Below are 69644 nucleotides of genomic sequence, written 5' to 3' on the forward strand. Positions count from 1 at the left end.
CATGACAGTTATGCATGAGAAGGGGTTTGTTGGAATGTAATTGTATTTTACATGCATTGCCTGTCACCTATTATTTCTCTGTGATTACTCTGTGACCTCTGATGTGAATTACTTAGAGAGGTCACACAGCTATGCAACTTCCTGTGGGGGTTAGATGCAGCACATGCAGCACATGGAGCACATGGAGCTCATGATCTCTCCTAACCTGAGAGGATCTATGGTGGTGTGAGCATCCATTACCATCTAAGCACATGGAAGGAGCTGATAATACAAATGTATAGTAATATGTATATAAGCCTGTCTGATTATAATCTAACTACAAACTGTGAGTAAACAGATGTTTTGTTACTTCAACTTTAAAGTGACTCAGCAGTGAATTATTCAGGGGTGAATGAGAGAGAGATGAAGAAAGAAATTAACATTTCTAAAGCTGAAGCTGTGTGTACTAAAATCTGCTAATTATTTATTACAAATAATCCAACAATTTCTAGTCCCTTGTGTCATGTCTGTTGTGTCATATGTTTTTCATGTGTGATCAAGGTGCAGTATTCTGCTAGCGTGTAGTATTTTCAGCCCTTTATGGTGTTTTTTTTTGTTTCACTAGGTTGTGTACTGGTGTTTCAGAGCCCGGTGTAATTACAGTGCTGCCTTTCCACGCATAAGGTTGTAGCTCATCCTGTCCTTGGAATTAGTGCTGTTATGGTTTGGTGAGGTTATGAGTGTGTTTTTCCACAAGTTTGTGTATAGTGTTTTGCAATTGGTTAGTATATGCTTTGAGCAACTACTTTATTCTTTGACATCCACGCACCTTGGAGCCTCGCTAGCGGATGCGGAGCACATTGCCAGGCAGGTCCGGGGGGGGGGGGGCACCAACTGATAGTCTACAGGGGGGCGCCAACTGATAGTCTGCAGAGGGGCGCCAGAGACCCTAGGCACGGCCCTGATTGTGGTATGCCTTATTGAGCAGGTTGGTTTTTAGTAATTTTTGGAAATTAGTTATGTCGTGTATTGTTTTTGTGGCTTTTGGTAGTGCATTCCATAGTTGCCTTTAGTTTAGCCACTCATTTCTTTATCCCAACTGACTCTACCACACATCTTGTCCCCATCTATATATCTGCATTTGGCCCCTCAGTTACACGGTAAGCTGTATTGTAGAAAAGCATTAGTATCGTAGCAATGTTATCTGAACGTTCTACTTGTGAGCTTATTGGATATTTCAAGCTGACATGGTATATATCTGTTATTTGAATTTCAGTGCTGCTAAAGGTGTATATTTTTGATCCTGTTTCACAGCAGTCCTATTATTAGGTTTCGATTTGCTATTTTCAAGTTTACCTCATTCTTTGTATTTATGTTTATACGTGTTCATTTTACATAGTAACATAGTAGATGACGGCAGAAAAGGACCTGCACGGTCCATCCAGTCTGCCCAACAAGATAACTCATATGTGCTACTTTTTGTGTATACCCTACTTTGATTTGTACTTGTGCTCTTCAGGGCACAGACCGTATAAGTCTGCCCAGCACTATCCCCGCCTCCCAACCACCAGCCCCTCCGCCCAACCACCGGCTCTGGCACAGACCGTATAAGTCTGCCCAGCACTATCCCCGCCTCCCAACCACCAGCCCCTCCTCCCAACCACCAGCTCTGACACAGACCGTATAAGTCTGCCCAGCACTATCCCCGCCTCCCAACCACCAGCCCCTCTGCCCAACCACCGGCTCTGGCACAGACCGTATAAGTCTGCCCAGCACTATCCCCGCCTCCCAACCACCAGCCCCTCCTCCCAATCACCGGCTCTGGCACAGACCGTATAAGTCTGCCCAGCACTATCCCCGCCTCCCAACCACCAGCCCCTCCTCCCAACCACCAGCCCCACCTCCCACCACCGGCTCTGACACAGATCGTATAAGTCTGCCCAGCACTATCCCCCCTCCCAACCACCAGCCCCTCCTCCCAACCACCAGCTCTGACACAGACCGTATAAGTCTGCCCAGCACTATCCCCGCCTCCCAACCACCAGCCCCTCTGCCCAACCACCGGCTCTGGCACAGACCGTATAAGTCTGCCCAGCACTATCCCCGCCTCCCAACCACCAGCCCCTCCTCCCAACCACCGGCTCTGGCACAGACCGTATAAGTCTGCCCAGCACTATCCCCGCCTCCCAACCACCAGCCCCTCCTCCCAACCACCAGCCCCACCTCCCACCACCGGCTCTGACACAGATCTTATAAGTCTGCCCAGCACTATCCCCCCTCCCAACCACCAGCCCCGCCTCCCAACCACCGGCTCTGGCATAGACCGTATAAGTCTGCCAAGCACTATCCCCGCCCGCCTCCCAACCACCGGCTCTGGCACAGAACATATAAGTCTTTTACTATTGTTATGCTGTTAACAAAATTGGGTGAATCTCTTCATAAATCTACATTGCCCAAATTGCAAAGGACTCAAATACAAAACAACTTATGCATCTAAGTTCTCCTACATAAGCGCACATCTATGGAACGCACTCCCCAAAACTGTGAAAACAATCCATGATCACCTAAACTTCAGGAAATCACTAAAAACCAACCTCTTCAAAAAGGCTTACCCCACCGATCCAACCTAAACCCCCACACCAGGCAACACAGCAATACCAATGATCGTACTGGACGATCTACAATTTTCACTCCCTCCCTCCCCATTAGACCACAACATAACCTTGTATTTGTTTCGCAACCGGACTTGGCGAACTCATTTCCGGTACTATGTAAGCCACATTGAGCCTGCAAACAGGTGGGAAAATGTGGGGTACAAATGTAACAAATAAATCTACTATAATAAAAAGCACCCTTAACGTTCTGAAGCTGACTCTGTGGCTTCAGTGAAGGGGTTCGTAAGTTCATATGTGTGTAACCATCCGACTCACCATCTCTCTCTGCCCCGCCCTCGCGTCAAAACGTGATGACGTTGACGGCGGAGCAGTGAGAGTGAAGGGGTACGCCAACGCCACGTCACACGCATGACGGACAGACACAACACCAGGAGGCAAAGTTTATCCTGGTGAGTGCCCGTGGCTGCGTAAGTCCCCCACCGTTGCCTGTCAGCTGGTGGACGGGAGAAGCAGTGTGTCGTTAGGTTGACAGCGATTAACACCTCCCCCCCAGCACCTCAGCAGAGACCTGTCTGAATTTTAAAATTTGTACGGAGGGGGCGTGGAACTGGAAGGGAGGGACGACGACTGTGGAACTGGGAGGGATGGGGGACCCTGGAACTCGGTTGGAGGGAGAGAGGGAGGAGGGGGGACCCTGGAAGGGGGGGACCCTGGAACTGGGTGGGAGGGAGGGGACGGGAACCTGAAACTCGGAGGGAGGGGATGACCCTGGAACTCGGAGGGAGGGAGGGAGGGGGACGACGGAACTGGGAGGGAGGGGAGACCCTGGAACTGGGTGGGAGGGAGAGAGGGAGGAGGGGAGACACTGGAAAGGGGGCCCTGGAACTGGGTGGGAGGGGGGGACCTAAAACTCAGAGGGAGGGGACGACCCTGGAACTCGGAGGGAGGGAGAGAAGGAAGACCCTGGAACTCAGAAGGAGGGAGGACCCTGGAACTCGGAGGGAGGGGGGGATGACCCTGGAACTCAGAGGAAGAGGGGGGGACAGCCCTGGAACTCAGATGAAGGGAGGGAGGGAGGGGGACAACCCTGGCACTTAGACGGAGGGGGGGAACCCTGGCACACACTCTCATTCTCTCACACACACACTCTCTCTCTCACAGACACAGTCGCACCCAGTCTCACTTTCTCTGTCACACACACACACTCACACATTCACTCTCTCTCACAGTCACTCGCACACACACTCTCTCAACAGTGGCGTAGTGAGGGTGGCTGACACCCGGGGCGGGTTGCCGCTGCGCACCCCCCCCCCCCCCCGGGTGCAGCACAGCGCACCCCCCCTCGGTGCGCGCACCCCCCCTCGGAGCGCATTCTTACCACTGGTGCTCTGCCCCGAGTGCACGTCGTCTCTGGGAGCTGCTCTCTCTGCCCCGGAACAGGAAGTTACCTGTTCCGGGGCAGAGAGAGCAGTGAACCAGTGGAGCCGACACCCCCCCAGCAGCGTGCACCCGGGGCGGACCGCCCTACGCCACTGTATCTCAAACATACACACTCCGAGGAAAACCTTGCTAGCGCCCGTTCATTTCTTCGAGAAACGCCCCAGGCCTTTTTTTTACTAATAAATAAATAAATAAATAAATAAATAAAGACTGCAAGTTACAATAAATAAATAAATAAACTATCCCGCATAATTTCCGTTCATCCCTACATTTAGCTTAATTATCTTCCAAAGTGAGGCAGAAGTAAGTAATCGTTCCTTTTCCTAGTTTTCCATCTGCGCCCTGTAGTGGAAACTGCCCTGCAGCAGGGCTTCGCAAATCAGTGCTAGCGATCGTAACGCACAGTCACAATGAATACGCATTATCTTTATTAGACGTGTCCCCACATTCGCAACGCGCTCTCTGCATATTCTGCATCGAAAACTGATAGGCCGCACAGCCACCACGCCTCAAACCACGCCCCGTTCTTGCAATCCTTATGCACTATTAAGGATAGCCCCGCCTCCCTCCCTGTAATTTCACCACCTCGGCCAGCGTCTCTAGGTTGCCATGGGTACAGGCCCCGCCTCCTCCCTTTACGCTCTGCCCCCGCCGCAGAGCGGGCAATGCGTGTGTAACCGGGGTGCATTGTGAACCCCGGCGGGAGCGCAAAGGCTGCAGAGGCATGAGTCGCTATGGAGGTGAAGCGCTTCATGGGAGCTCCGTTCGGCTCACAGGCGGTGAGGTGAGGCGAGAGGAGTGGCTGCCTCCATGATTGCGCTAAAATCTGTAACCAGCATTAGGTGCACCGTGCACATAGGCACAGATCTGTGCCAGGCTGAGTAGCTTACATTGCGCTGTAAGGCAACAACTAGGTCACAGCAGGATGCTCAGGGCAAAAGAACTGGAATGCTTTTCGAGTGTTACCAGATCAAAACTTGAATGGGGATGAGTTTTCTCGCCGCTGCTGCTAGATGATCTGTATTTGGGGGAAGATTTAAATACACCTCGTTTTTGTGTGTGAACAACAGAGTTGCAGTTCAGGTTTAGGATCAATTTCAGGTTTTGACGTTATTGTGAATAGATAGCTTGTAATAGCTGTTGGGAACAGCACTAATGGCCTCAAATCTTTAGACTTTGTAAGGGTGCAGAATTAAATATCCTTGTGCAGAGCCCAGTATCCCCTCATCTAGTGTAGATATATATTTTTTTTCGCCCAGCACAAGGAAAAAAAAAATAGTGCTTTGAACTGAGTATCATCAGCAGAATGTTGCAGAACTGAGGATTCTTGTGAATCCTTGTCCTCGTTCTTATATACCTGTTATAAATTATTTATTTATTTACTTCTAATTCACTTGATATTTTATCTTTAACATCTAATTTGCTTGATATTCTTATATACCTTAATTGTAACTCTTCTCTATACTTATCATTCCGTTAATGGTTATCGCCATTGCGGCATAACGTAAGCCACATTGAGCCTGCAAATGTGTGGGAAAATGTGGGATTCAAATGCAGCAAATAAATAAATAAATAAATAAAAATAGGGACATGAGCGTTTTATTTTGGAAGGAAGTTTGCAGCATGGGCTACTGTTAAGCCATGTTAGTTTCTGTTAACCCCAGTTATTGGTAACTACGTCTCATTCCATAAAATGGGACCCGTGCTAAAATAGCACAAGTTAGAGGCAAAATAATGCAACGTTTTGCTATTGACCACACAAAGCTGTTTTTGTGGAAAAAAAAAAGTCAGCCACTTTTGTTGTAAACTTTCTCGCATAGGGGCCCTTATACAGAGGCACTCTGCCGGGGTAGGGCATGTGCCCAGCATAATTCTGATTTTGGCGCATGCCGAATCCCACGGTAGAAAATAAATTTCTATTTTCTATCGCATGCCTGATGCAGGCCAGTAGGGCCGAAACACGAGTCGTGTCGGGTCTCCTTTATCGGTCTTGAAGATTACTGAAATAAAGGAAGTTTTTTTGGACACCATCCGGGAGGAGTTTCTCCTTTTATGTTCCTCTACTGTTGTTTACCTGTCACAAACTAATAAAACAAACCGAAAGGAACTGCAGTAGTATAGGAAAGAAACACACGCACCTAAAATAAATTATAAACAAATTACATTACGTAAATGCTTTAAATAGTGATGCCAGACCAAGGCAAAACTGCATAAGAAATCAGATATTACATGCACAAGATATAAGGGCATAAGAGATCCATAGTGACGGAGCAAGAAAAAAGAAAACCTTGTGACGGCTACTTTCCATTGGTGCTCCACGAGGTTCCCGGCAAAACCAAACGATGGTCATGAAGGGATCACAGCGCCAGGGCCGGTGAATAAGGAATTGTTAAAGTCGACAAATAGGAAGGTGTACCTTGACGAAAAGCCCGAAATGCGAGCAATAGTACTTTAAATCTAATAGGGTATTCAATTGGTAGCCAATGATAGGTCTTCAATGAAGATGGAACATGATCTGTCTTACGAAGATGACACAATTTAAACGTTTACCTTGTATAAATGTCTGAGTCCCCATTTTACAAAGCCGGGATATGTACATATCAAACCCAAGTGCGTGCGAATGGCAAGGAGGTGGGATCGGGGTGTATTTTGGATGGGATAAGAGTGTGGAAAGTTCATTGACATTTATTCCCCATTTCAGAAGGAGGACTAAACATCTATATTAGGGGTTCCCAAACCTATCCTGGGGGAGAACCCCACCCAGCCAGTCAGGTTTTGAGGAGATCCACCATGAATATGCATGAAATACATTTGCGTACCAAGGAGGCAGTGTATGCAGTTGATCTCATTATTCATTGTGGCTGTCCTGAAAACCTGAGTGGCTGGGGATCCCCCAGGACCGGTTTGGGAATCACTGGTATACTAATATACCCTAAAAGATCCAAGTAGGGAGTTAAAGCTGCTGCCAAGCACATTTACTACTACTACTACATATTATTTCTATAGCTCTACTAGACGTACGCAGCGTTGTACACTTGAACAAGAAGAGACAGTCCCTGCTCGACAGAGCTTACAATCTAATTAAGAGAGACAAACAGACCAAAAAGGAAATAAGGGAATATTAAAGTGAGGATGATAAGATAAGGGTTCTGAACAAGTGAATAAGGGTTATGAGTTAAAAGCAGCATCAAAAAGGTGGGCTTTTAGCTTAGATTTGAAGACGGCCAGAGATGGAACTTGACGTACCGGCTCAAGAAGTCTATTCCAGGCATATGGTGCAGCAAGATAAAAGGAACGGAGTCTGGAGTTAGCGGTGGAGGAGAAGGGTGCAGATAAGAGAGATTTACCCAGTGAACGGAGTTCCCGGGGAGGAATGTAGGGAGAGATGAGAGTGGAGAGGAGCTGCAGAGTGAATGCATTTATAGGTCAATAAGTGCATTCACTCAGCAGCGCTCCACTGGAGGGATTGGGGGGAGAGGAATTACCCCCTTAATCCTCCAGTGTTTTCCCCCTCCCCCCATGTCAAGTTACCAGAAGAAACTGGTCACTGTGACAGCACTGGGATAATCTGTTATGCTTCCAAAGTCACAAAGATAACCGGTTATGTGCTGGCTTTGAACCCATCAATATTTCATACGTTTATTTTTCTATAATGGATGTTTATGCTGCATATACCTGGCCTATAATCATTTCTCCTGTATTTTAGAACGTGCTCTACATCTGCAGATTCTGTTCTAAAATACTGGTGAAACTTGAGATGCACCGACCTGCACATCTCAGTTCCTACTTCTACGACTTGTCTGAAATGGGGCTGCACATGAATGCATGTGTTTACATTGATTTTTAAATACTGTATATAATTAATTACATAACCCTATCTGTAGAACAATTAGGGCTCTGTTTACTAAGCAGCGCTAAGGGTGTATTAGCGTTTTTAGCGCAAGCTAATGATTAGCATGAGCTAAACGCTAAGTTGCCCATAGAAACATATGGGCGACTCTAGTGTTTAGCGCACGCTAAAAACTCTAGCACGGCTTAGTAATCAGGGCCCTTTGTTTAAAATTAGATAAATTAATGAGATATATGTACTTGACAAAAAAAACAACAACCCCAGAAAGCTTTAGGTTTCTGTAGAAAAGTCAGCTCTTGGATTGTCTGCTGCAGTGGATAGGGCTGCAATTACTTTATGCTGTCAGTAGGAGGCGTTATTGCTTTAGTCAGCTTTAACATTAACCTTGCAGTATAAAAGATGAGAGACGCAGTATGAAATGGTAATTTATTGCTAGTTAAATATTTATGTGAAGCTTTTAACTAGGGCTTCAGTTATACACACTGGGTCCCAGGATAGAAACTAAACATTGAGCCTAGCCCATCAAAGTGTTTTGAAGCTGTGCCTCAGTGGCATCACTCAATTTCATCAGGGGAGCACGGGCAGTTGCTCTGTTTCTTACCCCCCCCCCCCCCCCTCTAAAAAAAAAAGAATGGTCATGTTTTTAAACAAAGTACATTAGAAATGGTAGTCCAAAGGCAAGTTCAATGAGAAGGATAAATCAAGGTTTAAACCTGGAATGACAGGCTAAGTTTAGGACTAGCCTAAGATTATCTAATGCCCTAGGTGAATCTGCAGCCATGGTCTCCCTTCTCTGGGGCAGATCAAGGCAGTCTTCTATTTAAGGCAAGGGATATGGTGTCTCCCCAAGGTACGTCCTCCTTAGAACTTTGATTAGAAAATGGGGAGGCATGAACAGTTCTCACTCAGAACACTGGCCATGTGGATGCCCCACCAAAAAAGAATTCAGCTTCTATTCCCAGCGTTCAATCGCTGATTATACTCTATAAAAATTATAGCATTTATATTATGTACTCTAGGACTCTAATATAAAAAATACTGACCCTGCACACCTGACTGTCATAGTGTTAATTTTAAATATATATTCTGCATCCACAGAAGCCTTCCTCCCTTAACAATGGTTGCAGAATGGAACTAGGACATTTTCCTGTAGAACTGACCATACAAAAAAAAAAAAAGAAGCCTGATTCTGGTTTCATCTCAGTAAATGCAACATAAGCTTTCTCTGGTAATGGGGATTTTGTGAAGTAATTGTCAGACCTGTGAGTTCTTGTACCAAGTAGAGTGCTGTCGAGCCCGGTACTCGGACCAGGTTCTGCTTGGCGGCCGGACAACCCCGGGGCGTTCCCCAGAGGTTGAGCCCCTAGGTGCGGGCGGCCTGCAGGGCTTACGAGATGGAGCAGGAAGCGGGGTAATGAATGTGATGGCCAGACAGGCAGCAGGCAAGAGAGTGATCCATGTTGGATTATTTGTAGTAAATAATTAGCAGATTTTAGTACACACAGCTTCAGCTTTAGAAATGTTAATTTCTTTCTTCATCTCTCTCTCATTCACCCCTGAATAATTCACTGCTGAGTCACTTTAAAGTTGAAGTAACAAAACATCTGTTTACTCACAGTTTGTAGTTAGATTATAATCAGACAGGCTTATATATACATATTACTATACATTTGTCTTATCAGCTCCTTCCATGTGCTTAGATGGTAATGGATGCTCACACCACCATAGATCCTCTCAGGTTAGGAGAGATCATGAGCTCCATGTGCTCCATGTGCTGCATGTGCTGCATCTAACCCCCACAGGAAGTTGCATAGCTATGTGACCTCTCTAAGTAATTCACATCAGAGGTCACAGAGTAATCACAGAGAAATAATAGGTGACAGGCAATGCATGTAAAATACAATTACATTCCAACAAACCCCTTCTCATGCATAACTGTCATGCAATTATTTATTCATACAAAGTCCAAGCTTTATACGCAGATTCACAAAACGTTCTCTGGGTAACGGTTTGGTCATGATGTCAGCTGTCATCTCACTGGTGTGACAATAGTGTAGACTGATGACCCCTTCTTTCGCCAACTCTCGCACGTTGTGGTATTTCGTTGCGATGTGCTTGGTGCGTGACTGAACCTTGTCATTCTGTGACAGTCGGATGCAGCTCTGATTATCTTCCATTATCTGGATTGGTCTCTGTTCAGCTATTCCGAAATCCAGCAAAAGTTTTTCAATCCACATCAGTTCTCTGCACGCTTCCGATACGGCCACATATTCAGCTTCTGTAGAAGACAAACTCACAATACTTTGTTTATGACTGGCCCATGAAATTTGTACATTTCCATACATAAACACATATCCACTTGTGGATTTATAATCAGAATGATCCCCTGCCCAATCTGAATCACAGTAACATATTAGTTTTGGATTACTATTGGCTGAAATCTTTAATTTACAATCAATGGTACCCTTTAAATACCTTACCATCCTTTTAACTGCAGTCCAATCTGATTTGGTAGGTGAGCTGACCCTTCTGCTCAAAATTCCTACTGCATTTGCTATATCAGCCCTGTATGTGGTAGCTAGATATAAAAGCTTACCTATGGCTGATCTATATTGGATGTTATCTGGTAAAGGTTCTCTTACTGTTTCATCCTTCAGAAAATCAGTGATCATGGGAGTGCTTACAACTTGGGCATCTTGCATACCTAAACTTTCAATAAGCTCATTTATTTTCTGCTTCTGGCTTAGAAGATAAGAACCATCATTTTGTTTCTCAATTTCTATACCAAGATAGTATGACACATTACCCAGTTCTTTTATCTCAACATTGTGGTTTAAACACTATACAATGTCCTTGTACTCTTGCTCACTTTTGCTTGCAATGAGCAGATCATCAACAAAAGCTAAAATGTATGCATATTGTCCATTTGTGCACCTAGTGTACAAGCATTTATCTGCTTCACCTTGCTTAAATCCTAAATTTGTCAATATTTCATGCAATTTATCATTCCAACATTTTGCACTTTGCTTTAATCCATAAAGACCTTTGTTTAATTTACACACTAGCTGTCTTTGTTTTGTATTTATGAAACCTGTTGGCTGTTCCATGTACAAGTCTTCAGTTATATCTCCGTGAAGAAATGCTGTTTTCACATCAATGTGGTTGACTTGCATGCCTTTTGAGACTGCAATGCTCAGAAGTGTTCTTATTGTCGTGTGTTTCACTACAGGTGCAAACACTTCATCAAAATCTTCTCCATATTTTTGAAGATATCCCTTTGCGACTAATCTGGCTTTATACCTTTCCACTTTTCCTTGTGCATTCCTTTTTAACTTGAATACCCATTTGCATCCTATAGCTTTCTTGCCAGGAGGTAATTTTGTAAGAATCCAAGTATTATTTTTATCCAATGCATCAATTTCTTCTTGTGCAGCTTTATGCCATTCAGCAGCTTCTTCTGCTGGCATTTTCTCAATCTCATCCCATGTTAAGGGCTCTTGAGCTTCTGCTGACTTTGTTAGGTAAGACAGTCTTGGGGGTGGAACACCTTTGTTTTCCCTGGATGAGCGTCTGACAACAGGTTGGTCTGACCTTTCCGCATCCTCTAAATCTGAGAGTCCTTCTCCAATTGATTCCCCTTCTCCAACTGTACTGTCTTCTTCAATGATCCTTTCTGTGTCTGTTTCCTCTGCCTGTTCCTCGTTAGATACAGATGAGTTGCTTTCAGACATCTGCCTTGGTATGGCATTTATATACACTGGCATGTCTATTATGGTTCTAGTTTCATATTCTGGATGATAAGGCTCATCTGGGATAATCCAGCCTTTATCAACCCTTTTGTTTTCATCAAAATATGTAACTTGTCTTATGCCAACAATGCCAGTTTTCAGATTCAAAATTCTATATCCTTTGTGTCCTGGAGTATAGCCAACTAAAATGCCCCTTTCTGTTGTTGAATCCAGCTTATGCCTTCTTTGCTTTGGTACATGAGCATATGCTGTACTTCCAAATGTTCTTATGTGTGACAGGTTTGGCTTCCTACCCTGCCATGTCTCATGTGGTGTGCGCTCAGCGCCTTTAGTTGGCATTCTGTTTTGTAGGTACACTGCTGTGAGAATGGCTTCCCCCCATAGTCTTTTAGGGAGATTGCTATCTGACAGCATACACCTGGTCATTTCCACAAGTGACCTAAATTTTCTCTCTGCAACAGAATTTTGCTCTGGTGTATAAGCTACTGTTGTGATATGCTGAATGCCTTCTTGTTCTAGAAATGTGCGCATGCTTTGTGAAGTGAACTCACCACCATTGTCGGTCTGAAGAACCTTTGGTTTTCTTTCAAATTTATTGCTCACCATGGCTACGTATTTCTTCAGCATGTCTGTGACTTGACTTTTTTTTTTTCAGCAAATAGGCCACACAGTATCTAGAGAAATCATCCAAGAATATTAGCACAAATCTGTTATTTCCCAATGATGGGATATTAAACGGTCCACATAAGTCACTGTGTATTAAGTCCAGCACTTTATTACTCCTATTTCCTGTGTATGCAGGAAATGAGGGTCTCACACCTTTTTGAGTAACACAGTCTATGCATTTCTCCATTTTACCAGCATCTGCACTTATCTGAATGCCGGTGGCCAGTTGCTTACTGTAAAGATCCTGGATCACCTTAAAATCACGATGTCCCAGGCGGCGGTGCCAGATTTCCAGACTACATTTACCATCATTCTTCCTTACTTGCGCCATATGTGAGGCTTCACCTGAAATGTTCAGCTTATAAACATCATTATGCATAAAAGCTTCAGCATACACTTCATCGTTTTTAGAGATTGTGCACTTACTGTTTTCAAAATGAATCACAAATCCCTTCTTATCTAATGTAGATACACTAAGCATATTGCAAACTGCTTGGGGAATATACAAGACATCACTTACAGGAATTTCTTTAACTTCATTAGACACTTTGCATTTTAAGAATCCAATACCTTTTGCTTGGATCTTAGCAGTCCCTGCGTTTGCAGTTTTAAGAATACCTTCCTCTGGACACATTTCCTGAAAGAAATCCTTAGAATTGGTTAAATGGCATGTGCTCCCTGAATCCAAAATCCAAGTACTTTCATTTGAATTATTATTTACCATAGTCAAAGATTTTTCTGCCATTAGAAAGCCCTTGTGTTTATCTTTGTCCTTCATACATTTCCTGGTTTGAAAATTCTTTAGTTCCATTGGCTTAGGTGAGCTAGAGGGAGTGTTTTGTGTTTCCTTACACCATTTAGATACATGTCCCTCCTTTCCACATGAGTAGCAAATCAGCTTGCCCTTGGGTGGAGTTTTCCCATAGCTCCGCCTTCCTCTGTTCTTTGCCAAGAAATTTGTTTCATTTCTCTCTGACTGACTTTGAGAACACATCTCCTCAGAATCATTTATTATGCATTCCTGCCTTAGTTTTGATGTTGTCTGTTCAAAAGATTGCCCTTCAATGGCCTCATTTACAGACCTAAAAACATCAAACTTCTTTGATAGTGAGGTAAAAAGAAATGCTCTTTTCAATGCATCACACATGGGAATTCCAGAAAGTTCTAACTTTTGAAATGAAGACATAAGATGCATAATGTGATCATTACATTTACTTTTATCCCTTAATTTGGTTTCATTCAACTCTGCCAGCCAAATTGGTTGCTGCTTTGCATATGTAGTTGCATACATAGTTCTCAGTTTATATAAAATGTCCTTTGGTGTATCTTTTCCCTCCACTAATATGGCTTGTTTCTCTGAGAGAGCTTCCAAAAGCATGCACTTCACATAATAGTTTGCATTGTCCCATTCAGCCATATTCTCAGCTGTTCTGTCTTGGTCTAAGCATATATTTAATCCTTTTGCTCGAAGGAGACATATGAATCTTAATTCCCACTGCTGATAATTCAACTCAGTTAATCTAGGCACCTTGAGAGAATAGAACAATGGTGAATTTCTTCCCTCAGCCATTTTCTTAGCCTTCTGTCTGCTGTGTGGGGGGAGAGAGAGACAGACTGAATCTTTCCTTTAAAACTTAAGAGAAAAATGTGGCCTTTTTTTTTTCTGCCTGGTAATATTTCTCTTCTTTTTCAATTCCTGAGCCCTGGGCCCATAACCCTTTTGTTGGATTATTTGTAGTAAATAATTAGCAGATTTTAGTACACACAGCTTCAGCTTTAGAAATGTTAATTTCTTTCTTCATCTCTCTCTCATTCACCCCTGAATAATTCACTGCTGAGTCACTTTAAAGTTGAAGTAACAAAACATCTGTTTACTCACAGTTTGTAGTTAGATTATAATCAGACAGGCTTATATATACATATTACTATACATTTGTCTTATCAGCTCCTTCCATGTGCTTAGATGGTAATGGATGCTCACACCACCATAGATCCTCTCAGGTTAGGAGAGATCATGAGCTCCATGTGCTCCATGTGCTGCATGTGCTGCATCTAACCCCCACAGGAAGTTGCATAGCTATGTGACCTCTCTAAGTAATTCACATCAGAGGTCACAGAGTAATCACAGAGAAATAATAGGTGACAGGCAATGCATGTAAAATACAATTACATTCCAACAATCCAGGTACAGGCAGAGTCAGTAGGCAGGCAGCAGGTACGAGAGTAATCCCGGTACAGGCAAGATCAATAGGCAGGCAGCAGGTATGAGAGTAATCCAGGTACAGGCAGAGTCAGTAGGCAGGCAGCAGACACGAGAGTAATCCAGGTACAGGCAAGGTCAGGAGGCAGGCAGCAAACACGAGAGTAATCCAGGTACAGGCTAAGTCAGCAAAGTAGAGGAGAAGCACACTACTGAGCAAGTAACACCTACCAAAGTAGAAGCTGAAGCAAGGAGTCTATGGAGAGCTCAGCTGATGAAGTGCTGACGTCTGACATCAGAAGGGAGAAGGGACACAGCCATAGGACAAGAGCAGGGGAAGGAGGAACTGGAAGACCAATAGGAAAGAAGCAAGGGAAGCCAGGCAGAGGAAGAGCAGACCCAGGTGAGTGGAAGCAAAGCAATCAAGGAGCCTGGAAGCCAGGCAGAAAGAGAGCAGAGCCAGGTGCATGGAAGCAAAGCAATCAAGGAGCCTGCAGCCAGAGAAGAACTACACACACTTGGCTCAGGGCTGTGCCAGTTAAGTTTGCGTGACGACGGGACCCTGCACAGCCCGAGGACGCCGCTTGCGTTGAGGTAGGGGACATGACAGTAATGCAAACCTCTAAAAAAAAGTCACTCAGAACCAGAACTCACACAAGGAACCCACACAGAAAAAGGAAGCACCATAAATATGGCAATGGACTCATGAACAATACACCTACCTTTAAAACTTAGATGTACTGGATTACTACAGATCCCTAGACAGACACTCAGGATAGGTCTGTAAAATAGGTGCTTATACTTGTTGCATGTATGCATGTAAGTGATTAGTGTACCAGTACATATGCACATATATGTGCAAAAATTTGCCTAAGCACTATGTTGGAAGTACGTGTTTATCTCTGATAGCATGTGGTTTGCAGGTGGATGTACATGTGGACATTGCTGGTCCCAAAAAACAACAAGGCAAACGATCTGCAAAATCCAATATGGGAAAGAAAGCCAGCAGATCAATGTCACAACAAAAAGATTTTATTGAAGATACCGTGTATGAACAAATCGCCCGACACAGGCCGTGTTTCGCCCACCTAGGGCTGCGTCAGGGGCTACAATGAACAAATATATAATAATTATCATAGATCATAATAAATAAAATATAACACACATATGAACATAATATATCAAATATATGAATTGACAAAAAACAATTAATAAAATATGGAATATTACTAGGTATACATAGAGAGTATACTAGAATAATTACATGAATAAACGTATCGATACGCACTGTCCAATATAAATAATATATATATATATGTACATAAAAGAGCATATATAAGAAAATATATATATAAAAGAAGTATATATAATGCAACAATTATATGACAGTGCATATAAACATATATACAAAAGCATAATAAAATCTGACATCACGTAACAGCAAAGCAAGGGCACTGGTATAGGTTACGAACTTCAATACAAATATGTATAAAAAATTTATAAATGAGATAATAAAAGGCACATACCTAATTTGAAACCTTCGTAAAGGGGCAACTATAAAAAAGTGAACATGGACACAATCAAATAATACTCTATGTTACCAAAAATGAGAAATGGGGTAGTATGTATGGGAACAATAAAAATATTACTCACATATGGTGCATAAAAATCAAGAAAAAACCAGCTCAAACGGGAATCCCTATAATCATAAATCAAAAAGAATTAATAAAAAGCAAAAAATAAAATTAGAGTGGCTCAAGACTAATAATATGACATTAGTTTAGGTATCATAGGGGGTATTGACACTTCTTTATACAATTGTTGCATTATATATACTTCTTTTATATATATATTTTCTTATATATGCTCTTTTATGTACATGTATATATATATTATTTATATTGTGACATTGATCTGCTGGCTTTCTTTCCCATGTGGACATTGCTTACTTACATGTCTAATTTATACAATGCTATAAGTTATTCATGTATCTTTGGAACTTAGGTGCACAAATTTACACCAGCTCATGCCTAAGTGCACATGTGCTTATATGCCCTCTTGTGCTCGTATTCTATAGAGGAAAGTAGGTGCCTATGTTCTTTTATACAATAGGCTCTTACTAGACTCCTGCTGGGTGCTGTTGTCTTGACAGAATTACCTGGCCTCGGACATATGCACTGAACACAGACAGACCCTCATCAAATACAGACTAAATTACCACAAACCAAAAATAGAAATATGTAGCCAAAAATTGAACTGAAAACCAAAGAAGCCACCTGTACATGCACTGCAACACAAGAGAAATGGAAACCTCAACATATTTCCCCCTATACCTCCGGATTCTATATAGCGCGACCGAAATTGCGTACACAAATCTGGTTGTATTCTGGATTTGCACGCACGATTTAATTACTTAACAAGCCAGTCAGCATCGATAATTGCCACTTAATAAGCAGTTATTGACACTAATTGGCATTAATTAGAATTTACACACACAACTTGCTAGGCGTTTTCTATAAAGTGGTGCACTTAAATTCTAATGTGCACTGCCAAAAAGGTGTGGCAGGGACTGTCTCTTCATGTTCAAGTGTACAGCGCTGCGTACATCTAGTAGCACTTTAGAAATGATAAGTAGTAGTAAGTAGTACTATGGGCATGGAATGGGCAGGCAATGGGTGTTCGAAAAATCTATGCGTAGGGTCCATGCCTATCTTAGACGTAGGTATTTACGCTGTTTTACTACCTAGAGTAAGGCGCAGGCGTGGCTGCTAGGCATATTCTGTAAACCTGCCTAGACAATTCTATAAACTATGCCTAAATTTAGGCACGGTTTGCAGAATGCACCTAGGTGGAAATATTTTTGGCGCCGAATTTTCAGGCACCATATATAGAATCTAGTCCATACGATGCAAAATATATAAACCGCAGACATAAAGTGCCAGAAGTTACAATCATTACACTGAAAATAAAATTCTAATTTTACTTTCTGGCTATTTTATTTTTCTGATTGTTTCATTCCCAATCTGTGGTTTCTGCTTTCCTCTGTCTTCTCTGAACTCTACCCCAGGGTCTCCTGTCCATTTGCCATTTCTTTACTTTCCTTCTCTCTTCACTACATTTTTCCCTACATCCATCTCTGACATTGGTCTTTCATTTACAGCTTTCTTCCATTTGTTTTTCTGATTCTTTATCCACTCAGATGTACCCCTCTTTGCCACCATTCAATCCCCAGTCTCCCTCTTTTCTTTTTTACTGCATCTACCAATAGCTTTCCATCTTCCTCACTTCAGCCCTCCCATTTCTCATGCCCATGTCCAGTATGTCCTCCCAATCCCTTTCTTCATGCTCTGCATGCATCTCCCCTTCTCTTCCTCTAACCCCCATGTCTAGCATCTCCCCTTCTCTTTCCTCATGTCTAGTATCCCACTTTTCTTCCATTTCTCCTCCTATAGACCAGCATCTTCCCTTCTCTTCTTACTCCCAGTGTACAATGCTCCTTCTCTTCCCTTTCTCACCTTCCCCCATAGTCCAGCATCTCCCCACCCATCCATCTGCCAGGCCTGCCCCTCTCCTTATTGCTACTGCTGCTGCTACCACCCTATCCTGTCCCAGGCCTGCAGCACTAGTCAGCACAGTATGGGCTTTTGTCCAGCCATCTCTGACACAAACTTTCTGTTTCAGAGGGGGAGGACATGACCGGCCTTGTATTCAAAGGCTTGGTACCATTCTGCTTGCCTTTTAGCACTTCTATTCTGCTGCACTGGTGCCGACCTCAGAATTATGTGTCCCTAGGTTGATGCCTAGTCGGTCTAGTTGCAGTAATTTCCTCAAAGTTCCACACAGAGGCAGTGTCATAGCTGTGTTTTGACCGCATGTTCCAGGACTTCCAAGATGTAACCATTGGATTATGTCTTATTGTTAACATCTTTTTTTAAACAGTGTGCTTTGATGAAGATTCACTGAATAGTGGCAGACTATACTTGAAAGCCGTCACTGACACTTGATTGTCAATACTCCAGTATTAGTTGAAAATTAACAAAAAGATAGCTTCTGATCATTAAGGACAGACCAAATCAAACCTGGTTTTAAACTTGCATGACCCTGAAAAGTCCGGGAGATGAATTTGACGTAAAGGAAATTAGATGATGACCCTGGTAGTCCTCTCGGTATTCATTTCTTGCTACAGAAGTGATTTGTTTTCCACATGTTCTTCTGAAATAACAATGCCTTTTGATCTCTTCCTACTAGATTTGAATCGTCCCTGTATCCAAAACGTAAGACGATGTGTTACTACATACAACCTCCTTACTGCACAAAAGCAGTTTCAGAATTGGTGAGTACGACAAATGTAAGCTTTTGTAAATCCGAGGCACTCAAATATTCTGACCTTCAAAGGTTTGAATTCTAGTTATACATGTAATACATGCCCTTTTAAGAAAAAAGCCTTTATATACCTAGGGCAGGGGTATTCAATGTTGGTCCTCAAGGACTGCAACTCGGTCGGGTTTTCAGGATTTCCCCAATGAGAGTTTTGGTCTCTTCATGTGTGCGTGAGTGAGACATGGGCCACCCCAGTGCATTCCTTCTTTGGTTTTGGAGCTTCTTCCGGCCATGGCGAATGTGCAGATCCTGAACGTGGTGGTGCTGGATAAACCATGTCCCTTCAAGAACCCCTTCCAGTTCGCGAACACCTTTGAGCGCATCGAGAACCTGCCCGATGATCTAAAGTGGAAGATCATTTATGTTGTCTCAGCAGAGAGCGAGGAATATGACCAGATTCTAAAATATGCACGAGATCTATTTGCATACACTGCCTCCATTGTATGCAAATATTATTATTATTATTATTAACATTTGTATAGCGCTACCAGACGCATGCAGCACTGAACACTTGACACAGAGAGACAGTCCCTGCTCGATAGAGCTTACAATCTAAAAATACAGACAGACAAGACAATTACGGGCGAGGAAAGTACTGGGTGAGAAGGAACAAGGGGAGGGCAATTGAGAAGTGGCTAGGAGCCAAAAGCAGTGGTGAAAAGGTGGGTTTTCAGCATAGATTTGAAAACAGGTAGAGACGGAGCTAGGCGTACAGGCTCAGGAAGTCCATTCCAGACATAAGATGACGCAAAAGAAAAGGAACAAAGCCTGGAATTAGCAGTGGAGGAGAAGGAGGGACGACAAGAGAGATTTGTCCAGTGAGCGGAGATTACGGGGAGGAATGTAGGGAGAGAGGAGAGGAGAGGTAATGGGGGGCTGCAGAATGGATGCATTTAAAGGTCAGTAAGAGAAGTTTGAACTGTACGTTGGGGAAATCCTGAAAACCTGACTAGATTGTGGACCCCGAGGACTGATGAATACTCTGATCTAGAGTTCCCAATACATTTGCGCTGGCCATGTGAGTTGGCAGGTGTGTTCAAAAACCCAGAGCTAGCCACAAGATAGCTAGACTCTGGGCTTGGTCTGCATTCCAGGACTTATCAGGGATTGTACTGTTTTTCTGTGGTCTTTTGATTGGAAGTTCATTAAAGACATTTCCTCTGCAAACAGACATTTCAAAGAATGTTTGAAAGCTATATTAATAAAAATATAGCTTCCATTATGTGGCTTCTTTCTTACTATTCCAGTACTTGTGGGACAGTTGTGTCCATCAACCAGCAGGTGGAGATAGAGAACTGAAAACTGAGCTGAGACATATCTGTCTAGGCATCCAGTCCAGCTCCTCAGTATTTTCTATCTCCATCAGATGGATGGATCTACTTTTCAGCCTCTGGTTCTGAGTGATTTGCTCCTGGCCTCAATTGAGCTTTGCTAGTGGTTTTAGTCTGCAAAGTCATACCTGGAGGGTACTTCTTCCCTCCCTTCACCTCTCCCCTATTTCCTGTGGAGTTCTGCTTTTCTGCACAACAACCTTAAAAAAAAAAAAAGAGGAGAAGGAAATAGGTTTAGTGGAGAGTGTGGGATAGAGTATCAGTTCTGATTCTGTCTCATCTGGAGTAAGACTTGTGGAGACTGTGAGCTTGGGAGGAGCAGTGGAAAGTTCTACTTGGTGTAGGGGAGGGATCCTGACTCACCACTTGGGACTGCGTGCTGCGGCGCTTGTGACAGTTGGGATGAATGGTGACTCCTGCAGAGGCAGTTAAGCGGTATTTCCGTTGTGGGACTCGGCCGGCGTTGAGGTGTTGCAGTGCGTGCAAGCCAGGAATCCAGCAGGATATAGGGGAAATGGTGGACAGTAGTGTGTCTTCATATTTGGCGCAGCATCCGAATACGCTGGGGACTGCAAGATCTATGGCAGGGCCGGTGTGCAGTTTGATGCAAGAGAGTACAAGAACGGGTTTTGTTGGGCTGACTGGCAATGAGGAACAGCCACTGATCACACGTGGTGCACAGCCACCATTTTACAACCTCAGGGCCTGATAGACATTCAATTGCATTGGGATCTTTGTTTTCTCCGGAGTTTATATTGCTCTTATGCCAGACCTATTGACTGAAGCAGGGTCAGTCGGAGTTGCTGCAAGGGAACTTCAGTTTCTCACCTCAGTGCCCCTCCGTCTCCTAAGAAATCTCATTTAGACCTCCAGGAGAGGCTCCGTGCTTCTCCCTCCTTATCTGATGTGGCCTCGGTGTAGTCACAGGAGCCATAGTTGAAGGAGTCATTAGAAGAGAGTTCCCTCCTGTGTGGGGGGGGTGGGGAGAATAACCCGAAAGGTTGTTTCATTAAAAAAAAAAATTACATTTGTATCCTGCACTTTCCCACTCGTGGCAGGCTCAATGCGGCTTACATGGGGCAATGGAGGGTTAAGTGACTTGCCCAGAGTCACAAGGAGCTGCCTGTGCCTGAAGTGGGAATCAAACTCAGTTCCTCAGGACCAAAGTCCACCACCCTAACCACTAGGCCACTCCTCCACTGTTGCTACTATTTGAGATTCTACATGGAATGTTGCTATTCCAACATTCCATGTAGAAGTTGACCCTTGCAGATCACCAATGTGGCCGCGTAGGCTTCTACATGGAATGTTGCTAATGGAATAGCAACATTCCATGTAGAATCTCCAATAGTATCTATTTTATTTTTGTTACATTTGTACCCCACGCTTTCCCACTCATGGCAGGCTCAATGCAGCTTACATGGGGCAATGGAGGGTTAAGTGACTTGCCCAGAGTCACAAGGAGCTGCCTGTGCTGGGAATCAAACTCAGTTCCTCAGTTCCCCAGGACCAAAGTCCACCACCCTAACCACTAGGCCAAGTTCAGCACTCTTATTTCTGAGGCACTGGAGGCAGGGCCGGTCTTAGCAAGTGCCGGGTCCTATGCAGACCAATTTGGTGGGGCCCCATCCTAGCCCCGCCCCATCCTAGCCCTGCCCACCATCGCCCCGCCCCCACCCTAGCTCCACCCCATTGATAAGATTATTCCATTTTAGAATTTTGTTTTATTTATGAAATTTCAAATAAAGACAAATGAAGCTAAACTTGTACAAAAAACCTGATTGAAATAATAAGCACAATGCTATCATGAAACCTCCCCTCCCCAGAAATTATTCAGTTCAAGTCTACTATGCATCTCCTCAACAGAAACAACATTTTTTATTGTTAGTTGTCTTGTGAGTTAGGAAACTTGCCACCAACAAAAATCTGGTTCCATGTTAACTTGGTTTGGTTTTATTTTAAATAATTAAATAAATAAAGAACCACTGTCTTATGGTATTTAAACAACCTTTATGCATTAAAAGTTTGGTTTAGAGGCCAGCCCAGTCCAGACAGAGACAGTTAATCTGCTATGTAGAAGACCACCTGGGTTTGACTCCAGAGACCAGAGCTAAGCTTCTTCTAACACCTAAGCACACATGCAGCCTCAGCCTGGGTTCCAGAAAGAACTTGATGTCTCAGTCTCAACCAAAAGTCTGCATCATCAATCATCATCACATCAATCATACCTTCCTTGCCCGAATCACTGGGCAAACTTGCTCGTTGCTCCTCCAGGCGGCAGTGGTGGGTCAGTGGGTGTGGGTGCTCACTGCTCATGCTCCACTTGAGACTTTCTTTGGACTCGGCACTGCCGCACTTCAGCTCCCCAAGGCCCAGCGAATCGACGATGGCTCAGGCTTTGACCACGCTCCAGCTCCTTCCCTTCCCGCTCATTGACTCGTCTCCCGACTCCCGCCCGCCCTCGCGGTCCAGAAACACCATCAAAGGAGGCGGGACATAATTGAGCGGGAAGGCAGAAGGAAGCCGGGGTGAGACGTTCGTCGTGCCTGCTGCTGCTACAAGTCTGCAATTGTCTGTCTTCTGTGTTGGGACCGGGCCGTCGAGTTCTGCACGTTGTGCTGCCTGCTGCTGGGACTTCACTGGGGGCGAGACTCGCGAGAGAGCTGACGGCGGGGGGGGGCTGTGGGTACGGAGCAAATCGGCGCGAGCAGCGCGGGATCAATCATGATGATGTGGATGCCGTGCCGAATGCGGTCCAAGCGACTCGGGGTCGGAGGGAGAGGCAGAATTGAGGCGCGCCGCGCGGGGCCCCCCTAAGCGCGGGGCCCTATGCGGCCGCCTCGGTCGCCTCTGCCTAAGACCGGCCCTGACTGGAGGTGCTTTCCATTGAGAAGCCTTCTGCTTCAGCATCAGCATCAAGAGTTCCATCTTTGTCAATCATGAGGGGGCTTATAGGTCCTTCTTTCTAAGGCCTCCCCTATGCAATCTGACGTTGAGGCCGCTTCAACTCTCGGCGGCTATTTTGAATAGGCGCCGGGACCTTCAGAAAGGAACAGTATGCAGGTGCTCCGGGCAGGAAAGAGGGGGCTCTTTCCTGCTCCGAAGAGATCACTAGACCACCAGGGCAGTACAGTAAGGTAAGGGGAGGGGAGGATAGGACACCTTTAGGGGGGGTGTGATGGGGAGAGGTGTGAAAGGGGTGGGCGGTATGTGACAGGAGGCCGGGTGGGGTGTGCAAGGGGGCGTGGGCGAGCAAGGGTGTGGTGGGGCATGTGCCCTTTTTTGGGGGAAGCAAATATGGTAACCCCCCCCCCCCCCCCCCCACCAGTCAAGCATGGCTCCATTTTTATTTCTGTTATCCAATGCTTGCTTGGAAATACAAATACGTCAATGAAAATATTACAAAGGAAAGGCAAGACTGACTTTTTTTTTCTCTTTATAAAGGAGAAATGTTTCGCTCCTGGGATGTACAATGTTGCCACGGGAGATTACTTGTGTTGTGCTCCGCAGAAGAGGGTCTACCGGTTGGAGATGGACTGGGGCAAGGAACCTGCAAAATCACCACAGATAGCCTACGAGTCACACCAGAAGATGCGGATAAAAAAACAGATCCTGGTAAGCTTTTGGAGATTTTTAGTATGTCAGAAATATGTGGACAATATTTGCTGTCTGTTTGCCAGGTGTACTAGCAGCTTCTTTTAGGAAAAGAGTTTTTACCGTGTGCAAGCAGTGGTTTGTATTTGAGGATGGAGATAGTAACATAGTAACATAGTAGATGACGGCAGAAAAAGACCTGCATGGTCCATCCAGTCTGCCCAACAAGATAAACTCATACAGTGGTGGAAATAAGTATTTGATCCCTTGCTGATTTTGTAAGTTTGCCCACTGACAAAGACATGAGCAGCCCATAATTGAAGGGTAGGTTATTGGTAACAGTGAGAGATAGCACATCACAAATTAAATCCGGAAAATCACATTGTGGAAAGTATATGAATTTATTTGCATTCTGCAGAGGGAAATAAGTATTTAATCCCTCTGGCAAACAAGACCTAATACTTGGTGGCAAAACCCTTGTTGGCAAGCACAGCGGTCAGACGTCTTCTGTAGTTGATGATGAGGTTTGCACACATGTCAGGAGGAATTTTGGTCCACTCCTCTTTGCAGATCATCTCTAAATCATTAAGAGTTCTGGGCTGTCGCTTGGCAACTCGCAGCTTCAGCTCCCTCCATAAGTTTTCAATGGGATTAAGGTCTGGTGACTGGCTAGGCCACTCCATGACCCTAATGTGCTTCTTCCTGAGCCACTCCTTTGTTGCCTTGGCTGTATGTTTTGGGTCATTGTCGTGCTGGAAGACCCAGCCATGACCCATTTTTAAGGCCCTGGCGGAGGGAAGGAGGTTGTCACTCAGAATTGTACGGTACATGGCCCCATCCATTCTCCCATTGATGCGGTGAAGTAGTCCTGTGCCCTTAGCAGAGAAACACCCCCAAAACATAACATTTCCACCTCCATGCTTGACAGTGGGGACGGTGTTCTTTGGGTCATAGGCAGCATTTCTCTTCCTCCAAACACGGCGAGTTGAGTTCATGCCAAAGAGCTCAATTTTTGTCTCATCTGACCACAGCACCTTCTCCCAATCACTCTCGGCATCATCCAGGTGTTCACTGGCAAACTTCAGACGGGCCGTCACATGTGCCTTCCGGAGCAGGGGGACCTTGCGGGCACTGCAGGATTGCAATCCGTTATGTCGTAATGTGTTACCAATGGTTTTCGGGGTGACAGTGGTCCCAGCTGCCTTGAGATCATTGACAAGTTCCCCCCTTGTAGTTGTAGGCTGATTTCTACCCTTCCTCATGATCAAGGATACCCCACGAGGTGAGATTTTGCGTGGAGCCCCAGATCTTTGTCGATTGACAGTCATTTTGTACTTCTTCCATTTTCTTACTATGGCACCAACAGTTGTCTCCTTCTCGCCCAGCGTCTTACTGATGGTTTTGTAGCCCATTCCAGCCTTGTGCAGGTGTATGATCTTGTCCCTGACATCCTTAGACAGCTCCTTGCTCTTGGCCATTTTGTAGAGGTTAGAGTCTGACTGATTCACTGAGTCTGTGGACAGGTGTCTTTCATACAGGTGACCATTGCCGACAGCTGTCTGTCATGCAGGTAACGAGTTGATTTGGAGCATCTACCTGGTCTGTAGGGGCCAGATCTCTTACTGGTTGGTGGGGGATCAAATACTTATTTCCCTCTGCAGAATGCAAATAAATTCATATACTTTCCACAATGTGATTTTCCGGATTTAATTTGTGATGTGCTATCTCTCACTGTTACCAATAACCTACCCTTCAATTATGGGCTGCTCATGTCTTTGTCAGTGGGCAAACTTACAAAATCAGCAAGGGATCAAATACTTATTTCCACCACTGTATGTGTATACCTTACCTTGATCTGTACCTGCCTTTTTCAGGGCACAGACCGTACAAGTCTGCCCAGCAGTATTTCCCGCCTCCCAACCACTAGTCCCGCCTCCCATCACCGGCTCTGGCACAGACCGTATAAGTCTGCCCTCCACTATCCTCGCCTCCCAACCACCAACCTCTCTTCCCCCACCTGCTCCGCCACCCAATTTCGGCTAAGCTTCTGAGGATCCATTCCTACTGCACAGGATTCCTTTATGCTTATCCCACGCATGTTTGAATTCCGTTACTGTTTTCATCTCCACCACCTCCCGCGGGAGGGCATTCCAAGCATCCACCACCCTCTCCGTGAAAAAATACTTCCTGACATCTTTTTTGAGTCTGCCCCCCTTCAATCTCATTTCATGTCCTCTCGTTCTACCGCCTTCCCATCTCCGGAAAAGATTTTTTTGCGGATTAATACCTTTCAAGTATTTGAACGTCTGTATCATATCACCCCTGTTCCTTCTTTCCTCCAGGGTATACATGTTCAGGTCAGCAAGTCTCTGCTCATACATCTTGGAACACAAATCCCATACCATTCTCGTAGCTTTTCTTTGCACCGCTTCCATTTTTTTAACATCCTTCGCAAGGTACAGCCTCCAAAACTGAACACAATACTCCAGGTGGGGCCAAACCAAAGACTTGTACAGGGGCATCAACACTTCCTTTCTTCTGCTGATCACACCTCTCTCTATACAGCCTAGCAACCTTCTCGCTACAGCCACCGCCTTGTCACACTGTTTCTTCGCCTTCAGATCCTGGGATACTATCACCCCAAGATCCCTCTCCCCCTCAGTACCTATCAGACTCTCACCACCTAACACATAAGTCTCTCGTGGGTTTCTACTCCCCATCACTTTGCATTTCTTCGCATTGAATTTTAATTGCCAAACCTTAGACCATTCTTCTAGCTTCCTCAGATCCTTTTTCATGCTTTCCACTCCCTCCCGGGCATCCACTCTGTTACAAATCTTAGTATCATCCGCAAATAGGCAAACTTTACCTTCTAACCCTTCGGCAATGCCTCCCTTGATACAATTTGTACAACACAAATGGAATAAAAAAAATAGATTTTGCTCTTACGTGTTGGAATGTTCTGCTTCGTTTGCTAACAGCACACACTGCTGTGCATTAATGGCATCATTACATGCTAAATGTACGTGACCCCGTAACCCAGTTTATAATGGTTCCTGGAGCCAGCAAGTTCTCTTACGCTGTTGTCCTTATGCTCAGTGAAGGTTGGGTTTTAAGCATGGTCATCTCAAATGTCCTTGGAAATCCAGCTCAGTCATATCACTGCTGCTGGGCAGATAGTGGGCAGTTCCATAAACTGGGTGCTAACGTTTGTGTATGTACAAGCAAAAAAGCCCGTTTCGGAACAAAGGAAACGGGCCCTAGGAAGGCTATCATCTAAGCGTTTTCTCATCTCTCTCCCCTGCCCTCCCCTCCCCTCCATGTCCAGCGATTCTCCCCTCCCCTCCCCTCCATACCCGAGGTCGCAGCAGCGGCAGGCTCGGCTTGGCTTGGCTCGCGTCATCTCCAGCCTTCCCTTACCTTCCTTCTCAGTGCCCCTCCCTCCTCTGATGTCATTTCATCTTTCCGCAAGGGCGGGACATTGAGAGGGAAGGGAACGCTGGAGGCGAGCTGATGTAGTCTCATTAGCATATGGTTACGAATCCAACCAGCCAGCCATCCAGGGACGCAGACTGACCAATTATTATATAGAGAGATTACATGTGTAGGTGTTTAGTATACATGTACATATAATATGTGCGTTCTAAGCCACATATATGCCAGCATGCAGCCTAAGCGCTATTCTGCAAGTACCCAGTTAATTGACATTGTGCATATTTGCACAGGGGCATCCATAAGGGCGGAGTTCCCAATTACGTACTTGCCGCACTAAGACTCTTGCAGTTACACCAGCTCTATGGCCGGCAGAAGTTCTTGTGCCTAAATGTCAGGCGTGTTAACACGCGGTTAAGCTGGTATTCTGTAAGAAAAAGAATGCACCTGGGTTTCTCGATAGAACAGGCTCCTACCACGTGCCCTCTGGATGCCTATTTCTAGGTGCCCTGTTATAGGACTGCCTCCATAGCTTGCACAAAGTGCATGTTTCCCCATTGCTGCTGTGGAAGCGGGGGCTGAAGGTATAGGTGAGCAGTCTGCTTTAGGCGGGTGCAGGAGGAGGAAGCAGCAGCCCCTTGTGCAGCCATTCACAGTGCGATTTCAGCAGGGGAGAGGGAGAGAGAATGAACAGTACAGCTGATGCCTGAGAAGGGGCAATGTAAAGTGAGAGTGCAGTGGGGGTGGGGAAGGGGGCTGAGCAAAGCAGGGGCATAGCCAGACCTCACAGTGGGAGGGGGCGAGAGCCCGAGGTGGGGGGCACATTTTGCTGTGCCTCTCCCCTCTGCCGCCGCCTCGCTGCTCCCCGTCACTCCCTGCCGCCTCACTGCTGCAAATACCTTGGCTGCCGGGAGTCCCCAACCCCCGCCAGCTGAAGCCTTCGTCCGGCGCAGGTCTCTGGCGCCGCCATGTTGGCTGCCCTGCTGTCTCTTCCCCACATGTCCTGCACACCCTTTTTTGTGAAATTGAGCATGCTCAGTTTCACTAAAAGGAGTGTATCGGACGTGAGGGGAAGAGACAGGGCAGGCAATGCAGCGGCGCCGGAGACCGGTGCTGGCTGAAAGCTTCAGCTGGCAGGGGTTGGGGACCGCTGCCAGGAAAACTAGGGACCCAGAGGAAATTTGGTGGGGGGGCCTAGGTCCCCGTGGCCCCACCTAGCTATGCCACTCCTTAGGATGATACTTTCTGAAATGAGGGTCCCTTTTATGAAGCACCAGTGAGCTTACTGCTGGCTTACCGTGCTACGGCAAGCTGGAGCTACTGGCAGCCCAACGCGGGCGCTGGCGATAGTTCCACCCCCAGCATGCACCATTTCCGGTGCTAGGGAAAATAGATCCCTATTTCTTAAAGCAGAAGTTATCCGGCTGTCATCGGGCAGCGCCGCATACTGTCTGGTTACTGCCCGGTTAGTGCGGGAGGCCTTACTTCCACCTGCTCCCCCCACACCCCTTCGCATGGCCACGCAGTAAGTGCAATCTTACTGCATGGCCATTTCTTTTTCAGCCTTTTTATCTGCTGCGGTAAAAGGGTCTCGGGGCGCACTGCAAAAACGGCTGCCACCATTAGCGAAGGGCCCCCTTTACCGCAGCTTAGTAAAAGGGCCCCTGAATGAAGTAAAATTGTAATAGTGCATGAGCCGGTTACTGTAGTAGAATATATTATTGCAATATGAAAAATCTTTGTTTTGTGAATCAGAAAGAGAAAATGGGTCCAGGGAAATACGAGTTCAAGGATTTTCTGGAGCTAAAGAAGACGAGACCTTCTAGTATTCGAGGGCTGTTTAGCGCTGGAGAAGAGAGGTTTAGGGATCCTGCTCAGGTGTGTGATCTGCTGACAAAGGACACTGTTTACATTGCACTACTGTTAGTGGTTTGATTCAGTGGCATAGCCACAGGTGGGCCTGGGTGGGCCAGGGCCCACCCACTTTGGACTCAGGCCCACCCAAAATTGTGACACTCTTGCTGTGGCTGGTGTGGATCCTCACACCTTGCCAGCTGAAACTTTTCCCTCCTTGGGCAGCCAGCGCTCTTCCAAATGTCAACCAGCAGCATTTGCATTGAGCTGGCGCTGAGACCGTCCCTTTTGCACATGCTCAGTTTTCACACATGCAAAAGCACTGAGCATGCACAGCCTGGACAGCAGCATCAGTATGAGGCAAGTGCTGCTGGATGCCGTTTGGAAGTGTGCTGGCTGCTCGAGGAGGAGGAGGAGGAGGAAATCTTCAGTTGGCAGGGTTTGGGGATCCCCGCCAGCTCAAGTATTTAATATTTGGGGTTTGTGGGCAGGGAGGGGTGGAGAGAGGAGCAAGAGCAAACCGGAGGGGGGGGGGGGGGCAGGGCAAATTCCATGCCCACCCGCCTTGGGCTCAGGCCCACCCAAAATTAGCCATCTGGCTACGCCCCTGGTTTGATTGTATTCTTTAGTTTGGTTTTACTTTATTTCTTGATATACCGTCTTTCAGACTGTTAAGATACAAATTCAGAGCATAAAGGAAATACAAAATATTAAAGACAAGTTGGAGGACAGAGGGGACCAGCCTGATATTCAAAAGCACGTATCGATGAATTTTCAACTGCAAGACCCCTTCATTCTATAATGTTGCATGCACATTTTCACGCTTATCCCGAAATTCTCTAAATGGCGCTTAAAATTGCCGTAGGTACACACCCAATTTGTACCTGCAACTTAATTGAATGGCGAGTCAATTAGCGCCAAGAATTGGGTACCAATAATCAATTACCGGCAAGGGCGTTAATTGAAACTTATGCATGCATTTTTAGTTGTGTTGGATCTGCGTGTAAATTTTTGGTCCTGCTCCAAAAAGGGGGCGCGGCCATGGGAGGGTAATGGGCAGATCAGGGGCATTCCTAAAATTTGTGCTCACTGTTATAGAATAAGGGGGGGTCACGCCTAATTTAGGCGCAATGATTTACACCAGGGTTTACTTGGTGTAAATCCTTGTGTCTAAAGTTAGGTGCTAAGCGTATTCTATTAACAGCGCCTAACTTTCAGCATCATTTATAGAATAACGCTTAGAGCATTATTTTTTGGCGCTATTTGTAGAATTTAGTCCTTAGCGTACGAAATTGTTTACTCAGGTTATAGAATGATGCCAGTTAGGCACATAAGTTAATTGGCATTAATAACCAGTAATTACTGCTAATTGGAGTTAATCAGTGCTAATTGGCACTAATTTAGAGTTATGTGCATAACTGCACTTAGTCGCTATTCTAGAAACTTAGCACAGAAAATCTAGAGCACATAAATGCCCAGGAAGTTGTACAATGACCCTGAGCTGGAGTTAATAATGCGCACTAATGTGTTGCTCTACTGCAGATCTCGTTTTATGCAATGGGTAGTAGGGATGGGCAACCCCCAAATTTTTGCTTCATTTTGCTTTTCATGCTTTTTGCACATAGCCGCCGAGAGGGGGGGCAGGGGGGACAAAATTCCCTGGGCCTCCGAGGGGGGCCCGGCACCGCATTCCCACCCGCCCTCCATCGTCGACCGTCTGCCACCGGGCCGGGCTCCCAGCATTGAAATCACAGCGCCTCTCACCTCCGTGTGAAAGCGCTGCAGGCAGCAGGGCAGCAGATCGCCTCCCTTCAGGCCTCCTTCCCTCCCTGTGTCCCGCCCTCTTCTGATGTAACTTCCGTAGGGCGGGACACAAGGAGGGAAGGAGGGCCGAAGGGAGGCGATCTGCTGCCCTGCTGCCTGCAGGGCTTTCACACGGAGGTGAGAGGCGCTGTGATTTCAATGCAGGGGGCCTGGCCCGGTGGTGAGTGGAGGGGGGAATGGCGTCGGCGACCTTGAGGGGGGTGGAGGGGGGAGCAGCGGCGGTAACCTCGGGAGGGGGGAGCGGTGGCGGCGACCTCGGAAGGGTGGAGGGGGGACAGTGGTGGCGACCTCGGGGGGAGGGCGGCAGGGGCAGGGCCCTGGGGGCGGCCTTGCCCTGGACCCAGCCCAGTCTCTCGGTGGCCCTGTATTTGCAGCATTGTTTGTTCTGTTTTGGTGAGTCTTCATTTTCGTTTCGGAGGCAATGCCATTAAGAGTTCATTGTCTTTGCAAAGAGTGCGCGTTCTTCCCAAAAAGCGTGCACTTTCCCCTGATACTGCGCATGTATGTGACAGTTGCACACAAACATCCTGATTCTATAAAACTCACCAAAAATTGTACATGCAAATTTAGACGCGTTCCCAATTGGTGTGTGCGCTTTAATAAAAAAATATCAAATTAGCACCAATAATTGGTAGATTTAATTGGGACCTACGCACCTAAAATTTACATGTGGAAATGGGAGGGTCATGGGCATTTTGGGGAGGATTGGGGGTGTGGTTTTCAGTTATGCGCATAATTATAGAATAACGGTGGTCTTCGCATTGGTGCAAATGGCAGCAGCTAAATTTACGTGCAACCTCTCCACTTAAGTGTTAATTCTTTAAATCGCAATTCAGTTGCGGCTCATAGAATACCGCTTAAGCAGGTTTCTTTCAGAGCTGATAGTTTAGACGCTATATATAGAATCCAGCCCAAAATCTCTTGTTTATTTTCTGCTCAATTTTATTTGTTAACGACAATATGTCGTTGACATTTCCTATGTCTTTGCAAACGAGAGCCCATCCCTACATGGTAGCACATATTATTAGTAAGTCTAGCTACCCTGTTTCCCCAAAAGTAAGACATCCCCCGAAAATAAGACCTAGTAGAGGTTTTCCTGAATTGGTAGATATAAGGCCTCCCCCGAAAGTAAGACCTAGCAAATTTTTGTTTGAAAGCAGGGCTGCCGAGAGCCGGACAAGGCCGCCCCCGGGCCACCCCCCCCCCCCCCACCCAAGGTCGCCAGGCCTCCCCCCTCCACCCACCCTCCGTCGCTCCCGGAACTAACCTTAAACGCCTCCTTTCACCTTCGCAGCAAGCAGCAGCAGGGCAGACCTCTCCTTCCTTCCGTGCCCCGCCCTCAAGGATGTTACGTCAGGCGAGGGCGGGACATGGAAGGAAGGAGTGGCCTGCCCTGCTGCTGCTTGCTGCGAAGGTGAAAGGAGGCGTTTAAGGTTAGTTCCAGGAGTGACGGAGGGTGGGCAGGCCAACCCCGATCCAACCCCGATGTTTCCCCGAAAAATAAGACAGCCCCTGAAAATAAGACCTAGCGCATTTTTGGGGGCAAAAATTAATATAAGACAGTGTCTTATTTTCGGGGAAACACGGTATATGTTAGATCAGTCCATTTCCACTCTATTTATTAAAAACCTGTTATAACAAAAACAGATGTAGTCATTACTGAACACCTGCTTCCAAAGTGTGCCTGAAGTTGTATTCCTTAATATAAGTTTTGAAAGCTGTATCTATCACCTTTAGGCGTCCACTGAAGTTCCAGATGTGTTCTGTACAATCAAATCAGCTCTTAAGGCAGGGGTACTCAAATCCAGTCCTCGAGGTCCACAACCCAGCCTGGTTTTCAGGATTTCCACAATGAATATGTATGAGACCTGTTTTTCATTCTCTGCTTCCATTCCATGCAGATAGATCTCATACATATTCATTGTGAGAATCCTGAAAACCAGGCTGGGTTGTGGACCTCGAGGACTGGATTTGAGTACCCCTGCCTTAAGAGAAGTCGCTTGCTGGCTTAAGTGAATCAGCAGCGTGAATGCCTTCACTGTGTTAACATGAGGGCTTTTTTGAGGGGGTACTTGGGGGTACTGAGTACCGGCACCTTTTCCATTGTCTCCTAAAATTGACCTATGGACCCCAAATTTTAATGAAAGAGGTCAGGCTCTACACACTAATTCTACCTTGTCATATATTCTGGGACTGGTTCCAGGGGGCCTGGCCATTGTGGGGTGAGTCCCTCAGTGATCTCCCCACCCCTGGAAGGTGGCCTAGCATTTGAGTACCGGCACCTTTTTTGCTAGAAGAAACACGCTGGTTAACACTTACATATGGACAGACTGAAAAGCAGTGGCGTAGCCAGTATGGGGCCACGGGGGCCTGGACCCCCGTAGATTTGCCCCTGGACCCCCCTGCCGACGACCCTCTCGACCCCCCTCCCGCTGCCAACCCGCCGTTGCCTACCTTTGCTGGCGGGGGACCCCAACTCCCGCCAGCCGAGCCGAGGTCCTCTTCTTCCCAATCCCGCGCAAGGCTTCGTTCTAGTCTGATGTCCTGCTTCGTTCTGTTTCTGTGAGTCTGACGTCCTGCACGTACAACGTGCAGGAAGGACATCAGACTAGAACGAAGCCTTGTGCGGGATTGGGAAGAAGAGGACCTCTGCTCGGCTAGCGGGGGTTGGGGTCCCCCACCAGCAAAGGTAGGCGACGGCGGGTTGGCAGCGGGAGGGGGGTGGTCAAAGTTGGTGGCGGTGGGGGATCGGCAGCACCGGGGGGAGGCTAAAATGTGCCCCCTCACCTCGGGCTCTGGACCCCCCCCCTCCCGCCGAAGGCTGGCTACGCCCCCTGCTGAAAAGATTACAGATTCATGGTCATTGCTAACTCTTCTACCTTCTGCATGTTTCCTTTCCTTCCTACTAAGCTCTTTGGAGCAGGGAATGCCCTTACCCTGTGGTATATGACTTGTGTTCATTCCTTGTATGCCTGCACTGATATATGTAGCCTTATTATATTTAGTGCTGTGTTTATTAGCAGCAGGGGCATAGCCAGACCTTGACGGGAGGAGGGGGGGGGGGGGGGTCAGAGCCCAAATTGGGGGGGTGCACGTTGTGGCCCACCAATGGTACGTTGACTGGTGGGAATCCCCAACCCCCGCCAGCTGAAGCATTTGTCCCGCTCTAGTCTCACATTGTCTGCCCTTCTCTGTTCTCATTCGCACCATACACACTCGTTTTAATGAAACTGAGCATACTTGTAGTGTTGCGCATGCTCAGTTTCACTAAAGCGAGTGTGCACGGCGCGACCGAGAAGAGCAGGTTAGGCAATGTGGCGAGACCAACGGGGGACAAATGCTTCAGCTGGCAGGGGTTGAGGACCCCGCAAGACAATCTGGGGGCCCCAGAGCCAATTTGGGGGGGGAAGGGCAGGCACCTGTGGCCCCCTGTAGCTACGCCACTGATTAGCAGTACCACGATATGCAAATGAAATATTGTGCGGCTGATGCAATGGTGACATCTAGAGGCCAATTGTGTAATTGCAGGAAAATTTGAAATAGTCTCGTCCTTCCTAAGCTTAACTGTGGTACAGAAGGATTGACGTACATAACTTTTGACACAAATTAATGAACTCATTTGTCAGAAGCCCTATAAAGTATGGGCAGGCAATCACAGTGGGGCACTTAAGTAAACCACTTAAGTGAAATGTAAGTTTCCTGTCTGGTTTAAGCTGTGTATTGGGGGCAGGGGCGTAGCCAGACTTCGGCGGGAGGGGGGGTCCAGAGCCCAAGGTGAGGGGGCACATTTTAGCTCCCCCCAGCACCACCGACCCCCCACCATTGCCCCCCCCGGCTGCCGACCCCCCCCCCCCCCGCCATTACCGACTTTGCCCCCCCACCACCGACCCTCTCAACCCCGCCTCCCGCCATCAACCCACCGTCGCCTACCTTTGCTGGCGGGGGACCCCAACCCCCGCCAGCCGAGGTCCTCTTCTTCTCGCAAAAGGCTTCCTTCTGTTTCTGACGTCCTGCACAGATCCGCAAGGCTTCGTTCTGTGAGTCTGACGTCCTGCATATTGTACGTGCAGGACGTCAGAAACAGAAGGAAGCCTTTTGCGAGAAGAAGAGGACCTCGGCTGTTGGGGGTTGGGGTCCCCCGCCAGCAAAGGCAGGCGACGGCGGGTTGGCGGCGGGGGGGGGGGGGGTCCAGGGCCAAATCTACGGGGGTCCAGCCCCCCCCAGGCCCCACATAACTATGCCACTGATTTGGGGGTAAACAACTTATTATTTTATGTCTGTGTATCATATTGACAAAGTTTATTCCGCTATATGGAGTTGACATGACTAATATAGTGATTACAACATTTTTACACAAGTTATACAGTCACAAGAGTCCCCTGCTCCAAAGAGCTTATGGTCTACTGATGGACCGAGAGTTCCCCCAGCATGCACTGTGTAATATTTCAGAAGAACAACCTGATCATTGTAGCTATCAAAAAATGTACTCTTAAAATTTGTAGAAGTACATACATTGCTTTCTAATTTGGTTCAAACTGTAGGTGTGACGCTGTTTGTGACAAACATACATTTATTTATTTATGACTCACCCCATCACTACAGCTCAACAAGGACAGGTACAGTAAACATTCGTATCTGACACGTAAAAATGATAAGGTATGTATGCAAAACAATATTAAATAAAATGAGCCACAAATGTCACATGGAATAGTAAGTTACTCCTTCCTATACTTGTCACTGAAACCCTGTTGATTATTTATTACTAATGTGAACCAATCAGACCCGGTGCATGTGAATAGTTGACTTAGAGGCGTATTTTCAAAGCACTTAGACTTACAAAGTTATATAGTGTTTCTAGCATTACCACAGAGAACGCTGAACATTGTTTTGTGTTTTCTTCCATGAATTTGTATTGTACGTTTTGTAGTTCTGCATTCCGGGCCCTGGGACATACGGTAACCCTTACATGGTGCTGGAGGAGAAGGCAACGCGGTCTGGAAGCTCCCGTGGAATCTTGGACTCCAGAACCAAGAAATGTGAATTATTTGCTAGGGCAAGTGAAATGCCCTCCCCGGTGGCATAGCTAGGATTGGATGGGCTGCGGATGGAAAAATTAAGATGGGCCCCTGTAACACCATTTCTCCCAAGGTAGTGGGAACTGGGGGGGGGGGGGGGGACCCCTTCAGCACTCCACTAACCAAAACCTGCAAAATACACGTTCCAGACCCATACAGAAAACCTGTCATAATAAAGCCCCTTTCTTTCCGAGCACTCTACCAAAACCCTCATCCACACCCTTGTCACCTCTCGTTTAGACTACTGCAATCTGCTTCTTGCTGGCCTCCCACTTAGTCACCTCTCCCCTCTCCAGTCGGTTCAAAACTCTGCTGCCCGTCTCGTCTTCCGCCAGGGTCACTTTACTCATACTACCCCTCTCCTCAAGTCACTTCACTGGCTCCCTATCCGTTTTCGCATCCTGTTCAAACTTCTTCTACTAACCTATAAATGTATTCACTCTGCTGCTCCCCAGTATCTCTCCACACTCGTCCTTCCCTACACCCCTTCCCGTGCACTCCGCTCCATGGATAAATCCTTCTTATCTGTTCCCTTCTCCACTACTGCCAACTCCAGACTGCGCCTTCTGTCTCGCTGCACCCTACGCCTGGAATAAACTTCCTGAGCCCCTACGTCTTGCCCCATCCTTGGCCACCTTTAAATCTAGACTGAAAGCCCACCTCTTTAACATTGCTTTTGACTCGTAACCACTTGTAACCACTCCCCTCCACCTACCCTCCTCTCTTCCTTCCCGTTCACACTAATTGATTTGATTTGCTTACTTTATTTATTTTTTGTCTATTAGATTGTAAGCTCTTTGAGCAGGGACTGTCTTTCTTCTATGTTTGTGCAGCGCTGCGTACGCCTTGTAGCGCTATAGAAATGCTAAATAGTAGTAGTAGTAGTAGTAATGTCCAGGACTCAAATAGCCACAAACTTAGGGTTACCATATTTGCTCCCTCCAAAAAGAGGACGCATGCCCCACCTCCCACCACACCCCCCACCCACCCTGCCCCCTGTCACAACGCTCCACCCCTTTCACACCCCCCACCCCCCTTTCACACACCCCTAAGGGTGTCCTATCCTCCCCTCCCCTTACCTTACTGTACTGCCCTGGTGGTCTAGTGATCTCTTCAGGGCAGGAAAGAGCCCCCTCTTTCCTGCCTGGAGCACTGCCCTGCATACTGCTGCTTGCTGACGGCCCCGGCGCCGATTCAAAATGGCCACCGAGAGTTGAAGCGGCCTCGCCGGGACCGTCAGCAAGCAACAGTATGCAGCCAGGGCGAGGCTCTTTCCTGCCCTGAAGGGGTCACTAGACCACCAGGGCAGTACAGTAAGATAATGGGAGGGGACTAGGATAGGACACCACTAAGCCCGCCAGCCTGCTCATTTGTCTGGAAATCCGGACAAACGGGCAGGCTGGCAAAACCCGCCCGGTTGCCCGGCCATGTCCTCAAAAAGAGGACATGTCTGGGTAAAACCGGACAGATGGTAACCCTACACAAACTTACCTATAAAAGGCAGCACACGCTAGAAAAACAGAGCCAGCCAGACTGCTACAAGTCTCTACACAGAAACTAAACACTAGCAGAATACCTCACTTTTATCACTGCTGCAGAATACAGGCAGAGCCTCAAATACAAAATAAGCAATCACAAATGATATAGGAACTCTGAATGCAATGCAACACTTGAGAAACAGAGTATATTTCCTTCTGTACTGCATAAAATAGAAAGTTATCAGCTGCATCCACACACATTTGGGGAAAGCAGGAGGCTGGCAGTGTCAGCGACTGAAGCACCCACTCCTGGCCGGCTCCTTAAGTCTTCGATCTACCGCATCCCACCTGCATGGGAAAATGAAATGACATCACAGGAGGTGGGACACGGCAGAGAGAAGACTTGAGGAATCAGCCGGCAGCAGGTGCCTCAATCACGGACACTGCTGTCAACATATCCCAGGATTGGAGGCCCGCTGGGGGAGGGGGAGGAAGGGACTAGAGAGGAGGCGCCCGTCTGCCGGGAGATGAGGAAGAATAGGAAGACATGCTTGGGGGGGGGGGGGGGGAATCAGATGAGCCCAAAGTGGGTGGGTGGGCCTGTGGCTATGCTGCTACTGTTGGAAAGAAGTATGACAGGTTTATTAGACTTGGCCAAACGTCACAAAGCCCCCCCCCCCCCCCCAATTTAGGAAAACCACCTGGACAGTTGCCTAAAAAGAGGACATGTCCAGGGAAACCCGTTTGGTAACCCTACCCTTCCCCTTTAAATCAGCTGCAGAGTAGTGGGAGGTCACCTCTTTGTTCCTACTGCTCTGCCTGTCCTCTGTCAGCTCTGGCTGACAGCACCGTGCAGGAGTTGAAATTGGAAAGCAAATATTTTCCATGTCATACTCTTTGATTTTAACAGCCTTATGGTGCTGGCCAAGGAGGTTTATGCTGGCTGTCTGAGATGATAGAGGGCAGGCAAAGCACCCGGGATGAAGAAACAAATTCCCGCCACTCTGCAGCTGATTTTAAAAAACAAGAACATTTCCATAGTGGCCCCTACCAGTGGGTGGCCCTGGACGTTTTGCTGGGCTCGATCAATGGTAGGTACCAGGGGCGTAGCCAGACCTAAGCGGGAGGGGGGGGTCCAGAGCCCAAGGTGCGGGGGGGGGCACATTTTAACCTGCCTCCCCCAGCCGCTGACCCCTCCTCACCGCCGACCCTCCCCTGCCACTTTCGACGACCCTCCCCCGCTGCCAGGTACCTTTGCTGGCGAGGGTTCCAACCCCCACCAGCTGAAGTCTTCTTCAGCACCGATCTCCGGCGCATTCGCTGATCTGTGCTGTGAGTCCTGACTGATGTCCTGCACATGCATGCTCAGTATCGCCCCTTCTTGATTGACTGTACACTTGTCCTTTAGATTGTAAGCTCTTTGAGCAGGGACTGTCCTTCTATGTTAAACTGTACAGCGCTGCGTAACCCTAGTAGCGCTTTAGAAATGTTAAATAGTAGTAGTAGTAGTAGTAGTAGTTAAAGGAACGTGCAGGACGTCAGTCAGCACTTACAGCACAGATCAGCGAACGCGCCGGAGACCGGCGCTGAAGAAGACTTCGGCTGGCGGGGATCCATCAAAGGTACCTGGCGATGGCGGGGAGGATTGTCATCATTGGGGGGGAATCGAGAGTGGAGGGGGCCAGGGCTAAATCTGTGGGGGCCCATGCCCCCGTGGCCCCACCTAGCTACGCCCCTGGTAGGTACGCCCCCCCTGGCCCTCCCCTTTTGTTTCACTGAAGCTGTGTGACTGTACTGCTGTCTTCTCTTATTTCCTCTTTTGTGATTCTAGGACGACAGTTTGGGACCAGGTACTTATAATCTAAAGGATTTGCTGACCGAGTTCTTGAATCGAGTTGTCAGCAAGCGAGGTCCATATGAAACTTTCACAGAAGACAGGTCCAAGCCTATTTTGCATGGCTATCTTGCTGCACCAGTATGTAGATGTATTCTATTTATACTAGAATTAATCCCATTGCATTTTCCCTTCCTGTTTTCTTCCGTGCTCCTTTAGGGTACAGCAGCTGCAGTGCCTGATTCGTACACAGGCTTTTTATTGGTAATAGTACAGCAGAGCCCTACTAAATGCGTAGACCCCACCCCTGGTGACGAGGTCCCAAAACATATTTCTATAAGTGGGATATGTTTAATTCAGGTCAGATTTTATTACAAAATGAATTTCACTCTCAGTGTTGCTGTTTGCAAACAGGGTGCCTGGTTGACACAGAATTGCTGGCCTCAAAGGGTAGGAGGGGACATCGGCCGTCCATATCACACTTTGGCCAGCAGGAGCTTCAGGTTTATTGGGCAAGGCCATAGTTATTGGGGGGTGGGGGGAGAGGGTAGAAGACTAAGAAAGTGGGGAAAAGCATTCAGAGCTTGGCTTATGGAAAGCATTGCCTTGTTTGACAGACCAACGTCTAGTGATGCAACCTGACACATCTCTAGGAGTCAGGTGTTGCTGTTTTCCAAGATGGAGGTGAGAGAAAGATGCAGCTGGATACCATCCCACTGGGGGGGGGGGGGGGGGGGGAGGGTCTAGCAGTGCAAAGGCTCTCTGGGCCTCCCTATGCACCTATGCAGGCTGCTGGACCAGGGGTGTCTGGACTGGGGTACTCTGATTAGGAGTGCCCTGGAACAGGTAGCCTCAGTGTGGAGGTGGCTACTGGGCTGACCTGGGCCATGAAGTGAAACACTGCTTAATGCGGCTTACATGGGGCAATGGAGGGTTAAGTGACTTGCCCAGAGTCACAAGGAGCTTCCTGTGCCTGAAGTGGGAATCAAACTCAGTTCCTCAGTTCCCCAGGACCAAAGTCCACCACCCTAACCACTAGGCCACTCCTCCACTGTTGCTACTATTTGAGATTATACATGGAATGTTGCTAGAAGTCAGCCCTTGCAGATCACCAATGTGACCGCGCAGGCTTCTGCTTCTGTGAGTCTGACGTGCAGGACGTTAGACTCACAGAAACAGAAGCCTGCGCAGCCTTCTACATGGAATGTTGCTGGTGGAATAGCAACATTCCATGTAGAATCTCCAATAGTATCTATTTTATTTTTGTTATTGTTACATTTGTACCCCGTGCTTTCCCACTCATGGCAGGCTCAATGTGGCTTACATGGGACAATGGAGAGTTAAATGACTTGCCCAGAGTCACAAGGAGCTGCCTGTGCCTGAAGTGGGAATCGAACTCAGTTCCTCAGGACCAAAGTCCGCCACCAAAGTCCACCACCCTAACCACTAGGCCACTCCTCCACACCTCAAATGATCCTGAAGATCCCACGTAGGATTTTCAGACCAAGGCTGAAGTAACATTTCTGTGTAAAGGGAAAAGGGGGTGGGGGGGGGGGGGAAACCTTGGTAAAATTCAGCAGTTTGTTTTTGGTTGTTTTTTTTTTACATTGGGAACAAATTCCCAGTTTGGTGGGTCAGCATTCCAAATGTACTATCCTGTAGTGTGATGGTTTCACCGTCGGATTTTTGCATGCTAAACCCCTTACTGCATCGGAAAAATCAAAAGAAAAGCACCACGCTAAAGGAGAGTGCAGCTTATTCAATCGGCCCCTCTTCAGGTTTGGAAAGAATAAGAAAATGAAAATAAACATGATAATATTTACAACCAACAGATGGCGCTGTCATTGAATTAAAAAGGCTGGATTTTACAGCTTAACTGTAGGTTGCCGCTATCCCGTGGAACAGATGTTGCTGTGCTTCTCCGCCACTAGTTGACAGAACACATAACAACCAGTGGCAGACTATGTGGTCGGTTTCTGTGAGTCTGACGTCCTGCACCAGACTCTCAGAAACAGAAGCCTTGCAGATCAGCAACGCGGAGAAGAGGACTTTGGCTGGCGGGGGTTGGGGACCCCTGCCAGCAAAGGTACCCGACGGCGACGGTGGCGACGGGGAGGGTTGGTGTCGGCGGGAAGCGGGGTCGAAAGGGTTGGCGCCTGGGGGGGGGGGTCAAAGGTGGTGGTGGCGGCGGGTGGCGGCGGGAGGGGTGTCAAAATGGCAGGGGGGGTTGGCGGCGCCGGGGGGGGGGGGGCTAAAATGTGCCCCTTCACCTCGAACTCTGGACCCCCCTCCCACTGTAGTCTGGCTACGCCCCTGATGTGACAGCAGTCATGGGGAGGGGATATGTGCTAGCATGCCGCATGAAATCATTTCCAGTGCCTCTGTGGGTCTGTCTGTGTCTACAACCTGGAGAGTAAGGAAGAGGAGAGAAGTAGTTTGAAAGAAACAGTTCTCTAACTGCCGTGTTTCAGTATATCAATGTCTCAGTGCTGCAGGAGCTGGTACAGCTTCATGCCATTGAGAGGGGGGGGGGGGCGCGGGGATTTTATTTTTCTGGCTACAAGGCATACGCAGCGCTGTACACCATACATGAAAAGACAGTCCCTGCTCAAAGAGCTCACAATCTAAATAGGACAAACAGAACAACTAAGAGGTAAGGGAATTAAAGAGAGGTGGGGATAAAAGGGTACAGGGCAAGTGAGTAGTGGTTAGGAGTCAAAAGCAACGTTAAAGAGGTGGGCTTTTAGCCTGGATTTGAAAACGGCCAAAGACGGGGCTAGACGTACAAGCTTGGGAAGTCTATTCCAGACGTGAGGTGCAGTGAGATAAAAGGAACGGAGTCTGGAATTAGCAGTAGAGGAGAAGGGGACAGACAAGAGAGATTTATCCACAGAACGGACTTCCACACAGACTTCCACACAGTCCGGTGGAGCTGGAAGGGACTTACAGAGATATCATGAGAGAGGCCCTCCATATTTTAGGGGAAAGATAAAGAAATATGTTCCTGGATGTGAACTGCCTTCAAGCCAACTACATTGATTGTCTACAGAATCCTGAGTAGAGTAGAACAGGCAACAAGAATCAATTGCTTACTCCTTCAAAAAGTAGAAAAACTAGGGAACACTCCATGAAGGTACATGGCGATATGTTTAAAACAAATAGAAGAAAATATATTTTCACTCTATGAATAGTTAAGCTTTGGAACTTGTTAAAGTGGTTAGGATAATTGGGTTTAAAAAAAGTTTGGACACGTTCCTTGAGGAAAAGTCCATAAACTTTTATTAAGGTGGACCTGGGGAAAGCCATTGCTTATCCCTGGGACTGGTAGCGTGGAATATTGCTACTCATTGGGATTCTGCCAGGTACTTGTGACCTAGATCGGCCACTGTTGGAAGTAGCATAGTGGGTTAGATGCACCTTTGGTCTGGCCCAGTATGGCCATTCTTACGTTCACATGGCTATTCAAGGACCCATAGAATTTAGCTTGGTAAAAATGCAGGGGCCAGTGCAGGTATTTGGAATCAGCTGCCAGATGAATTAAGGCCCGTACCAGAGTATTTGAAATTCCAGAGTGTTGATCCTGACTCATTAAGCTAACGTGATTTGGCTTTCAAAATGCTGTTGAAAAGTATTTTAGTTTCAGCCATGTCACTGATTTTACTTTTGGTAGAGGGAGAGGTGTAGAAGTTATGAATTGTTAAATGTATTTTAATTTTGCACTTTAATGTATTTTCATTGATGATAGTTTTATTTTAAATATTTCAGTTTTAGTTATGGCTAAACTGTAACCCGCTTTGTATGACCTTTTGATCGAGAAGACAGAATATAAGCTCCTGATTTAAATGTACCATTTGCTAAACCTTTCTGTTCTATTGAACTGAAGCTAAAATGTTTCATAACCTGTCATCTTCAGAAACAGTTGACTGATTCTGGTCCATATGCATTCAAAGATTTTAACGATGAAATGAAAAGCAAGCGCAAAAGTGTCCATGGGAAGTTTTCAAAGGCTTCTCGGGAGCAGCGATTTCGATCTGAGGTAATGTATCAGTTTTTCTAACAGCCAATGCGAGGTTGCACCTTATGCATTCCTTTCCTTTCTCCTCTTGTAGCAATAAAAATGTCTTTACTATTTCACGTGATAAAAAAAAAATCTAAATAAGAAAAGTGTGTGTTTTCCTGAAAATTAATGAGAATGTTTCTTTTTCACCTGGTTTAAATGAAAGCTGTTCGGTCTGTGTTCTGTGCAATGTTTCAGAAAGACACGTGAACAGTTGTAAAACTTGAAGGTCCTTTATGCAAAGAACACTGAGGAAGGGATTGGAACATTAAAGTTGGGATGCTCAAAATTCCACTGGTATTGTACAAAAGGCTCTTCCGAATGAGGAGCCTTTTGTAAAATACCTATAAGAATGTTGGTAAATACACAAGTGTCTGCCATTGTTTACTCTTTCCAAAGTACTAGGGGGCACGCAATGAAGCTACAAAGTAGTAAATTTAAAACGAATTGGAGAAAACGTTTCTTCACTCAATGTGTAATTAAACTCTGGAATTCGTTGCCAGAGAATGTAGTAAAAGTAAGTAGCTTAGCGGGGTTTAAAAAAGGTTTGGATGGCTTCCTAAAGGCAGTGTCGTTCCTAGGGTGGCTGACACCCGGGGCGGATCGCCGATGCGCCCCCCCCCCCCGGGTGCAGCGCAACCCCCCCTGGCGAAAGGACACCCCCTGGTGCATTTTTACCTACTGGGGGGGGGGTGTCGCGCGCCTGTCGGCTTCGCTCGTTCCATGCTCCCTCTGCCCCGGAACAGGACCTGTTCCGGGGCAGAGGGAGCAAGGAACGAGCGGAGCCGACAGGCGCGCGGCACCTCCCCCCCAGCAGCGTGCACCCAGGGCGGACCGCACCCACCGTCCCCACCCTTGGTACGCCACTGCCTAAAGGAAAAGTCCATAGACCATTACTAAAATGGACTTGGAGAAAATCCATTGCGTATTTCTAGGATACCTGTCAACTATATGTAGCTCTTCTCTACTTATAATGTCAACAATTCCAAATTAAACTGAAGTAGAGGAAATAATTAGAGTAATACGCCCCTCTGTAGTGATCGTTCTTATATTAACTAATAATGGAGGGGGGAGTCTCATAAGGGTGTGATATTTGATAGAAACCTTACGTTTGAGCCACACATACAGGTTAAGAAGAAATAGACACAATTTCTCCCCTAATATTTTTTAGATTGATTGCTCCAACTATAGTTTTAGCTCATCTGGACTATCGTAACATTGTTTTTCTGGGATGTAAGGAGGTTATCATAAAGAAGGTTCAGGCGTTATTAAACACCGCTGCTCGTTTGATCTTTAAGTGCTTGAGATTTGAGAGGGCTGCGCCCCCGTCTGACGCAATTGTATTGGTTGCCTGCACAACCACATATTATTTTAAAAATATGTTCATTGGTGGTTTTGATATTACGTGGCTTAGCTCCAAGTTATACGTCATCATTGATTTGTTTGTCAGCTAGAAACTCTAAACCTGCTTCAAGCGAGTTCCTGATCCTAAGAGAATGGTTTATAAGATGTTTTTTTTTCTCTGCAACATTTGCCTATCAGGCAGCAAGTTACTGGAATGATCTTCCATGTATGATTACATTACAGCTAGACTATGGTAAATTTCGTAACATGAACGTTTTTTGGATCTTAATTTTAATGGATTTTAAGCTATAATGCTGTAATGGTCCTGGGTATGCTCAGCTTCTTGTATTGTAAGCCATACTGAACCAGAAATGGTATGCGTGGGATATAAGTGTCATTATGTTATGTTATATGAAATCCCATCCTTCCTTTCCCATATATGCTGGAAATTTGGAAACATTGACTGTTGGACAGTGGCGTTCTGACCCTAGCTGACACCAGGGGCGGATCGCTGATGCGACCCCCCCCCCCCCCCCCCCGGCAAAATGACACCCCCCCCCCGGGTGCACACCGCTGGGGGGGGGGGTGCCGTGGCACGCGCCTGTTGCCCTGTCTCCGAGTTCACAATTCACATGTGTTCACTGCTCCCTCTGAGTCTGCCCCGGAACAGGTTACGAATTGCGAACTCGGAGACAGGGCAACAGGCGAGCACCACGGCACCCCCCTTGGTACACCACTGCTGTTGGATAGACTGTATTTTACTCTTTACTTCTGAGCTGAATGCTGTTTCGATCCGTGCAATTTGCCATTCTGGTTTTTGCATTTTTGTTTTTAGTTCATCCACAATCGAAGATTTTGACCCTTTTGCGTGATAGAGCTTTTTATGACCAATGATTATATGAGTGTATAATGAATGCAGTTGTTGCATAGTTTGAAGCTCCCGTTCTGCAGTCTTCTCCACCTATTTTTTAGTGTTGGGTGTGACATTAATAGCTAATTGCCGGGACCACACAGCACTCTTTGTGTTTAGGCAGAAATGGATTTTTCCTTAGTGTCCCTCCAGACACTAAGGCACGCACAACCCATCAGTCACATTCTGGGCCGGTCCGGAGGGACTAAAGGAAAGCAAATTAGCAGGTAAGGGGCTGGTGTTTGGGTGGTGGGGCTAGTTCTGGGCAAGACTTCTACGGTCTGTGTCCTGTAAGGTATACACAAGAAGTAGCACATATGAGTTTATCTTGTGGGCAGACTAGATGGACCGTGCAGGTCTTTTCCTGCCATCATCTACTATGTTACTATGTTAATTTCTCCTTAGTTGCCTTTTCCTGTTTTTGAGTGGGTTGCTACATAGGTGACCCATTGTAAACTTGCCTTCTCTTTGCCTAAAGGGTGAAGAATGTCGGAAAAGCCCAAACAAGCACCCCTCCTTTCATTTCTCTGTAGGTCCTATGGGAACCACAACCAAGGTGGAGGAACCAGGACACCATTACGGAAAGTCACAAGGAAAATCAAAGGAGTAGGGTGTCTGATGGCACCTCCAACCCAATGAATAAAAGAGAAGTGGTCTAATCAAATCCAATCCAGTGATGAGTTTACTGCATAAGACGCAACACAGTGCCATATTATGTAATCCATGTTCAATATATGATACCAATTGTATGCTTTCCCCTTTTTTACCTGATTGTTCATTACAACTTCCATGTTTTTATAAATATTACCAATTGTATCTGTACTCTGAAATGGCATAAGTCATGACGGAAAATTGTAAGCCACATTGAGCCTGCAAATAGGTGGGAAAATGTGGGATACAAATGCAACAAATAAATAAATAAATAAATATTTCAGCGTTTCCGCCTGCGTCAGGAGTCTGTGATTGTATGGCATCCAATTATCTGATGATAAACAAAACTCAATAGGGTTCTCAGTGCGTAAACTAGGCACTTATGTCTTGTAAAAGACTGCCGATAGTGATACAATGCTGTGGAGTGAAGTCTATCTTCCGCAAAAGGTCGTAGAGGTGTTTTTACTGCAATAAACTCTTCACTACATTGGAATGGATTTGACTACTTCTCTTCTATTTGTTGGGTTGGAAGTACCATCGGACACCCTACTCCTTTGGTTTTTCTTTCTGTAGGTCCCATAGCAGAAGTTGGCGGTGGGGAAGAGGTTTGATTATTCCCCCACCAATACTGGTCTCCTTCCAGCTGACCATCTTCAGGAGTAAAAAAGAAAACCTTGCAGCCCCTCCCAGACTCTTTTCCCTCCTTGTCTCCTTTAAAGAGTCACGTCCGCTCTGGGACATCACTCAAGGAAATAACCTATAAAGGAGGGATTTCTTTTTCAGCTTTCAACTATGTGCAAACTTGGCTCAAAGACTTGACTGGAGACTAATGTTTTTTGTTTATTGTTCAGTAAACTATACTACTTTCGGTTTTTTTTTCTTGCAGGGCCCAGGACCAGCTGCATACGATATAAGATGCCTTTCTGCTGATAAGAAACAAAACATATTGCCCTTCTGCTCATCCGCTAAGCGCAGCCTGTACTTTCCAAATGATGTGAGTCAAGTATATATATATATATATATATATATATATATATATATATATATATATATATACTAGTAAAAAAGGCCCGTTTCTGACACAAATGAAACGGGCGCTAGCAAGGTTTTCCTCGGAGTGTTTGGGAGAGTGTTTGGGAGAGTGACTGTGTGACAGAGGGTGAATGTGTGAGTGTGTGTGTGTGACAGAGAGAGAGACTGGGTGTGAGTGTGTCTGTGAGAGAGTGTGTGTGTGAGCATGACATGAGAGTGTGTGCCAGGGTCCCCCCACCCTTCCACCCTCAGAGTTCCAGGGTTGTCCCCCCTCCCTCCGAGTTCCAGGGTCCTCCCCCCTCCCTCCCTCTGAGTTCCAGGGTCGTCCCCTCCCTGCCTCTGAGTTCCAGGGTCGCCCCCTCCCTGCCTCTGAGTTCCAGGGTCGCCCCCTCCCTGCCTCCCTCCGAGTTTCAGGGTCCCCTCCCTCCCCTGCATTATGCTCTCTCCCCTGCAGTCATCCATATGCAGGCAACGTCCTCTGTGCCCTGCCCCCTTCATCCATCCATGTGCAGCATCTCTCCACTGCCCCCTCCACCTCCCTCCGAGTTCCAGGCCCCCCCTCCACCTCTCTCCCCCCTCCGAGTTCCAGTGTCCCCCTCCCTCCCTCCCAGTTCCAGGGTCCCATGGAACTGGGAGGGAGGGGGGACGGAGAACGTTGGAGGAGTGATGTCAGCAGGTGGTTACGATCCCAGTGAGACACATTGGAATGTTGGAGGAGCAAATATATAGCAATGATTTCTACAACTTAATCTGGTCCCTCACCAAGTCTGACAGTCGCTCCTGTCTGCAGCCCCCATCTGAATTAGCTTTATTTTAGTCTGGAAAGCACAGATACAGCTCTTCCAAGTTTGGGGGAATTTTAGCTGCCTGGGGATGCTGCCTACATGGACCTCTTTTTTCCAATGTGTAAAATTTTGTACTTAAAATGTACCAGACTCTGACCTTTCAGTGTGCTGATTAAAGGCCGGTGGTTTGTTTGAAGAGCAGAATGCATTATTTGGGCTCGCAGCTCAAACTGGAACCAACCTCTGCTATAGAAATAGAGAAAACTGAAGGCAGATAAAGAGCACATGACCTAACCAGTCTGCCTATCCATGCCACCTACTATCCCTTCCTCTCCCTTTGAGATCCTATATACTTATCCAAAGCTTTTTTGAATTCAGACATACTTTTTTGTCTCCTCCATCACCTCCTCTGGGACGCTGTTCCATGGATTCACCACCCTTTCTGTGAAGAAGTATTTCCTCAGGTTACTTCTGAGTCTATCTCCTTGAGTTTATCCCCTTTAACCTTCACCCTATGCCCGCTCAAAAGTACGTAAGTATTACCATACTGGGACAGACTGAAGGTCCATCAAGCCCAGCATCCTGTTTCCAACAGTGGCCAATCCAGGTCACAAGTACCTGGCTGAAACCTAAATAGTAGCAACATTCTATGTAGAACCCCAAAGAGTAGCAAGATTCTAGAATTCTAAAGAATAACAAGATTCCATGCAGAATTTCAAAGTGTAGCAACATTCTATGTAGAACCCCAAAGAGTAGCAAGATTCTATTCAGAATGAATCACAAGTACATAAGTGTTGCCATACTGGGACAGACCGAAGGCCTATCAAGCCCAGCATCCTGTTTCCAACAGTGGCTAATCCAGGTTACAAGTACCTGGCAAGATCCCATTCCAGATCTTCCTTTTCGATTGAAAGAGACTTGCCTCCTATGCATTTATTCCACAGAAGTATTTAAATGTCTGTCATATCTCCCCTCTCCTGCCTTTCTTTCAAACTATATACATTGAGATCTTTAGTTATGTCCCTATGACGAAGACCATTTAAGTAGCCACCCTCTGGACCAACTCCATCCTGTTTACATCTTTTTGAAGGCGTGGTCTCCAGGATTGTTCACAATATTATAAATGAGGTCTCACCAGAGCCTTATACAGGGGCATCATCACCTCCTTTTTCCTATTGGCCATTCATCCACTGGCGTACCAAGGGGGGGACGGTGGGGGCGGTCCGCCCCGGGTGCATGCCGCGCGACGGTCAGCTTCCTTCGTTTCTATGCTCCCTCTGCCCCGGAACAGGTTACTTCCTGTTCCGGGGCAGAGGGAGCATGGCAACGAAGGAAGCTGACCGGCGCGCGGCACCCCCCCCAGTGGCGTGCACCCAGGGGGGGTTCTTTTGCTGGGGTGGAGGGTGGGGTGTCACGCTGCACCGGGGGGGGGGGGCGCTGCACCCGGGGGGGCGGGGCGCATCGGCGATCCACCCCGGGTGTCAGCCCCCCCAGGAACGCCACTGCATTTCTCTCCCTGCACACCCTAGCATCCTTCTAGCTTTCACCATCACCTTTTCTACTTGTTTGGTCACCTTAACATTATTATATATGATCACACAGGATGCTCCTCTTTCATGCACAAACGTTCTTTTTCTTTGTCCCCCTCAACTGTACAGTTCCCTGGGGTTTCTACAACCCAAATGCACAACCCTGCTTTTTTTTTTTTTTTTTTAGTGCAACTCAAATGACCCCTCTCCTCAAGTCACTTCATTGGCTTCCGATCAGGTACCGCATTCAATTCAAGCTTCTGCTACTAACCTACAAATGTACTCGATCTGCAGCCCCTCCTTACCTCTCAACCCTCATCTCCCCTTACGTTCCTACCCGTAACCTCCGCTCTCAAGACAAATCCCTCCTCTCAGTACCCTTCTCCACCACCGCCAACTCCAGGCTCCGCCCTTTCTGCCTCGCCTCACCCCACGCGTGGAACAAACTCCCCGAGCCCATACGCCAGGCCCCCTCCCTGCCCATCTTCAAATCTCTGCTTAAAGCCCACCTCTTCAATGTCGCCTTCGGCACCTAACCTCTACACCTCTACCCAAGAAATCTACACTGCCCCAACTTGACATTTCGTTCTTTAGATTGTAAGCTCCTTTGAGCAGGGACCGTCCTTCTTTGTTTATTTTGTACAGCGCTGCGTAACCCTAGTAGCGCTCTAGAAATGTTAAGTAGTAGTAGTCCCATCAGTTTATACATTTTAAATGCACTGGAGAGCAGTTTACAGTGTAGAGAGTCCTAGACCTCAGTGGAGATTTCTTTCATAAGAGCCAGAAAAAACTCTTAGCTCGCCTTGCCTCCTCACTGGTCTATAATGACTTAAAGTTTTTTAATTTTAACTATTTTACTTAAGCTGCTAATTAAATAACAGATATGAATGCTCAGAATTTATTTATTTATTTTTTGCAAAAACTTCTTTCTTTGTATTGTAAAAATGAAGCAATTTGCTATTTAGCTTATCATTTCCAGGCAGTGTGACCGCTGGCCAACTTGCAGCATGTTTCGCATCAGCTGCGTCAGGGTCCTGTCCACTACATGTCCATTTGAATACCCCCCCTTGCATTTACACTCTGTGCCATTTACATGCGTCTTTACAGAATAACACTTAGTCGATTTGCTACCACTTACATGAGTATACACTTACCCGCCAAAGGGCTGGTATTCTGTCTATTTACACACGCAAGTGGTGGATCAATGCAGACCTCCACTTATACACTGGCCCTTTATGTCCTTAGGCTGGCCCTGAGCTACTCTTTCGGTTAATTGTTTCCTTCAAACAAAGACAGAGTGCTAATTACTGAAAACTTTTTTGATTTCAGAATCCAGTTGGAGTCGGTCGTTACAATATTGCCAAGCCAATGACGCATAAATCAGGCACATGCTGTAAGGCTGTATTTATGTCTAAGGCTGGGCGTTATCTGAGCAACCTAAAACAGGACAAGTCCTGGCAGTAAGTCACATGTCACTTATATTCTCAGAAATGTTAGTAACTGGATATTTATGGAAGATAGAGGCCAACTGAATTTCAGTTTTGGCTTCAGCGCATTTGGCCTTGTTTCGGTTTCAGTTGAAAATACAACTGCATTTTCGGCTGAAAACAAAACTTTTGGTCCTGTGCCCTGAGGCTCTTCTCCTTCCCCCTCCCCCCTCCTGGAACCGAAGGAACTCAAATTCCTCCCTCCCTTTCCAACAGACAGAAGAAGCTGCCCTCCCAGACCCACCTGTAGCCCCTCCCTCCTGAGCCTACCGTACCAGCCTGGTGGTCTAGTGGCTTGTAGGGGCAGGAGTAATCTCCAGTCACTCCTGTCCATGTCATCTCCGCTGGAGGTCATGGCGGCCATTTTGACTGCAGACACAACATGGGCAGAAGTGACTGAGGATCATTCCTGACCCTACAAGCCACTAGACCACCAGGGTGATACAAGAGGCCTGGGGGGAGGGGGCTTCGGATGAGTCCAGGAGGAGGGCTTCTTCTGTTTGGAGGGGGGAAGGGAGGAAGTTGGTCCTTCGGTTTGTGGGGAGGGGAAGTAGAAGAGAGAGGGAGCAGGGGCTCTTCCCATTCAGGGGCTGAAGCCAAAACCAAGCTGCAAATTTTGGCTGCAGATTTGGTTTCGGACACCCTCTCATGGAAGACCTGTATACTCAAAGCTATCCTACAAAATATAGTAAGAAGTGGTGAGAAGTGGCAAAGGTGGCTTCTGTCACATGAGCAGTTCTGGCCTTCCGCGTCCCAAATAGGGCTACAAAAGAGTCCTGTCTGATGTATATAGTATGTAAAGGGCTTTGGTTGTACCACAGAAAGGTGATATATCATATGTGTGACTCATACCTTGACCCTTACATTTGACTGAATTGATGTGCCAGAAATCTGAGAAGGTGACAGCGTACCCTAACAAAAGAAAAGATAATGGAAAAGAAAGGAGAGGGGACCCTGACCCTGTTCCAGTTACCCGAACTATGATTCCCCAAGGCTAGTGGAAGGTGGGAATATTTCACTGATCCAGTACAGACCTTTCAGATCTGCCCAAAGAAAAGAGCTAATGGCCTGCTTTTCAGGGTTGGTGAAGCATGTGCTGGTGGGTGGCAAATGCTCAGTTTCATTAAAACGAGAACATGCACGGCTTGACTGTAAACAGGAGAGGAAGCAAGTGCGAGACCAGCAGCGCGGGACAGATTAACGCTTCAGCTGGCAGGGGTTGGGGACCCCCATCAGGAAAGGTACCTGGCGGCTCTGGAAGTGACGGCGGGGGGGGGTGGAGGTCGGAAGCGGTGGGCTAATGTGCTCCCCGCTTTGGGCTCTGCCCCCCCCCTCCCGCCGAGGTCTGGCTATGCCCCTGGTGCGATGGTTCACGCATGCTCGCTCTCTTGGGAAAGAGTGTATACTGTTGATGGCACAAGTAAAAACACAACATTTCCGTTAGCTTTCATTTGCCAACAACATGGAAAGACATGGGCAATATCACTGACATTTCATATGTCGTTTCCAACAAATTCGCATCCATGGAAACTGATTGGGTGATAATTGGACTGTGCAGGACTCTCGGATAAGACGTTCCCAAAAATAACATGGTGAGGGCAAAATTACAACCAAAAACGTAGTACAGGATTCTTCAAGAAGAAAGATAAAGGGTTAAAATGAGTGCAGGAAGGAACATGAGAAAAGAACAAGGACAGCAGCTCTCTGCAAATGGGCAGGATTGGGGGGGGGGGGGGAGGAGGGGTTGGACAATGAGCCACAGTGCTTAAATCCCAGGTGAGTCTCAGGATCACGGCTGGGTAGCCTGGTTCCCAGGCAGGAGCCTCGCCCCTCCTCTGCACTCAGCTGACAACGTTACCCATCTTGATTAGGGTGAAAGGGCGATATTTTATACAGAATAAGAAGGCAGATAAGGGCCATAAAGTACAAGCAGCCTGCCTGACATATGAAATATTTCCAATAAATATTCCAGCCGCAGCGATGAAGTCATTTATTTGTGGGAATGTTAAACAACAGTACCTTAAATGCGACATCGAGTGATGCATTAGCCAGAAGATGGTGTAAGGCACACAGCCAAATATTAAGCCCTGTGTAAAGCCAAATAGCAGGAAGGCCTTTTGCCTGCATGATTTGTACTTCTCAGCAATGAAGAATTATGGGGGTCTATTTGCAATCTTGCACTAAGATGTTGCAGTGAATGCATGAACAGCTAAAGGTACAATGCATTAGGTGCAAAGCAAGTTTCAAGCTTATTAGTATTTTGTATCCTGCCTTATGGACGCACCATCTAGGCAGCTTACAATCTAATTTTTTTTTTTGGTTACATTTGTACCCTGCGCTTTACCACTCATGGCAGGCTCAATGCGGCTTACATGGGGCAATGGAGGGTTAAGTGACTTGCCCAGAGTCACAAGGAGCTGCCTGTGCCTGAAGTGGGAATCCAACTCAGTTCCTCAGGACCAAAGTCCACCACCCTAACCACTAGGCCACTCCTTAAGAGTTCACATACACATGTCCTCTATATGTTCAGCTTTCTGCTGTGTCAGGTGAGGCTTTCTGCTTAATTGTAGCAGCCACACTTAACATAGCACAACATAGTAAATGACGGCAGATAAAGACCTGAACGGTCCATCCAGTCTGCCCAACGAGATATAAAGTATTACATACCCTGTAAAATGAGTTTATGTATATCCGAGTTTGATTTGTCCCTGCCTTTCTCAGGGCACAGACCATAGAAGTCCGCCCTGCACCGGTTTTATTCTCCAAACACCGGCGTTGCCACCCAATGTCCGTTAACATTCCACAGATCCATTCCTTCTAAACAGGATTCCTTTGTGTTTATCCCACGCATGTTTGAATTCCATTACCGTTTTCATCTCCACCACCAATCTTGGCTCTTCACCAGCCATGTCAGCTTTTTGCATATTCATTTGCACCGTTTTGGTCACCTGACGTATCTCCATTTAAAAATCACTTCTGATACCACCTGGCAAAGATAAGGGATGACACCTCCTTCCAGGGAGTGGGCTCTCTTCTCCTGGCTGGTAGAGCAATATCCATTCCCCAGAGCCATAGACTGGTCCGAAGAGTTGTGTTGGCTATCTTGAATTAGTTACAGGCTGTTACATGTTCAGTCATATACGTGTAGGCACCTGCCTTGGTCATCCGTAGGAAGCGCTGATATTTACCAGGGGCATACCTGCTCAGTCCAAACTCTGCCAGAAATGTCTTAAATGCTGCTAAAAAAAACCTAAGGAATAATTATTTCTTTACGACACAACTGAACCAGCTTATACTAACCTACAACTCTATTTGCTTGTTTGACGAAATCTTTAAAAACTGGGAATGTGACCCTAATAAAAAGTTATTTTTATGTTTTTATTTGTTGCATTTGTACCCCACATTTTCCCACCTTTTTGCAGGCTCAATGTGGCTTACATAATAATACCGTAATGGCGTTCGCCAAGTTGGTTGATAACAAATACAAGGTTAAATTGTGGTCGAATGAGGTAGGTGTGTATCAGGCACCATGAGGGTCGAAGTTACCTCTCAAAATATAAATTATGATATCTACTGAATTAGGACAAAACCAAAAGACAGGTACAAATAAGAGAAAGGGAATGGGGTTTGATATACTGCCTTTCTGTGGAGGAGTGGCCTAGTGGTTAGAGCACAAATCCAGAGGTGGCCAGTTCAAATTCCACTGCTGTTCCTTGTGATCTTGGGCAAGTCACTTAACCCTCCATTGCCTCAGGTACAGACTTAGATTGTGAGCCCTCCTGGGACAGAGAAATATCCAGTGTAGCTGAGATAATATTTAATCATCTCTCTGACCTCATGTGCAACTTTCTTCAAATCAGTCACCTTACTTTCTAACTCTTCCTACTTTTTTACCCATCTATATGTTCCATCTTTGCTTTAACCTTCACTATCAGTTAAAATGTTCTATTATGTACTGTGTTGACATTGTAAGTAGTATACTATCAGGCTCATTTTAAAAAGAGATGGATGTCCAAAAAGTGACATAAATCGGCACTTGGACATCCACCTCTCAGAGACTTCCCAAATCGGTATAATCGAAACCCGATTTTGGACAACTTTAGCAGAAGTCCGTCGCAAGGACGTCCAAATCACAAGGGGGTATACCGGAGGCATGATCAAGGCGGGACTTGGGCGTTCCTAAGACTTGGACGTCTTTGAGCCATAATGGAAAAAAGCAAGATGTCCAGCACTAAAACTTGGACTTGTTTTTATTACGAATAAGGCACAAAAAGGTGGCCAAAATGACCAAATGGCTACTGGAGGGAATCGGGGATCACCTCCCTTTACTCCTTCAATGGTCACTAACCCCCTCCCACCCTCAAAAAAAACATCTTTAAAAATATTACTTGCCAGCCTCAGATGTCATACTCAGGTCTATGACAGTGCATGCAGGTCCCTGGAGCAGTTTTAGTGGGTGCAGTGCACTTCAGGCAGATGGACACAGGCCCAATCCCCCCTACCCATTACATTTGTGGAGGAAACAGCAAGCCCTCCAAAACCCACCAGAAACCCTCTGTACCCATATATAGGTGCCCCCTTCACCCGTAAGGGCTAAGGTAGTGGTGTACAGTTGTGGGTAGTGGGTTTTGGGGTTTTTTGGGGGCGGCTCAGCACACAAGGTAAGGGAGCTGTGTACCGGGGAGCATTTTATGAAGTCCACTGCAGTGCCCCCCTAGGGTGCCTGATTACTGTCCTGGCATGTCAAGGGGACCAGTGTACTACAAGGGCTGGCTCCTCTCATGTCCAAATGGCTTGAATTTAGACGTTTTAGACTTGGACGTCTTTGCGTTCGAAAATGGCCGAAAATCAAAGATGTCAAAATCCAAGGATGTCCATGGTATTTTCGAAAACAAAGATGGATGTCCATCTTTTTCCGAAAATGACCTTTTCCCCACCCCCGAATTTGGACGTTTTACAAAGGCGTCCAAATTCCAACTTAGACGTTTCTTTCGAAAATGCCCCTCTGTGTCATACTTTGTATTGTTAGTTGAATATTTCTACTGCTGTAATTGCCTATTGCTCATGTTTGATCTATTCTTACTGTACACCGCATTGAGTGAATTCCTTCAAAAAGGCGGTAAATAAAACCTAATAAATAAAAATACGCAGATACTTATTTGTACCTGGGGCAGTGGAGGATTAAATGACTTGCTCAGAGTCACAAGGAGCTGCAGTGGGCATCGAACCCAGTTCCCCAGGATCAAAGTCCGCTGCGCTAACCACTAGGCACAAGCCAGAAATGAATTTTGCTGATATTCTGAAGATGCTAGATTTTATTTAGGGGAAAAATAGAAGCCTAGCTTTACATCCAATATTTTAAAATTCACTTGTCATATTTTGTTTCTCTTTCAAAGGGAACGCCTCCGGCCTACCAACATCCCTCTGGCAGATCGGGTGTTTTTAGCTCCTCCAGATGAACAGTCAGATGCAACAGCGGAAGCCATATGCAGCCCTTAAAAATGACAGTGGCCAGGTCACCACAAGCAGGATCGAGCAGCTGCTACCAACCAGACTGGCTTTAAGTGTCAATTCTACCTTTTATTTTCATGGGCTCCTAAGCTTAACCTAGCAGGTGTGCATTCAGAATCAAGAAACAGCTCATACTTTTAGTGAAAAGCTCCCGTGACCGTCAGTGAAGTGAATAAAGAGAACCATGTTGCTTCAATAATCTGTTGTAATAAGCTCAAGATTGAAACGCTGATTCTAATGAAGGAGCCGACTCGGCTCCTTAAGATTAAAGTTTAAATCTATTTCATTGATGGAATAACATCAAATACAGCAGTTAAATCACAGTGAAACATTTCTTAAACATGTAGTTCCATACATTTTCTCCCCCCCCTTTCTCTTCCCTCCCTCCAACCCTTCCCTTCCCTATACCCCAACCCCATTCCAATCCCAACGTTATGCAAAAACTCCAACAAGTGCTTACCAATATTAAATCTCTAACCCGCTTAATCCTTTATGTAACATAAGGTCGCCCACATAACAAACACCGCTATGTCATCAAAAAGCTTCCAATGGTGCCCCACTCCTTTGATGTCTTGCTAACAAAGATGCGCAAGGGGCTTTGGCTCTTATAGCCCCCCATCGCAGTAGGTCACCACTGTGGAGTACATGTTCATTGAACCCTTGTTAATATTTGCCATTAGGATTTACGCATATTATGACATTATATACTTGCAACAAATCAAACTCAAAACTTGAACATACCTTTCGACAGCACTCCCAATGCCAATTAAACATTATCCCGTACCAGTCAACCTTTTCTTCCCCCCTACCCCTCCCCCCAACTCCCTCCCTCTTACCTATCCCCTTTCCTCTTCACTATAGCACCACTTAGTAGCAAGTGAGCATGTGATAGACACAGAACATACCCCCCCCCCCCCCCCTACAACAACTTGATATCCCAATCTTCTCATGTGGGTACTGTAGCGAACATGACAGTAAGAATTGAGGTTTGGGTCCTTAAGATTAAAAAGGCACTTCTAATGGCTCATTGTGTCCTCAGGAGTGGAGTGGTTTAGATGGTTTTGGATTGTGCCGTCAGTCCTGCACGGCGCAGTTTCACCAGCCAGTCTGGTTAACATTCACCTCTGTGGTTTTAAGTGGTTCCCTTTCACATTAACCACAACCTTTTGTGGTGGTGGTGGTGGTGGGGGGGGGGGGGTGTTTTTAGATGGTGCCAACCTGCTTCCACCAGGCTCTTAAGGATCCCAAATCATATAGACTCCTGCTGTGGTCTCTAGGACTCATGCCCAGCCCAGGTCATTCTTCTAGATGCTGTACAAGCTTCACGTGCTATATGCAGAAAGTGTTGAAGTCTGAATGTGCACGTCCAGAATCGGTTTCCACTCATAAGCTTGGGCATTCATTCGAATGAACAGAAAGGAAAAAATGAGCAGCTGACAATATTGGTTGGGAAGAAAACAATAGAATTAGATCATTAAATTACTACTACTACTACTAATCATTTCTATAGCGCTACTAGATGTACGCAGCGCTGTACACTTGAACATGTTAAGAGACAGCCTGTGTTCGATAGAGCTTACAGTAATCAGGACGAACAGGACAAATAAGGGATAAGGGAATTAGTTAAGGTGGGAATGATAAAACAGACATGGGCACTGAAGAAGTGAATAAGGGTTAGGCGTTAAAAGCAGCATCAAAAAGGTGGGCTTTTAGCCTAGATTTGAAGACGGTCAGAGCTGGAGCTTGACATACTGACTCTGGAAGTCTATTTCAGGTGTATGTTGCAGCAAGATAAAAGGGACGGAGTCTGGAGCTGGCAGTGGAAGAGAAGGGTACAGGTAAGAGAGATTTACCCAATGAACAGAGTTCCCGGGGAGGAGTGTAGGGAGAGATAAGAGTGGAGAGCTACTGAGGAGCTGCAGAGTGAATTCACTTGTAAGTCAGTAAGAGGAGTTTGAACTGTATGTGGAAACAGATAGGAAGCCAATGACGCATGACTTGAGGAGAAGGCTAATATGAGCATAGCGACACTGGCAGAGGAAAAACAACTGGCAAAGGCATAAATACAGTTGCAGCTGAACACCATGGATTACAGATGAGATGCTTCACAGTAAACACAGAAAAAAATTGGTAAAACAGACATGCAGATTCTGTAAAGAAAAGCTGGCTGCGAAGGTCTGATGGGAGAAACTTTCTATATGGAAAATGTGACACATCTCATCCGTTGGAAACACTACATCACTGTACCACAAAAGTACTGCGATTATGACCCTAAAACAACTTGTTGTCATCAATAAAAAGCTGGATGCAGGAAACCGACATCATAACAGCATGGATCATAGAGGTGTCAGTCCCAAGCGATGACTCTGTGAATCGTTGGAGAAGATTCTTAAAGACCAAAAAATGCAGAGGCCAAGCAAATATGGCAGAAAGATACAGAAATACTTCCCATTGTATTGGGAGCCAAAGGCTTGATTAAAGAGAATTTTCAAGCAAACCTAGCTAGGTTGTTTTATGGGGCCCTTTACAAAGCGGCAGTAAGCCCATCATTGGCGCACTGCACGCCAATCCGGAGCTACCACTGGTCCAACACGGGCACCGGCAGTAGTTCCACCCCAGCGTGCAGCATTTCTCACACTAGCGGAAATATTTGGAAAATATTTTCGCAGGGGTTACCCAGCGGTAATCGGGTAGCACCATGCACTCCAGGTTAACGTGGGAGCCCTTATCACCACTTCGATGGGTGGCAGTAAGTGCTTCCCCCCCCACCCCCCACATGGCCACATGGTAAGTGCAATCCACCGCTACTAATTTAGGGCCCCTATATAAACTCCAGAAGGAAGTTTTCGTTGGAACAATGCAAGTACTAAAGTGAGCATTAGCAGTAAATTTGAGTGACTGAAATCATACTGCACATACCCTGGCTTTAGAACAGGGGCATAGCCAAACAACAGATTTTGGATGGGCATGGGCAAGAAGTGGGTGGGCACCAAGTGTTCTCCCTAACGCCCCCACCACCACCACTACCATGAAAAAAATATCTCAGCTGGTGGGAAAACACTTCTTTCCACCTTGGCAATCTGCAGCAGGCTTACGCTGAAAACTGAGCATGTGCAGGTGCCAGTATCATGGAGAGTAGTGTTTTCGTTACCATCAGGGGTAAGTCTTCAGCTGGCGGAGCTTGGGATCCCCACCAGCTACTACTAAACAGGAGCTACTGATGGGTGGGCCTGAGCCCTAAATGGGTGGGCCCCGGCCCACCCAGGCCCACCTGTGGCTACGCCACTGCTTTAGAAGTAAGATTCATTATTGTCATGTTGTATGCAAAACTAATACTGTATCAATTATAAACTTTTCTTTATATAGACACCACCAAAAAAAATCTTTAATAATTATAGGATCTCTTTACTTACAATTAATGAGGAGGGAAAAGGGACCTCAGAACTCAAGCCTTCTTAGCCTGTTATTGTTTAATACTTCTTTTATTTTTTCAGTGGTCCAAAAATATCCTCTTTTTTTCACATTAATCAACATTTCTCAAATTTGTGAGCAGCAAGGGACGCATCCACTTAGTTCTACTAAGCTTTGTTCATTATTAGAGAGCTGCATGGGAGGAGGGATTGCGAGAATCCTGTGGAACCCGCAGGAAACCTATGGCTATGCCTTCTGGGTTCACTGGAATCCTGCAGGGAGGGTACCCCAAATCTCTGGCGACACCATAATGATGCTTGGAATGCACAGAGAGAAACTATTGGAGCACCTGAATAAGACTTGGAATACACAGAGGGCCAGATGCACTAAACTTTACGAGGCAATAACGAGCAAGTAGTAAACCCTGGCATGCACTAAATACTTTTTTCCGACGACGGTAGCAGTTAACGCAAACGGAATGCAGATGAGCAAATTGTGTAGAAACCCTATTGAAATGAGATACACTAAGGTTTTCCGCTTGCCTTAACGCTGGAAAACGCCGGGAAAGCTAACGAGAGGTCTGTACCTCTCGTTGGGGCTGCGCGGGCTTCACAAACTTAAATGTAAAAAAAAAAATCGGGAGGGGGCAAAAACGTTTGTCAGGAGCGTCCTTTATGGACGTCCTTTATTGACGGCCTTGCCCCCCCCACCCGAGGTCGCCGCTCCCCGCTCCCCCCTGCATTGAAATCATAACTTTGGGCAGCCCCTGTCCCCCTCCCTCCCTCCTCCCTTCCTTGAAATGACAGCTCCCGCCATCCTCCGCCCCCCCCCCCCGTGGCCCCGTCCCCGCCGGCCCCCCTGAGGTTGTCGCCGCCGCTCCCCCCTCCACCCGCCCCCCCATGTCTGCCACCGGGCCCTCACAGCGCCTCTCACCTCCTGTGAAGGCGCTGCACCAGCGACAACACCTGATCTCCTCTTTGGACTTCCCTCCTTTCCTCCTGGCCCGCTCTCTTCTGACGGGATGGCGGGAGCTGTCATTTCAAGGAAGGGGGGGAAGGGAGGGAGGCCGGGGCTTCAATGCAGGGGGGAGCGGGGAGCACCTCGGTGCGACCTCGGGCGGGGGGTGGCGACCTCGGGTGGGGGGGGGGCAAGACCGTCAATAAAGGACGTCCATAAAGGACGTGTTTGGGCTTTTTTTCTGACGTCCTTGGCATGCGCAGAGCAGCCAGCATAACGCTTGGCTGCTCTGCGCATGTTCTACCGGCCGATTATCCGACAGTTTTACGAAGGGTTAGAGAATGCAAGTGAGCTGCAACGAGCAGCTCATTTGCATTCCCTTTCCTTCGTGCATAGCCGTTCCCTACCGATTCACTATGGAATTCGGTAGGGAAAGGCTCTAACGACGACTTTAGTGCATCCCCCCCCTGAGACAGTGGCGTAGCCACAGGTGGGCCTGAGTGGGCCAGGGCCCACCCACTTAGGACTCAGACCCACCCAACAGTAGCAGACATTTAGCAGTAGCTGGTGGGGATCCAAAGCTCTGCCAGCTGAAGACTTCCCCCTGATGGTAACGAAAACATTACTCTCCACAATACTGGCACCTGTGCATGCTCAGTTTTCAGCGTATGCCTGCTGCAGACTGCCAAGGTGGAAATAAGCGTTTTCCGCCAGCTGTTTTGGTGGTGGTGGTGGTGGGTGTGGGGGAAACACTTGGTGCCCACCCAATTCTTGCCTAGGCCCACACAAAATCTGTTGCCTGTACTGAGAGGCTATTGGAGCAGCAGTGCTTGGAAATCAAGGCAATGCCATTCTGCAGGTACAATATACGCATTTATTGTAAGCCAGCGCATGAGAGAGATTTGCGTGCACTTCTTCTCTGTATGCAAATCCTTCCCATGCACATTCATTGTGGATATCCTGAAAATCCAGCTGGCTGGGTGTGCCATGAGGACTGAGCTGAAGACCGCTGCTCTAAGCTACCTCGTCTAAAATGTCAGTGCCAATAGATTAATCTGAAACAGTTTGAGCCTTTAAGAAGAACTAAATCTACCGTAAAAATAAATTCCTCATCTCTCTTTTTTTTTCCTTTGCATCCTTAGTTCTGGAAGTACCTGCAGGTACGAGTAGGGATGGAATGGATCTTAGCAGGTACCAGTGAGGACGGATGAAATTTCTGTCTCCGTGCAACCCTCTACTCATTATTATTCCAACAACCCCGACAGAGGTCTCCATTTCACTCAGAAAGTTGCTTCAGGGACATTCACAATCACTGCTCATAGATATGGCATTCAGGCCCTCATGATCAAAAGCAAACTCTGGCGCTAGAGGCTGTTAACGCCATACTAGCGCCAGAGTTTGCAGCCGACCCATGATCAGAGCCCTCGAGCGCCTGAAACAGCGCACTCAAGGGCTCTCAGCGCAAGTAGCATGCAAATGCATGCTAAACAGGGCTTCTAGCGCAATTAGCTTGCAAATGCATGCTAATTGGCGCTTAACGCATTCATCCCCAATGATCAGCGACCAGCGCGCCAAAGATTGGGTCGCTGGCCGCAGCAAAATCAACGCCAGCTCCGAGCTGGCGTTAGATTTTGCGGATCATTGGAAAGGAATGGTGAGCCCTGTCCAGCATGCAGTTGCATGCTGGCAGGCCCCCCTTCCCCCCCCCCAAGGCAAACGCGAATGGGGGCTGGAGGTCCAGTGGGTCTCCAGCCCCCGAAACCCCCAGAAATCTTCGATCCATCAACGGGGGGGTGGGGGGGGCTGGAGGTCCGGTGGGTCTCCAGCCCCCGAATCCCCCAGAAATCGTTGCTCCATCAACAGGGGGGGGGGAACCTCCAGCCCACCCCAAATCCTCCCCCCAGCGTTGTCTTTAAATTCCCTGGTGGTCCGTGGTGTCGGGGGGGGGGGGGGGCTGGAGGATCGGTGGGTCTGGTGGACCTCCAGCCCACCCCAAATCCTCCCCCCAGCGTTCTCCTTAAATTCCATGGTGGTCCGTGGTGTCGTGACACCCCCCTGGCCCCGTCCCGGCCCCCCTACCTTGTGTTGGAGGAGGGACGCAGCCTGCCTGCCTCCCTCCTCTTCCTGTCAGTCGAAGCCCAAAATGGCGGCGCCCAGCACCGCCCACTGCATCCTGGGATGCACTGGGCGGGGCTACAGACCATGTAAGGGAATCGCTCCGTTACATGGTATGTAGCCCCGCCCAGTGCATCCCAGGATGCAGTGGGCGGTGCTGGGCGCCGCCATTTTGGGCTTCGACTGACAGGAAGAGGAGGGAGGCAGGCAGGCTGCGTCCCTCCTCCAACAGAAAGGTAGGGGGGCCGGGAGGGGGCCAGGACGGGGCCAGGGGGGTGTCACCACACCACGGACCACCAGGGAATTTAAAGACAACGCTGGGGGGAGAATTTAGCCCCCCCCCTCGTCGATGGAGCAACGATTACTGGGGGTTTCAGGGGCTGGAGACCCACCGATCCTCCAACCCCCACCCCCCCACCCCCGTCGCTGGGTGGGAGGGTGGGAGAGGGTTTGGCCGGCGGCGGCGGCCACGACGTTTTCTGGGGGTTTGGGGGGGCCTCGTTGTTCGGGCCTCGGGCCAGGCTGTTTGACAGGTTTGGGCTTTTGACAACCCAGACCTGTCAAACAAGTGCGGGAGGATTGTGCTGAGCGCATGCTCAGGCGCAATTCTCCCGCACTTCAACATGATAATCAAAGATAATAGCGCTGCTTAGATTAGCATGCATTATCTTTGATCATCGATGCAGAAAAGCCCTGCGCTGTCCAGGCGCTATTTTTAGGGCGCTGTTTGGAACAGTGCGGGGCTTTTGATCATGAGGGCCTCAGTGCTCTGTTTCTCTGTCTGCTCTGTTTTTATACAAACTTTCAGTAGGAACGACCCTTTGTTCAAACCTATCAGTTTTCAGCATGAAGACAGACAGTACTGCCAGTATGAAGGCATTAGTATTAACCTGTTAGCTTCCAGCATTGAGACACTAATCCGTTTGGAGACACTGTCCCCAAGAAGTATGCTCAGAGTGCGTCCAGATCAAAATGCTGCTAGAAGCTGAAATCCTGTCACAATCCATGAAGCTTTCTGCAGACGTTGGATGACTTGTTATAGAGGTTTGCCATATTTCATCCCACTTCCTCCCTTTCCGTAGTTCCTAAAATGTTCAGCACAGACAGCAGGGTCTATATTCTCACATATATCCGTTTAGTTTGGGTTGGGTAGGGGAGAAAGACAGGCAGCGGTTTAATTGTAGAATTGCTTTTGGGGCTTCTTTGGGTCCTTATGTAATTCTGGAAAGAGCAGCGATGTTTGAATATGGGAAGTGGAGAGGCAGCATTGTGCATAATTTTATGTAAATATTCCAGTATGAGATTATGGCCCTGTCACTAAAAATGGACTAGAGGCTTCTAAAAGCAGCAGTCCTGTGGTGTCCTTCAGTAATAATGGAGGTTGGCATTGAGACTGCTGGAGCCCAGTCTGGAATTTGACAATCGGGAGGCTAGAACCACTGTAGAGGAAAACAGAACTGGGATATATGTGGAGGCCAGCTTAACCTTCTGCTCTGATCCTAGATCTCCAGGTCTACAAATAAAAAGCGCCAAGGAGGAATAAGAATGTGAAACTTCTCCAACTTCTCAGCCAAGGAACTGAATAAACATCTAATTTGAAGAAAGGCAATGTTGCTGGAAGTGCCAGAACCAAGGAACCTGGAAGAAGGGACTGCAGCCCAAGCACTTGGCAAAATGCCACATCCTGCTTTGAGGCTAGTTCCTGGTTTCGGTGTGGATGTTATACTAAGAAGTTTTCAGCTGACAAAGTTTGCACAATACGGTGAACTATCTGAATTGTGATAGCCGTGCCCATGGACTGGGTAAAACTTAATTTTCTCCTGGGAATCACCACTCTGCTGCCCCCAGACTGAACTGGTCAGCCTCAGAGTTGGGGGGTAGATGTTTTTTTTTTTCCAGAGGAGTTTAGTTAGCCCTCTGCTGTTGGTCTTCTGCTCGGGTTTAGAATCCACCAAGCAGACACCCCTTAAAGATAGATCAGAGCCTTCAAAATACATTTTATATTGCCTAGCTGGACCATGTGGATTATTTAGGTACTTTATGTTTTAATGTTGGTACTAAGGTGCTTTTTGTAATCTGTGATGAATAAAATGATAAAAAGCAGCTGGTCACTAGTCTGAAAGTTTTAACTTTCCCACCTACCAAATGTAACACTTGCTAGTCTGGAGTTATCCTCACAGGTCTATTATGTGCTGCGGGGCAGACTGGGGACACACGTTCAGGGAGGTAACACGCGTACGGTTGTTCTCACTAGATCCAGTACTAGGGGCCAAGTTCAGACCTGTATAACTGAGGGGCCATTGGCAAATTAATCCACACTCTTCACCGGCACTCAACTCGGTCCAGGCCAGAATTAAGAGTTCTGAACCAAAAAGTTTCCTTAATCACAAGAGATGAACTCACAACAACAAAAGGCAGAAAGCAAAAAATAATAGTGAACACGTACAGCCTCTTAATTCTCCCCAGTCCAAAAGAATCCACTTCCACTCTGTTCTCAGGAATACCTCAAAGAGCTGGACTGAACTCAGATGTGGTCACAGCTTAATTCCCTCTGGCTTCCTGGCCCTCCTCACTCAGATCAGGGGATATGCACTGTGTATTATCCTTCTTTCTAGGACTCTCCCTGCTGTTTTCCTGTCCTCCAGAGCTACTTAACTTCTTTCTTCTTAGAAACGGGGGTGGGGTGGGGTGAACTTGGGCTGCCATTAAAAGACCTATTATTTTACTGTTAACCCCAGGTATTAGTAACTAGGTCTTATAGTATAAAATGGGATCTGTGGTAAAATAATCTGTTTTAAGAGTAGCCCACATTGGTAACTTCCCCCCTTAGTTTCAGTTTCTGGTAATCAGAGCTGATATTGTGATGTCATAATGCCTCATTGCACCAATGTCCAAGAGCCAACCTCATCAGGGATGTCACCATGGCTTGACTGTCCTACACTTGGCTCACTTTTATTGCATAGGGCAGTGATTTTTTTTTTTTTTTTTTACACATTTGTACCCCACGCTTTCCCACTCATGGCAGGCTCAATGCGGCTTACATGGGGCAATGGAGGGTTAAGTGACTTGCCCAGAGTCACAAGGAGCTGCCTGTGCCTGAAGTGGGAATTGAACTCAGTTCCTTAGTTCCCCAGGACCAAAGTCCACCACCCTAACCACTAGGCCACTCCTCCACTCTTTAATTATGGGGAGGGAAAGTTATTAGTATGAGTTACCATTAAGATGGGTTATTTCACTGTTAACCCCAGTTATTAGTAAGTTTCATTGCATAAAATGGGACCTGTGCTAAAACAGCACAAGTTAGTGGTAAAATATCACATCTTAACAGTAGCCCATGTTGATAATGACACCCTGCAGAGGAATGCTGGTTAACTGCAGTAGATCACACTACCAAGGACAAATGTGATTGCCAAGTATATGCACCATGACTCCTGAGGCAGGCATCAGGGCCGTGCCAATGCGGTAAGCCAGGTAAGCAATGCAGGGGGGCGCCTGCCTTCGAGGGGCGCTGCTGCCCTGCGGTCCCTGCCTTCCACTCACTTGCAAAATCTTTTAGCTGAAGTTGCGATCGCCCCTGCCCTAAAACCGGAAGTGAAAGCAACAGCATTATTCACTGAGGCAGGCAGGCTCTTCAAGTTATTTTAAAGAATGCAACCAAATTGCTATATATGCTGTGGTTTGTGGCTAATTCCTCACTCAGGGTGAGCTTCAGAGCTTGAACCGCATTCAAATTAAAGACAACCTGAAATTTTAATGAGGCAGTGGACAAAGAAATTATATATATAAGAAGTGATATTAACTGTTAATTCTGGGATTTAAAAGCTTGAAGTTTGAATTCTTTTCACTCTGCCAGCAAAGTAAAGAGAAGGAATGTCATCTGGAGAATATTAGAAATCCAGCTTGGCCGAGCTAAGGTTAGGAAAGGTCAGTGAGAAATGAAACTCTGTCCCTTGTGAATTGCCAATGCTAGCTGGCACAGCTGTAAACTATTATGAATGAATAAAGGAATGAGCCAGACATATGATTAATTGTAGTTTAAAATGCTTAGATAGAAAATACTATTTAGAGAGAGAGAGGCAATAGATTAGTATTTACAAGTTTTTGATATTTAGAATATGTCTTATAAGAAATACTGATTCTGTGTAAATTAATAAGGTTTGTGTCTGTGTAGAATATCTGTTAAATTCTGTATTACTCTTTGTCTGCTGTTTAAGACTGCAGTTGAGGAGATCAACATGTGGTTTGACTTAGCCATAGTTCTGGCTGGTTCAATGTATAAGCTGATAGGTGAAGAGGTCAGAACTAGTCAGCTCTCTTCTCCTTGATTAATTATAGCTAAGTGTAGGACTGGCCTCTTGAAAGTGATAACCTGATATGTATGCTATTAAGTAAGATTGGCTTTTGACCTCTTTAATGAATACCAGAGTTTAGTTAGCAGTTAGTACTAGGAATATGAGAAATCAATCATAATAACATGTAAGAGACTGGAGACCAAATGTCTGGCTTAAGGGGCCCCAGGTCAGAGGTCAGTTTAGGATGTCTGGAACCTATGTAACTGATATTTCAAAAGTAATGATTGGTTGAGGCAAGGTAGCCAATCAATTTCTTAACCAATTGGGAGTAAAGGGGGCTAGGCTAGGAGGAGGGCTTAGGACCCTATTTAAGTAGGAGCAGAAGCAGTTTACGTCAGAAGGAGCTCAGAAGAAAGAGAAGGACAGAAGGAACAGACAGAAGAAGGAGAAGACAGCATAAGAAGAGAAGCAGCTGAGACAAAGACACAGAGAGCTGAGAGAAAGAGAAGAGAGCTAGAACTGATGTCTTGCTTTGTTTGCTGGCAAATAAAGAAGATTACTTTCTCATACTGGTGTGTGCTGTCTGACTCCTGAAGCATCACAAATTCACGCATCCATTCCTGCAACAATTCTTGGTGGCAGCGGTGGGATGCATCCTGCATTAATCCCAGCACCCAACTGACTGGAGAACATTCGCCGGGTATGTATTCTGTATTTTGTATTGTAATTCTAGCTAGAAAATTGTAAATCAGCCCCTCAAACAAATTGAGGAAGGAGAGCCTGATCAACTCTCAGCGAAGGCCCTAGTACCTTCTAATCTAGAGGAGATTAGAAGCGAAAACGCTTGAGCTTATCTGTATCTGAGAAATCTGAAATTGTTGGGTGGGATTTTCTGTACTGAATGAATGTGTGATGCCTGAATGTTAATGAGTGCGGACTTCTTATAGCTGCATTTCCAATTAACGCGAGTTCAATTGGTCAGCAACGGAAGGAAGCGATTGTTGTCTGTCTACCTAGTGTCTCGAGAGTGCAGACCCCTTACTGCATTTTCAAAAATTCCCTCCCTTTTTGTGTGTTGTAACTGTAAGCATTATGGGTGGGACATCATCTAGACAAATTGCTACCCCCCTAGACTGTATGCTTAAGAACTTTAAAAAAGGCTTTTTAATTAATGACTATGGACAGACTTTAAGCTCAAGTACTTTAAGAACCTTGTGTGAAGTTGAGTGGCCATCTATGGGAGTGGGGTGGCCCCCTAGTGGCAGCTTAGATATTGAAGTAATCCGGAAGGTCTACAGCATAGTTGTAAGAGAACCAGAATATTCTGAACAACTCCCCTATATAGATTCCTGGGACAGCCTTGTGACTGACCCTCCCTCTTGGTTGAAAACTTATATGGGATCCCCAGTAAAATTCATGTTAGGCCGTGTTCAAAGAAAGATTAGAAAATCTAAACTAGAAGAGGGAAAGAGCCCTAGGAAGCTTACCACCCAATCGGTGGCTTCCGCCCCTACCCTGTCCGAGAAACCCATACTCTCTGATGACCCCTCAGACCTTGAGCCACCACCTTATGGCCCATTGTTGGGGTTCCGTGCTACCCCCAGAGATCCACGCCGCCCAGCTCAAGCCTCTCCAGTACAGGCTTCTCCGGATAGTTCCTCTTCTGTGCGAACCCCACCACATCCTAGGTTGGACTTTTCACCTGGCCTCTACCCTTCTGTGCCAAATCCTCTCCTGTTAACCTCTGAAGACCCGTTTTGGGTTCCACTCCCTGACTCCTCAACTCCTGACAGCCCAGCCTCTCCCTCTAATACCCCTACCCACTCATCAGGGGCCCGGCATCCCTTTCAATGGACTGACTCACCTGTGACCACCTCTCAGTCTATGAGTACCCCTCCCCATCCCTCAGGGGTTCAACATACCTCCACTGAATGGGTTAGACCTGCTGCAATCACCTTTGAGCATGATAGGAGGGTAGCTCCTAGCTCTACCTCAGGTTCCATTCCCACCTCCTCGAGAGTTCTGCCACTCCGCCAGGTAACTACCACTCGACCGGATCCTAATAATCAGGGTCAGGTTATACAGGCACAGGCCTATCAGTATGTACCCTTCACAACCACCGATCTCCTGAATTGGAAGACGCATTACCCCTCTTATACTGAAAAGCCTCAGGCAGTGGTGGACCTAGTGGCTAGCATTATGGCCACCCATAACCCAACCTGGACTGATTGTCAACAACTTCTCCTGACCCTCTTCACAACC

General features: G+C 46.8%; 1 protein-coding gene across 1 annotated transcript; it reads left to right on the top strand.

The window, feature by feature from the left end:
• Nucleotides 1-19110: 19110 nt before the first annotated feature.
• Nucleotides 19111-56790, top strand: LEXM (lymphocyte expansion molecule). Its single transcript, XM_030205635.1, has 9 exons — nucleotides 19111-19242; nucleotides 23655-23825; nucleotides 28992-29114; nucleotides 35842-35967; nucleotides 39299-39442; nucleotides 43215-43337; nucleotides 47150-47257; nucleotides 50939-51069; nucleotides 56493-56790. The coding sequence occupies exons 1-9, from the start codon at nucleotides 19111-19113 to the stop codon at nucleotides 56593-56595; spliced, it is 1161 nt and encodes a 386-aa protein (XP_030061495.1). The 3' UTR covers nucleotides 56596-56790.
• The last annotated feature ends 12854 nt before the right edge of the window (nucleotides 56791-69644 follow it).

The sequence above is a fragment of the Microcaecilia unicolor genome, chromosome 6 (assembly GCF_901765095.1).
Source record: "Microcaecilia unicolor chromosome 6, aMicUni1.1, whole genome shotgun sequence".
Classification (NCBI taxonomy): Eukaryota; Metazoa; Chordata; class Amphibia; order Gymnophiona; family Siphonopidae; genus Microcaecilia; species Microcaecilia unicolor.

Coding starts and splice junctions, on each gene's coding strand:
- LEXM (XM_030205635.1), top strand. CDS start 19,111: ATGGCGAATGTGCAGATCCTGAACGTGGTGGTGCTGGATAAACCATGT. Junction 23,826..28,991: donor GGATAAAAAAACAGATCCTG/GTAAGCTTTTGG, acceptor TTTGTGAATCAG/AAAGAGAAAATGGGTCCAGG. Junction 43,338..47,149: donor AGCAGCGATTTCGATCTGAG/GTAATGTATCAG, acceptor TTTTTCTTGCAG/GGCCCAGGACCAGCTGCATA.